General features: G+C 36.0%; 8 protein-coding genes across 16 annotated transcripts; 3 read left to right on the top strand and 5 right to left on the bottom strand.

The window, feature by feature from the left end:
* The first annotated feature begins 246 nt into the window (after positions 1-246).
* LOC111795852 lies at positions 247-1,650 on the top strand. Its single transcript, XM_023678457.1, has one exon. It carries the CDS (start codon positions 334-336, stop codon positions 1,528-1,530), a length of 1,197 nt encoding a protein of 398 aa, XP_023534225.1. The 5' UTR covers positions 247-333; the 3' UTR covers positions 1,531-1,650.
* Positions 1,651-4,133: 2,483 nt separating this feature from the next.
* Positions 4,134-9,558, bottom strand: LOC111795247 (zeaxanthin epoxidase, chloroplastic). Its single transcript, XM_023677552.1, has 16 exons — positions 8,788-9,558; positions 8,009-8,171; positions 7,823-7,897; positions 7,651-7,751; positions 7,447-7,562; positions 6,671-6,882; positions 6,352-6,443; positions 6,145-6,259; positions 5,940-6,043; positions 5,692-5,737; positions 5,535-5,599; positions 5,365-5,451; positions 5,229-5,283; positions 4,708-4,796; positions 4,532-4,619; positions 4,134-4,394 (listed from the first exon to the last, which is right to left on the bottom strand). The coding sequence occupies exons 1-16, from the start codon at positions 9,303-9,305 to the stop codon at positions 4,326-4,328; spliced, it is 1,995 nt and encodes a 664-aa protein (XP_023533320.1). The 5' UTR covers positions 9,306-9,558; the 3' UTR covers positions 4,134-4,325.
* A 4,626-nt stretch (positions 9,559-14,184) lies between these two features.
* LOC111795246 (patatin-like protein 2) lies at positions 14,185-16,900 on the bottom strand. The gene is made up of 6 exons (XM_023677551.1): positions 16,787-16,900; positions 16,466-16,647; positions 16,196-16,382; positions 15,008-15,169; positions 14,646-14,942; positions 14,185-14,409 (listed from the first exon to the last, which is right to left on the bottom strand). The coding sequence occupies exons 1-6, from the start codon at positions 16,898-16,900 to the stop codon at positions 14,185-14,187; spliced, it is 1,167 nt and encodes a 388-aa protein (XP_023533319.1).
* Positions 16,901-21,799: 4,899 nt separating this feature from the next.
* LOC111795245 lies at positions 21,800-22,574 on the bottom strand. Of its 4 annotated transcripts, none has more exons than XM_023677546.1 (2): positions 22,063-22,574; positions 21,800-22,030 (listed from the first exon to the last, which is right to left on the bottom strand). In XM_023677546.1, the coding sequence occupies exon 1, from the start codon at positions 22,540-22,542 to the stop codon at positions 22,081-22,083; it is 462 nt and encodes a 153-aa protein (XP_023533314.1). In that variant the 5' UTR covers positions 22,543-22,574; the 3' UTR covers positions 21,800-22,030; positions 22,063-22,080. The 4 variants fall into 4 exon arrangements, with proteins under 4 accessions (XP_023533314.1, XP_023533315.1, XP_023533317.1 ...); XM_023677547.1 differs by having other exon boundaries at positions 21,800-22,033; positions 22,066-22,574; XM_023677549.1 differs by having other exon boundaries at positions 21,800-22,050; positions 22,083-22,574.
* Positions 22,575-31,637: 9,063 nt separating this feature from the next.
* LOC111794333 (serine/threonine receptor-like kinase NFP) lies at positions 31,638-33,976 on the bottom strand. Its single transcript, XM_023676286.1, has one exon. It carries the CDS (start codon positions 33,542-33,544, stop codon positions 31,730-31,732), a length of 1,815 nt encoding a protein of 604 aa, XP_023532054.1. The 5' UTR covers positions 33,545-33,976; the 3' UTR covers positions 31,638-31,729.
* Positions 33,380-41,605, bottom strand: LOC111794335 (protein DA1-related 1-like). 3 transcript variants are annotated; one of them, XM_023676288.1, is made up of 13 exons: positions 41,235-41,605; positions 39,642-39,777; positions 39,449-39,578; positions 37,159-37,453; positions 36,192-36,312; positions 35,966-36,052; positions 35,511-35,630; positions 35,203-35,415; positions 35,049-35,111; positions 34,844-34,962; positions 34,671-34,729; positions 34,266-34,598; positions 33,380-33,468 (listed from the first exon to the last, which is right to left on the bottom strand). In XM_023676288.1, exons 2-12 carry the CDS (start codon positions 39,735-39,737, stop codon positions 34,267-34,269), a joined length of 1,635 nt encoding a protein of 544 aa, XP_023532056.1. In that variant the 5' UTR covers positions 39,738-39,777; positions 41,235-41,605; the 3' UTR covers positions 33,380-33,468; position 34,266. The 3 variants fall into 3 exon arrangements, with proteins under 3 accessions (XP_023532056.1, XP_023532055.1, XP_023532057.1); XM_023676287.1 differs by lacking the exon at positions 33,380-33,468 and having other exon boundaries at positions 34,086-34,598; positions 41,235-41,604; XM_023676289.1 differs by lacking the exon at positions 33,380-33,468 and having other exon boundaries at positions 34,086-34,598; positions 39,449-39,539; positions 41,235-41,602.
* A 4,877-nt stretch (positions 41,606-46,482) lies between these two features.
* LOC111795496 (serine/threonine-protein kinase SRK2I-like) lies at positions 46,483-52,365 on the top strand. 3 transcript variants are annotated; one of them, XM_023677955.1, is made up of 10 exons: positions 46,483-46,951; positions 47,888-47,962; positions 48,069-48,170; positions 48,261-48,314; positions 48,456-48,548; positions 49,008-49,100; positions 50,252-50,356; positions 50,439-50,537; positions 50,755-50,832; positions 51,510-51,645. In XM_023677955.1, exons 1-9 carry the CDS (start codon positions 46,775-46,777, stop codon positions 50,788-50,790), a joined length of 834 nt encoding a protein of 277 aa, XP_023533723.1. In that variant the 5' UTR covers positions 46,483-46,774; the 3' UTR covers positions 50,791-50,832; positions 51,510-51,645. The 3 variants fall into 3 exon arrangements, with proteins under 3 accessions (XP_023533723.1, XP_023533721.1, XP_023533722.1); XM_023677953.1 differs by lacking the exon at positions 50,755-50,832 and having other exon boundaries at positions 51,510-52,365; XM_023677954.1 differs by lacking the exon at positions 51,510-51,645 and having other exon boundaries at positions 50,755-50,991.
* Positions 52,366-57,601: 5,236 nt separating this feature from the next.
* LOC111796142 (L-ascorbate oxidase homolog) lies at positions 57,602-60,665 on the top strand. Of its 2 annotated transcripts, none has more exons than XM_023678851.1 (8): positions 57,602-57,757; positions 57,825-57,934; positions 58,093-58,363; positions 58,468-58,535; positions 58,613-58,984; positions 59,065-59,430; positions 59,575-59,653; positions 60,353-60,665. In XM_023678851.1, exons 1-8 carry the CDS (start codon positions 57,605-57,607, stop codon positions 60,548-60,550), a joined length of 1,617 nt encoding a protein of 538 aa, XP_023534619.1. In that variant the 5' UTR covers positions 57,602-57,604; the 3' UTR covers positions 60,551-60,665. The 2 variants fall into 2 exon arrangements, with proteins under 2 accessions (XP_023534619.1, XP_023534618.1); XM_023678850.1 differs by having other exon boundaries at positions 57,605-57,757; positions 58,468-58,564; positions 58,636-58,984.
* The last annotated feature ends 322 nt before the right edge of the window (positions 60,666-60,987 follow it).

Here is a 60,987-nt window from a genome sequence, read left to right as displayed (position 1 = left end):
TTTTTTTTTTTTTTTTTTGAAACGCCATTATTTTTCCTAAATAAATTAACTAATAAACATACTAGACACAGAATGAATACAGCCTAGAATAAATTAAATAAATAAAGATATGAAAAGAGTAATTTAAAAAAAAAAAAATAATAAATAAATAAATAAAATCTGAAGTGGGCCCTACTTCCAAAGCATGCTATATAAATAACCACAAAATCACTTTTATACATCAAAACTTCTCTCTTCAAAAAGCACTAATCGTCTTCTTCTTCAGCTTCTTCTTCCTCTCTCTCTCTCTCTCACAGTCCGCCCCTGAGTCAATCGCACCTTTACCCATTACCAATGGTCGACGTCGACCGGAGAATGACTGGTCTTAACCCGGCCCACCTCGCCGGCCTCCGCCGTCTTTCCGCCCGTGCTGCCGCTACCTCCACCGCCTCCTCCGCCCCCCTCCGCAACGGTCTCCTCTCCTTCTCCTCTCTTGCCGATGAAGTCCTCACCCATCTACGAAACTCCGGCGTCGACGTTCAACCCGGTCTCTCTGATGCGGAATTCGCCCGAGCTGAGGCCGAGTTCCGCTTCGCCTTTCCTCCTGATCTCCGGGCAGTTCTCTCCGCTGGCCTCCCCGTTGGCCCCGGTTTTCCTGACTGGCGCTCCTCCGGTGCACGCCTCCATCTTCGGTCCTCCCTCGACCTCCCAATCGCTGCAATTTCCTTCCAAATCGCTAGAAACACTCTCTGGTCTCGCTCTTGGGGTCCCAGGCCGGCGGAACCGGAAAAGGCCTTACGGGTTGCGAGAAATTCGCTTAAACGAGCTCCTGTTTTGATACCCATTTTCAACCATTGCTACATTCCCTGCAACCCGCCCTTGGCCGGGAATCCGATCTTTTTTGTCGATGAGAGTCGAGTTCTTTGCTGTGGCTTTGATTTGTCCGATTTCTTCGAACGGGAGTCTCTGTTTCGATGCTCTGCTTCCGATTCCGATTCGGGTCCTCTGTTTTCGAAACAGAGGTCTCTCGCCGAGAAGTCCTTTGGATCGTCCACGAATTTCTCGCGACGGAGTTTAGATTCAGGGGTTGTAAAAACGCCGAGGTGGGTCGAGTTTTGGAGCGACGCCGCCGTGGATCGGCGGCGGAGAAACTCGTCGTCGTCATCGAATTCCTCGCCGGATCGGTTCTTCGAGTTGCCAAGATCCGAAATCCCGAAATGGGTTGGGGAGTATATTGGAGAATTAGGATCAGTTTTGAGATCGGGCGGGTGGAGTGAATCGGAGGTGGCGGAGATGGTGGATGTCTCAGCATCAGGATTCTTCGACGGCGAAATGGTTATGTTGGATAACCAGGCGGTTTTGGATGCTCTGCTTTTGAAAGTGGACCGGTTTTCCGGTTCGTTGAGACGGGCCGGGTGGAGCTCCGAAGAGGTTTCGGAGGCGTTTGGCTTCGATTTTCGGCCGGAGAAGGAGAGGAAACCGGCGAAGAAGCTCTCGGCGGAATTGGTGGAGCGAATTGGGAAACTGGCTGAGTCGGTTTCCCGGTCATGATACGTGACTGTATTTTTCTCTTTTTTAAAACAAAAATATATATATTTTCGAAGTTTAAGGCATTCGATTTCCGAACTGTATTTTACCCTTTTTTTCCCCTCTTCCTCGTTTTAGGTAAAAGGGAAGAAAAAACCAAAAAAGAAAAAGAAAAAAGGTATATGGAAATTACGAGTTTGTACTATTTGGACAAAGTTTATACAAAAGGATAAAAAATTATTTACTTTTTACTTTTTTTTTTCACCGTTAAATTACAAATTATAAATAGTCTCTAATTAATCTCTATTTTTAAACTTAGATTAAATTCCATTTATAGTTTAAAATTTAAACTTTCGTCATACCATTAATACTATTAATGCATATTGTACTCACATAGTTATCGAATAAAATTGAAATACTTTCACATGATTGGCCAATTAAATCTACCTTACCTTTTTGACCTTAACTTACTAAAAAGAAGAACCCGCTCATCATGATTTATACGATCTAAATAAAGAACATGAACGAGTATCTTTTTAAGTTTATCTCAATTATTTAAGATACATATCTCTCGTAAAAAGATGAGAGGTTCAAATCTTCAAAATAAATAAAATAAATGGTCACAAGTATTTATAATTAATAATTAATTAGAAGACATTATTTGATTTTATTAGGTTGAAATAACAAACAACATAGTTTTACTTAACTAATATGTATACGGGTACGTGTAACTGTGCTTTGAGATTACAGTATCGAGATTCACGCGCCACTCGCCACGGTGCCGCGTTCTTGTCATTTCATTACAAACATTTCCCTATTTTTTTTTTTTTGTATATAAAAGTATTAATGACAATAAATATTACCATTTTGGTATTTATGGTGGAAAACAAATTACAATTTATTTGTAATTAAAATTGATGTTTTGATAAAAGAAGAAGAAAAGAGAGGGAAAATTGAGTGTATTCTTTTGAGAAAATCTATCTCAGATTGAGGCATAGGGACAACAGGGAAGTGGAGTGATTGTTTCTTTTTCTTTTTACTTTTTTATTTTAAAAAAATTTTGGTATTTGAGAAAGATTTTGGTTCGAGGGTAAATATGAATCTACCATAACTTAATCTAACGATTTCTCTTATTTTAGTTCTCTTCTTATCGACCTTTTGCAATCTCGTCTTTTTCTTTTGTTTCAATCTCACTAATTTGGCGTCGTTAATGACATAGCTTCAACGTGTCATAGCGCTGATGAACACAAGACCTATACATGCAGGAGCCTCCTAAAAAAAAAATTCAAAATAGATTTGCGTCCATTAATATAATCATTACAACCTAGTTGATCTTGTTCGTAAAATATGTTGTTTTAATAGTATTACCAAAATAAGATATTTAATCTTATTTATATATTATAGACTCTTTGGGTTATTACTTAAACATGATTCTCCTGTATATTATCCACATGCAATTATTAATCTTGAATATTACATATCATAAATAATATTATATTGTAAATAAAATTATTATTAAAAATTAAATAATTAATTCCAAGGTCTTAGAGCATAAATTCAACTAGAGTTCTATTTACGGAGGTTATATTGTAAATAAAATTATTAAAATAATCATTAATTACGAGTCTTTAGAGAATAAAATTCAACAATTGTAACCTTTGACTTGCCTCGTCGAGAACATTTACTTGACAGGTTTCAATCTTTACCTTGGGTTGTTCGTCTTCGGCTTATGGTCAGCCTCAACCTCTTCAACCTATTCTTCCCTCTTTTCATCGGTCAAACTCTATAAGTAAGATTCGGTCCCTTTGTCTTTTCATATAGAACCATTTAGATATGTGTCTTTCAATTATGTATTTGTAACGTTTTGTAGGTTACACCGTTGAGTGTGTTTTACAAGCATAACTTGTTTTTGTGCTTTTAGTGTTTACACAAACACGAATTTTTTTACATACATGTAGTGTTGTCTCTATGGTGGACTATAATTTCATCACAAAAATGAAAGAAAAAAAATTCACCAGCTATTCGAGAAAATTGAAGTCATTAAACATTTCGCAATTCGCAATTGTAAAGTAATCTACATCCCAAGTTTAAATGAAACGAAAATCATTACTCGACTAAAGGCCAAAAGAAAACTATATTAGTCAACAAAATCCAAAAAAGTTGGAAAAAAAAAAAAGTCAAAAGAGAAAAAGGTATGATTGAGTAACGTTAAATTAGTTTGAAACAAACGAGATTGAAATTTGCATTGGTTTGAAAAAAGAGACAAAAAAGAAGAGAAATGGAAGTTGTTCCAAAATGAGAAAAAGTTGTGGGTATTTGTTTGATTTAGTTTGTCTCAAAGGCCATAATATACATCTACATCTCGTAATACATCATGTTCACATGGATTACTTCTCCAGCGTTACGTATAGATGCGTATGCCATAATATTATTCACGTTTCTTTCCTTTTAGTTGACCGTTGGTAGCACAAGCATGTACTAGCCCATAATCAAGCCTAGAAGGTACGCTAACGAGCCCGCCAAGTGGATTCATGTGCATGTTTGTAGATCGTGTGTATAGAAATATTATGCATCCAACTCTATTATCATGAAAAAATGGGTCACACCAGCCGCCATGATACACGTTGTGGGTGAACGCATTTTCCTACTATATATTGGTCACTTATTGAGTAGTTTTTTTAAAAATACTTATCCATTGTGGAGTTGCATGCATCTTTACAGAGAATACAATTCTATCTGTTGCATTCAAAATCAGCAGATTTAGAGTGCTCCAATGCTTTCAATAAATTATGTACATATTCCTAGAGTTAACAACCTCATCACTTGAGCTCTACTTTTTCTTTATCATTTTCAACTGCAGATCTCATCACCTTCACGCGAAATACCGCCTGCATTTATTCAAAAATATAAACAATTCATAACAACGTTACGACACCACGAATTCATTCTCGACCAACTGATGCAACGTTGTAGACCAGACAAGTTTCAGGACTAAGCACAAAACGTGCTCAAGTTTTCGTATTACCTTCTTATCAGAACCAAACTCGATGACATCCGAATGATGGAAACGTACTGGAAAATTTTGAGGTACACGGCTCCGTCGTCCTTCGTGACTGCAATCGTATTTGCAAATGTATATCATCAGCCACTGACTGACTTCTATTTTTTGGAGTTTAGAGATGCCTCATAAAATGTACTTACTCAGAGAGCCAGGTACCATGCTCACTTCCTAGATCAGTCAAGAAGAACGCCCCGTCTTTGTAATGGACACGGGCATGCTTTTCTGAAACCTGCGATTCGGAAGGATAATGGGAACAAGTTAGTAAGATTGATTTAACTTTCGAACCCCAGTAGTGTAACAGCCCAAGCACACCATTAGTAGTTATTGTCCTCTTTCGACTTTCTATTTCGGGCTTCCCTTTAAAACGCATCTACTAGGAAGAGGTTTCCACACCTTTATAAGGAATGTTTCGTTCCCCTCTCCAACCAATGTGGGATCTCACAATCCACCCCCATGGGTACCCAACGTCCTCGCTAGCACACCGCCCGGTATCTAGCTCTGATACCAGTTGTAACAACCTAAACCCACCGCTAGCAGTTATTGTCCTCTTTGGACTTTCCCTTGAGGTTTTAAAACACGTCTACTAGGAAGAGGTTTCTACACCCTTATAATGAATGCTTCGTTCCCCATTTTTCAAGCATATAAAGCATAATCAATTCACCTGAGGCAATGGTAAGGCGATTGACAACCCTGACTCCACTTCCCTCTCCACACTTCTGCAACCATAAGAGAATGCCCTTAGCAAATGCAACCAAATTTTTTTATTCCAACAGAAAGAATAGAACACAAAGACATACCCAATAAAACAGGCCTGGTTCTCATCTCGGCTTAGGCGAATGGGCTGCGAAACACTAGCCTCGTCTCCTTGCGGTAATAGAAACCATCTAATAAGAAAACACGTTCGTTTTTAATGCAAAGATCAGATGCAAAGTTAACATTAAACGAACAATCAGGACCATGAGCTTACTCTCCGTTAATAGCACGCTGCAGGGCATCGTCATCTTCAAACCACTTACGTAACTCATCATTCGCCTTCATAGGTTGTCAATGGTACATTATTTCAAGAAAATAAATAAAAAATTAAAATGAGACTGATCATAAAGAATTATTGCTAGATAACATACTTTGTCTGAGAGTCTGCAAGCTGGTGGCCTCCCTTCTAATTTTGAACTGCAGAAGAAAAATGATTTCTTATGTTAATTTTTCTCATCATATTCATACTCGTGGGAGAGAGCTTCTCGAGTGTCATCGTTCTCTACGGTATGTTAATAACTTCTCGAGTGTAATGAAAGCTTTGAACTGTGTAAGTTTTCACTAAATACGTCTTCCTTTCGAAAGAAGAACGATGAAAGAGAAGTTTTTAAGAACTTACCTATTACCACCTAAGACCCAATTAAGCATCAAGGGCATTGCCAGATCGATAAAAAACCTTCCACCAACACGTCCTGGATGCGGTATTCGGAACTGTGTCAAAAACTAGACGATTGATTGAAACTCATTAGTCATACCATGCAGCCTTGCCTCACACAAAAGTTAAATCTATAGATAGAAGTTAGTATTATCCATCAATTTCTTACCGAAAGCGGGCCAAGTCCGACTCCCAAATAAGCTTTATAAGTGGAAGCCATCGTTGCAGCCATTCTTGCCATTCCATGAATTACAGCAACCCGAATTCTTCTAGTACTCTCATAACTAGGATGATCATTTCGAAAACCGATTAATAAAATTAAATTAAGAAGGAAAAAAAAGTGATAAAAAAAATATTAACAGGCCAGAAACAGTACCGCTTCAACGAAGATACGATATCAATAGGAGATCTTGAGACTACGCTTTCATTCCATGCTTTATCCAGCTCAAGTGCAAGTTGATAAGCGTCCTGTAATCACCAGAAATAAATGGTAAGAATAACGACACGTTAACCTGGTTTTATCGCATTTGAAATTCCTACTTCAGCAGAAGAGTGACAGAGGAAGAAACTTCAATGTGCGGTGTCCTAGAAGAATTAGAGGCGACGGATCATTTATAGACGCTAGAACTTATCAGCAACGAACTTAGTATGGATCAAAAGATATAAATCAAGAAACTCGAGATGGAAATGAGAACCTCAATAGCCATGCATCCCCCTTGACCCATATTTGGCTGCATAGCATGTACTGAATCTCCAAGTAAAGTTATGCGACCCTTTCCCCATGTGAAAATGGGTGTGCGATCGTATATATCACGTCGAAGAATGGAATCTTCATCAGTGGCAAGTATCAGATCTATAACATTGTCACACCAACCTTCAAATATTTTGAGCAGTCTTTCTTTTTTGCCTGCCAGGAAGCCGATCAAATGTTATTCAAGAAAGTACGACCCTCGGAAACTCCTAACATTCTACATCATGGTAGAGTTGTCATTATCATCTTGTATTGTTCCCATCATAAGTTAGTTAGCAGAGTGGTAAGAACTCATGTAAACCGCACGTGCCTAGGATCATGCATTGAGCATGAGTTAGCTAGAACGAGTGGCAGCGCTTTATTGTTAGAAGACAAAAAGAAGATGGTACGAAGAGTCGTGTAATTCATTTGAGAATCAGACAATTGTCGTTAGTGTCGGGCCTGAGTGGACATAGATCATTTTTTATCGAGCCAATATAATTTTGTTCGTGTGCTTCCTTCCTCTTTCTTGTTATTTTTTGTTCATCAATTGACGCTTCACTAATTAACCATGAGAATCATACTCCTTAATTAACCATGCTAACTATTTGAGGTATAAATCTAATTAAGAACATTTTAGAAAATCGATATCTCGATTCACATATTTTCAAGAACAGATTTATTCCTCTCTAGTAGAGGAGGTATGATTTCAATCAATTACAAAAGGTACCATAGACATACCGTTCGGGGCATCAGTGCCACCAGGTGGTTCCTTATGAAATGCATACCACTGCATCTTTCCTCCACCGACGTCGGAGGAAACGAAGTATTGTTTGTGTCCCAAAAACACTCGGTACCTTCAGAATACGAATCAAAAGACAGGTCTTAGAACATAATACCAAAAACTTTTGTCTACATACATTGCAATAAAGAGTTTAATCTTACCCAACAGTCTCAATATCAGCTGGTATGAAGTCGGCGATACCCGTATAGCAAGTGTACTCAGAATATACTGCTTCTGAGTGTCCAAATAGGCCCTTTCTGACCTGATATCATAAATCATACAACATGAATATCACTAAGAACATGAAGAACTAGTAATATATATTAGTAGTACCTTTGACCATATACCATCAGCTCCAACCAGGAGATCACCCTCATGTTGCTGCCCATTTTCAAGAATCACTTTCACCTAAAGGCACATAATGCAGAAACAGATGTACCATGTAACCATACTCTTTATCATGAAGCTATAAGCTCGGTTTTTTGCAAGCACAAGAAACGGACTGCGATGGGATATTACCTTATCTCCACTATCCTCAAAGTCAACAACATTACTATCATTTATAATAACATCATCACCCACAGCACGAGCAAGAATTTGTTGCAATGCCATTCGACTGATAACCCTTGTGACAGGAAGTCCTCGTTCTGCTGCAGGAGTGAACGTGTCAAACTTGACGTACCTGGCAATGAGTTACATATTCTTCATGTAAAAGAGATCTGAAAATTGGCATCTCAAATAATATATAGCAATAAACTCAGCAAACCGAGTAAGGAAGGGAAATCTTGTGATAAGTTCCATTTGTTGGACAACAAATCCGATTCATTCCCATTTGTTCGTAGGTTCATATTCCAAATTTATCTTAACGAACAGTCTTCTTACTTCTGCGTGACATATCAATGAACCTCACGCATAGTGATACTGCCCAACAAAAGTTAAAAACTACGAAACAATCTCAACTTCTTTCGTAAAACTTCTCTATATCTTTCTACACGACGATAACGTAAATAAAAGCTTTGAAGGCAAACTTTCGGGTGAGCTTAATAAGGACTTTTATCCACCTAATCTAAAGACAAATTAACCAATAACTTCTAGCAGACAACAAATCTTACACTGCAATATATCATTCATCTTTTTTGGGTCAAATGTCTCAGATGTTAACATGATAGTGTCAGCTAAATCATAGTTTTGAAAAGTAAGTCCAATTTTAATCCATGAAAGTTCGTTCTAGAGAGTATCAGATTCTAAAGGGTATCAATAGATTCACGAATAATCAATCAAAACAAAGGAATTCATACCAATTTCCAGAAACCCCATCAACGAGTCCATTGATTCTATCTCCAGTAATACAGCCAACTCTCATAACTTCTTCAGCAACCTCCAAATCAATGGCTTCCAAAGCTGCCAAAGCATTACTCTGTATTTGAATCGGCCCCCTGTACTGCCCCTCTCCTCTAATGGCACTTATATCCCTCTCGAAAACCACTACTTCAAACCCTTTCTTTTTCGCCGCCAAAGCAAAAACCAGACCTCCAATTCCACCACCGGCTACTAGTATCCGAGCCTTCTTCGTCGGCAAGCTCCGGTTTATTTCCCCGGTCGTCCCTTCCGCCGGCGGTGCATCTGCGACGGCGGCTTTCACTTGGGATACTTTCTTCCTCTGCCCACATGCTGTTTTACCCCCAAAATTACATACGCTCCTCTGACTTGGCGAAATCTTAACTAGGGAATCCCGAAATACTGGAACTGGGAAACAGGTTCTTGATAAGCCAGAGGAGGAAAGATTAAAAGGGTTGTGAAATCTGGTCATGACCATGGTGGATCAGTGAAGAAGCCACAACTATTGAAGAACTTGCAGAGGTAAAAGGAAGAGAAGATGATGATGATGATGATGATGATGCTAAACTAGGAAGAAATGGAGATGGGTGTTTTGAATGATAAATTGGGTCGGTTTAGGAGACTTGTAGCACTGAAATTCTTGGGAGTGGTGGTGGAAATTTCATGGCCACGTAATAGATGGACGATTGAAGTGCATTTTGTGCGTATTTTGATGGCCATGTACTGAAGAAGAAAGATCTTGGTTAGTGGTTCATGTTTAGCACACCACTATTATCTTGATTTGTTTGCTACCGAAAGCGATCGCTATCCACAGCTCAAAATGAGTACCCTCCACTAATAAATGTTAATTTTTGTTTGCTTTTTTTCTGGTGGTAGAGTTCGAATTTGAAGACGAATATCATGAAATGGATGTTTCCACTTCTGGGGCAGGGAGAAATTCAAAAAATCCAACTTTTTTACGCAATTTAGGTAAGGAAGTTCTTTTCTCTTGCTATAAACAGAAGAACCTCAAATTTTTCGACCATGTTCTTGTTGAATTCACATCCAACTTTTATTATGAATTCATTCCATCCAAATTCGTGTTAATTTGGCTGTTGTATTACATTCAATTCTAAGATTATAGACCCTCTTTATAAATATATATTTAAGGTATGTTAGTCATCAACAAGGGAGATTAACAAAGTGTAATCTAATTAAGTGAAAAATTTCAGGAAAAAAAATGGATGGACTAAGGCCCCTTGAGCTGTAATGGTGTGCATATTCGACCCTTACTAAATTCATTGTATTCAAGAAAATGAAGAAAGAGAAGTTCATTTTATGTCTTCACCTTCGATGCGGTAATGCACCAGCTAGTTGTGCTAGTCGTCAGAAAGAAAAGAAGCAAGAAGGAAGAAAGTTGTCATAGAAGCAAAGCTTTCTACCCCTGAAGGTGTAGTACTCGGCTCGTCCCTATGTTGATTCAAAAAGTCTAAGACGGTTCCTACAAAATCTAGAAAGCGGCAAGAATGACAAAAGGAGGTGCCAGCAGCCCCAATAAGACGGGGACAGGCGATTGGAATAGAAGGATGAGCTCTTGACCCAAGTGTTTAAAGAGGGATTGGAGTTGATGGGGAAGACAAAACCAAACATGGAGCTGCTTCTGTTTGGCCCGACGAGAAATTAAAAACATTCGTTTTGTTTTAAAGTCGAATTTTCGGGATTTTATGTACATCATTCCATACATAACATAGCTTCCATCATTCCAACTATTATCTCGAGTCAGAGTCAGCTATGTTATATATTATTCCCTACGTAACATGGCTTCCATGACATGACATAGGGAGGTTATACTTCATAGATTTTCTTATTTCAAAACATGCCATGTCATATCATATCATAGCATAACAAAACATATCATAGTATATCATAACATGTTATGACATGACATACCTTATTATTACCTAACATGACATTTTGTTTATAGCATAGTATTATTTCGTATATCATATAATGTAATATAACATAATATCATATATCAAAACAAATCACACATATGACATATGTAAGAGTCATTGGGCACATGTCATCATACATAAAACAATTCTTCCAACCAAATCGATAATAGAGTCACTTACTTGGTTGACCTAAGCTCGAGTTACTAATTATTCTTGGTATTAACCTGAATTTGCTCCTCAGATCCATTATGTTGATAATATCAATTAAAACAAAATGACTGCAAAGATCAACCATCTTACCGTCCAATTATTGAGGATAAAGAAATATCTCGACATAAGTATTTAATGTTTTAAAAGATAAAAACAATTTCTTTATTTTGTTAGTTCACTGTAGTTAGTTTCTTATCCAAGACATACATTCCTAACCACATTTAATTTTAACTAAAATAACATTCCATAAAAGAAGAGGAAGGTCTAAGATATAACACTCTTCATTATTATTATTATTATTATTATTATTATTATTATTATTATTATTATTATTATTATTATTTTTAACCGTAGGGAGATGGGAGATCGGTTTTCTTTTTTTAATTAATTAATTAATTTTTTTATTTTATCATTTATTTTTTTAATTGTTGTTATAAGGATACTTCTCTATTATGATGAGTACAGATACGTACACTGAGATTGATTATGATCACCATATTCACCATGGTGATACGACGACCACTATTTCCTTTGGGTGTCCGGCAACAACCCGTCAGCGAGTGCTAGCCCTACCATCAGGCCTAGGGGGTGTGCAAGCCCGCCTAGTGGGTTCACGTTCACATGTGTGAGTCATGTATAAAGAAGTAATACACTTCCAATTTAGCCTAGACTGAAAAGCCACCTAAGAGAATGAAATAATGTTTTAAATGATAGGCTTTACCATGTTGCATGTGACTGCATTTCACAATCTCATAGTAGGGTCACTTATTAAATATTTCTTAAAATACTCAAACCATGTGTTACTTTTAAATTTCATGCAAAGGCAAGACACCCCTGTACAGATAACGACAACATTGTGACAAAAGGCATGGAATCGTGTTAGGTAGCTGTATTTATGTTTATTTGTAGCTCTTGGATCACGGGCATTGTGTTATTCTTCTCCTTATTTTATTTAAATTTTCGTTGTTCAGTTTTAAAATTTTCATTTTCAAACGGCCTAAATCCACGATATCATTTATGAACTATTTTAAATGTTCCACACTTTACAATCATGTCATGCATGTCGTAGAAAATTAGGGTCGTTAATTGTTGATATAGATAGTAACTTTAGTTTTCTTTAAACCTTTCTTAGTCATCCTATACTTTCATTTAAATATGATTTCGATGCATTTATATACCCTTCCGTCACAACTTTAAACTAAAATAATAACATAAACAAAGACTTAAGTGGTAAATTGACTAAAGTTTACAAAATAATGGACTGTTTGATAAAATATTACGCAGTTTTGTTTGCGTTCTTCGAGTTTTTTATTTCAAATAATTATTTAAAAGATAAAATATTTGAAAATCATAGCATTCGCTGTACCATTGGCTTGTCGGTTAATGACTTATTATAATGTAGCATGAGATGATCATACATGTTTTTAACATTATTGTACCACCTGTTTTTTTTTTTTTTAATTATTCATTATGATTCAATGAAAATTTTAATCTCTAATCTTTTTGTTAATATATAATAGTCAAATTAACTAATACTTGTTTAATATACAATTTTTAGTTTAACATGTATATTTAAGAAAAAAGAAAAAGAAAAAAGAAGGCATGATATGGTGATATAATTCATAAATATTTTTTGGTCAACCTTATAGCCAACCCATTAGTCCCTTTAATTACTCAATTGTGAACATGCTACCCAAATTGAATATATATATATAGATGAGAATCAAAACAGATAAATGCAATGAAATATATATTTGATCTTGAGCCTAAAGTTTGGATACCAAATAATATGGAATCAATACAAAGGAAGTAAGATTCAGATTACCTTGTTGATCGAATATTTTAGGGTAAGAATGCTTATTTGAGATTCGAATCACTTCACAAGCAAGATCGATCATGTCTAGCTTGAATGATTCTTGTTGATCAAATCTCACAAGGCAAGAACACTTGTTTGAGATTTGAATCACTCCACAAATAAGATTGATCATGTCGAGTTTGAATGATTCTACATGTAACCTAAACTACATATAATTGCAAATAAATTTAGTCATTGACTAAAGGAAAACACGCAAATGGTTCTTTTAATATATTTTTCAAGTCTATTTACAAATACAACATACATGGCTTTATACAATAACTCTAAATTACTCTAAATTATCATTAACTCAAAATTTATAACATTGAAGTTTCATTCTTTTTCGATGTGGCATGAATTGAAATATCTTTTAATAATTTCAACAGAATTTTCTTTACATCTTCATTGAAGTATAGTGTATGATTGATGTCTTTTGGTTCATATCAATCCATGTAAGTGGCCCTACTATCGACTTGGCCGAAAGACTTGCTTTATGTATAATTGGTCCGTGCCCAGGGGCCCATGCACGTGTCATCTATGTTGAAATGATGTGTTATTATGATATAATATATTATGATGATGTGATGTATACTTTGATGCTATGATACGTTATGATGATGATGTAGTATGCTATGATGACATGAGATATATGATGATACCTCATGTTACGATGGTATGCATGTATGAGATGTCATGTCATGTTGCACTATGATATGACATGCTATGACATGAATGGTAATGAAGAGTTTTGGAATACACAGCCCCTAAGTAATGTTATGAATGATGAATGTATGAAAGCTTATGCATACATGTTACCTAGGGTAATATGTGAAGGATATGTGGGGTTATGCCACATGAAAGTTTAAGACAAAAAGTATAGGGACCTTAGGCATATTGTATGTTCATTTACATCATAATACTTATTTTTATGATGAGTACGAACGGGTACACTATGATGATGATGATAATGACGACGACAACTATCATGTTTGGCATGATACACGACGGTCACTCTACCTCTTAACATTCAGCTACAGTCAACTAGCTCGACCATGCAGACCAAGGGGGTATGTGAGCCTGCCTGGTGAGTCTATGCTCGCACGTGTAGGTCGTGTGTAGAGAAGTATTACACATCCAATTTGTCCGGACTAGAGGCCACCTAAGAGATTATGGTTTTAAAGGATAGATCTCTAAATCATGATTGTACATGTTTACATTCACTGGCCCCAACGGTGGAGTCACTTACTCAATTTTTTTAAAAAATATTCGTTACTAAAGGCATGATAATAAACATACCAACGTAAGTTTAAAGTAAGTAATATAATATAACTTTAAAAATAGAAAGAGAACCGAGTGATTCAAGGGCTGAGTGGAAGCTTTCTCTGTTGAGAAAGCATGTTGGCAAATTGTGTGAGGGCTTCTTCATTTGTACCTTCTCCATCAACTGCCTCGTATTCTCCCGTTTCTAAGTTTACCCTCGACACCGATTTCTTTAACAGCTCCTTCCCCACCTCTGTCAGCTTCTTCAAGTTTTTCTCTGTTGCAATATCAACTAATGCTACTTCCCCACTCAAATCCGTGTCCTGTCCAACCCAAATCAATTCGAATTACGTCGAAATAAGTAAAAGAGACAAAAAAAAAAAAAAACTTTAAGCAATTTTCTTTGTTGTTATACATCTCACGAGTATTTATAGCTTAGAAAGCACTGACTAGCAACTATTACCAATTCTCCTATAATTGCTACATAAGTTAGTAACTTATTCTACTAAGTCTACTGACAATTCTTCTAAGTTAGTCGGTCATAGTGTGGAAGGGGTACCTGAATGCGAAGATAGTTTTTGTGGCAACGGAAGGATTGAAAGAAAGAACCAACATGAAAGTCGACCATATCGGAACTTGCATCGCTGAAGATATCAACTATTGGAGTGGCCCCATTGTCATAAACCCAATTAAACATGCCCCATTTTGCAGCTTTGGTAGCACTGTACTTTCCTTCATTCTTAGCTGCTCCAGTGCCTAAAGAAAGGACTAGCATCCTTTCTGTTTCCATGGGCTTGGTCTTGAAGGGTTCACAAATGTTTGTCCCTTTGGATACTTGGGTTATGGCAGCCAGGGTCTATACAATCAAATTTTGTGAGGAAATGTGGATGAGGTGCAAGAGTTTAATCACAAAATACTTACTGGGTTGTTTGCTGCAACTCCACCATCAACCATATTGAAAATGTGAGTATTTCCCATGGAGTTGGTTGTTTGAAATTCATATGCTGGCAAGTAAGTTGGTGCTGCAGATGTACTGATGCACACATCTGCCAACTTTGGATTCTTCAATTCATCCCACCTTGCCTGCATGTTCCAATTTAATCATAAAGTTTCAACCCGATCAATTCTATGCATAACTAAGGAATGTGACGGTGAGATTCTACATTGGTTGGGGAGGAGATAGAAACATTTTTTATAAGGGTGTGGAAATCTCTTCTTAGTAGACGAGTTTTAAAAACTTTGAGGGAAAGCTTGAAAGGAAAGTCTAAAGAGGACAACATTTGTTAGTCGGCGGCTTAAGCTGTTATAAATGGTATCAGAGCCAGACACCAAGCGATGTGCCAGCGAGGAGGTTGAACCTTGAAGGAGGGTGGACATGAGGTGGTGTGCCAACAAGGACGTTAGACCCCAAAAGGAGTGGATTAGGGGGTCCCACATCGATTGGAGAAGGGAACAAGTGCCAACGAGGACGTTGGGCTTCAAAAGGGGTGGATTGTGAGATCCCACATCGGTTGGGGAGGAAAACACCCTTTATAAGGGTGTGGAAATTAAACCTCTTTCTGGTAGACACCACATCGATTGAAGAAGGGAATAAGTGCCAACAAGGATGCTGGGCCCCGAAGGGGGTGGATTGTGAGATCTCACATTGGTTGAGGAGGAGAACGAAACACCCTTTTAAGGATATGAAAATCTCTCCCTAGTAGACGCGTTTTAAAAACCTTGAGAGGAACTTCGAAAAGGAAAGCCTAAGGATGTGAAAACCTCCTATGCAACTTTGAGAGTTAGCTTGAAAGGGAAAGTCTAAGGTGAGAAAACCTCTACAAGTAGATGCACCTCTACAAGTAGATGCGTTTTAAAAACTTTGAGGGGAAAATTTAAAAGAAAAACCCAAAAATGATAATATCTACTAGTGGTGAGCTTGGGCTCTTACAAAGATAGTCATGTATTGAGAAATTCCTAATCGTAGAACATTTTAGGAGAAGAATTGTTAGTAAAAAAACATTATGATTGAAAAGTATTTTTAGAACAAAACACAAGTATTTCATTTTATTTCAGTTATTTGTTTCGGTATACTTGAATCGAGAGTCAAAACCAACAAACTTCTCATACCTTAACATTGGAGAAGATCACAGGGTGAAGATGATTGATGTCAAACGCAGGAATAACAACATTTGTCAACGTTTCCTTAAGAGTTGTGTCCCCAAGTTGGTCATTCAGCAATGTCCTCAAGTATTTTCCATCGTACTTTGGCCCCAAAGCTTTACTAAATAAATTGGTGACTGAGCTGAATAAATGGCTGACACACAACAAAACACTCATTTAGTCATTATATCTAAACATTACAAAGTCATTCAAGCAAAGATGTATGGACGTACGAACTTTTTTTGGGGGAAAATTTTTGGAGAATGTTCCAAAAAGAAGTTGCTTAGATCTTTGGCTGCATATAAAGGCTTCTTGTCTTTGTTGGGAGCTGTAAGCATGATAGTAATTAAACCACCTGTACTTGTTCCAGCAATTAAATCGAAGTAATTCGCTATTCTTGCATCCGGGCCGTCCAATTCCTAACCAAAAAACAATCCTTTCTTATATCAATATAGAAATTATTCAAGCCTACTACTAAAAAATATTATCCTCTTTGACCTTTCTCATTCGGACTTTCCATCTAAGAAGAGGTTTCCACACCTTTATAAAGGTTATTACCTGAAGCTTGGACTCGAGAAAATCTAGAATAGTTGAAGGAATGATGCCTCTGATGCCACCTCCATCGATACTCAAAATAGTTGTCATCTTCGGTTTTGGAAGATCAGGTGCCATGGTTATTTTCTTGGTTTGGGTAGAAAGAAGGGTATCTCCAAAGGGGTTGTTATAAATGAAGAACCCTAGATGTCTGGTCAACCATGCATGTGCATGTTTTTTTATGTTTCTGTTCATAGATACAATTTTATTGGAAGGCAAGTCAACTATGGTGGGCACGTGGAATTTTGTCCGTTTTAAGAAATCATTGTTAATGGTTTTTGTGTTAAACAATAAGTTTTAATAATTTTTATTTTGTAGAGATCTCCATTACGTTTTAAATTTCTAATTGATGTTATTAATGTTAATTGAATTATGCCAAGTTGTTTCAAACAAATTCAAATAGAAATCACTATATCTCAATGTTCTGGTGGGCTGAAGGTGGCTGGGCTGGCGTTTGGGCCGAGGGAGGTGGGTCGCACGGTTTCGAGCCTAAGCTTCGGGTCTGGAGTCCTACGAAGCTCCTGTTTATATTATTGGCACTCATTCACTTCTCCAATCAATGTGGGACTCCCTAATCCACCCACCATTCGGGTTCTAGCATCCTTGCTGGTACACCGCTTTGTGTCCACCCTCTTCGGAGCTCAACTTCCTCGTTGGCACATTGCCTAGTGTTTAGCTCTTATACCCTTGTAACAACTCAAGTTCATCTCATTGGCACATTGGCCAGTGTCTGCTCTTATACCCTTGTAACAACTTAAGTTCATCAATAGTAGATATTGTCCTTTTTGGGCTTTTCCTTTCAAGCTTCCCTTTAAAGTTTTTAAAGCGCGTGTACTAGAAAGAGACGCTTATAAAGAATGTTTCGTTCTCATCTTTAACGTGGAATCCCATCGAATTTAAGGATTTATTAGATATTATTTGAAGTTTAAAAGGGAACTATAGAAAAGATAGGTGAAGATTAATAAATGTCCCGGGTCCAGTTTTTGTTCCGATTCACTAGCTAATGCTTGAACAGGCTAATCCGGAAGAGGGTCATGGCTCCTTCACTTGTCCTTGATTGAACTGCATTACGGAAGGTTCTCATGATTATAATCGGTGAATATGTAAATTAATTAGAGATTATTTTAATTATACATTAATATCATGACATAGTCAATCAATATCTAAATTGTTTAGGGGTTACTATCATGACAATCCATTAATATTTTAGTACAATGTAAATAAATGATTTCACATGTCAATCACTACCACTCTCAAATTAATTAATGCCTAATTGGATTCTTTTTTTTATTAAAAATAGATTCATGGCTTTTAATTAATATATATATATATATATATAATTTTGTAACGATGAACATTAGGATATGATGGTTAAATTTAATAAAACATATAAAAAAAGAACCTAAGTTTAAATATTCAGCTTATATACTTTTTGAAATTAAATACATTATAACATTATTAAGGAATCTCAATCTAAGTTTAAATTTGTGACATTCGAGTAAAAAAAGGTATATGAATCTATAACAGCTCAAGCCCATCGCTAGTAAATATTGTCCCTTTCAGGCTTCCTCTCGAGATTTTTAAACCCGTCATCTAGGGAGAGATTTCCACACCTTATAAAGAGTGTTTTGTTCTCCTTTTCAACTGATGTGGGATCTCACAATCCACTCTCTTTGGGGCCAACGTCATAGTTGGCACTCGTTTCTTTCTCCAATTGATGTGGGATCCCCCACCAAATCCACCTCCTTTGGGGTCCAGCATTCTTCCTGACACACCGCCTCATGTCCCCCCTTCGAGGCTCAGCCTCCTCACTGCCACATCACCTAGTACCTGGCTCTGATACCATTTGTAACCGCCCAATCCCACCGCTAGCAGATATTGTCTTCCTTGAGCTTTCCCTTTCGGGTTTCGCCTCAAGGTTTTTAAAACGCATAATCTAGGGAGAGATTTTCACACCTAAAGAATGTTTTGTTCTCCTCTCTAACCGATATGGAATCTCACAATGAATCGATGCCACATCTGAATAACAAGTGATCTTAAAGATAAAGATTTATTATAAAGAATTTAAAGTTGCTATCTACATCAATAAGATGCATCTTTCTTTTTAGTGAGTTAATCATAGAAAATAACTCGTGTTGATCTATAAGGATAGTTTTCATTCTTAGAAGTAAGGAGTAAAAACATAATCATGTCGTAGAAAATGCAAGAAAGTATTGGGGTAATTAGGTGAATCGAAATGAAAACGGAGCTTTTTAAAGTGTCCTTTCCTTACCAGCTGGATCCATAGCAAAATAAAGGTTAAAGGAAGAAGGTGGTGAGAAAATGGTAAGAAAATGGTACCAAATTTAAAGGTGAAGATGTAATGATATGAATGAAGTGAATTTATGATAAGCTTTTTGACCTTATGGGGGCAATTCATTGCTTACCCACTCATGAAATTGATTCAAATCCACCCACGAACCTTCCTCCTTTGGTAAACAAATCAAAAGCAACTCTTCTTTATTCTTTTCTGGTGGAACACACCCCTTCAAATCAACCATCAAGATCATTCATCTTTCAACCCTTTACCATACTTTATCTAAAACTTCATTCAAATTATTATCATCTTTATGTAATTCTTGTTTATTATTATAGAGTTTGAAAACCCAAAATATCACAATTTTGAGCAAATTCATGAATTTAATCATTCGTACCAGTGTAATCATAGTAAAATTACATTTGAAATCTCGATTAACCATGTCTATAATCTTATGTTCAAATTTCATTCTCGAACATATTTGAATTCATAGTATTCTTTACATATGGCTCGTGAATTTGAACACTTTTAGGGTTGTTACAACAAATTTCTTTTGCACATAAAGATCACATTGATGTAGTGCAAAGATCAAGTGAGATCTTTTTCTATCTCGTATTTAGCACAAAAAAACGTGTTTAAAATAAAAACGTGTTCTAGAAAATGGAAAAACTTTTAGATAACTTTTATTAGCGAAAAGTATTTTTCTTTTTTACTTTTGGTGCTTTCAAAAACTATAGTAATGAAACTTAAAAATAAAAAAAAATGAAGCAATTAAAATGAAATAATTGGTAGAGTCCAATAAGAATAGACTATGTGGAGACCCCATCAATACATAACATATAATACAATGTCAAATGTCACATCAACTTTGGCATTTTCATTTAACTATCTAACCCTACCTATTATATTCCACCATAGACTAGTCTCTTCTTTCCTTCATAGTAGGCCCAATTTACTTTTTTTTTTCTTTTAATATAATTTTCTTTCTCTCTCAAATATATTTTCAATTTAAATTTTAAAAAAAATAATTTATTTTTATATTATAAGTTTTTAATTTCATCCCATTACATTTTAGATCGAAAAAGTTACTGTGAGAACCCACATGGTTTGGAGAGGAGAACAAAACACCTTTTGTGAGGGTGTGAAAACCTTTCCCTAGCAGATACGTTTTAAAAGCTTGAGGGAAAGCCCGAAAGAGAAAACTCAAAGAGGAAAACATCTACTAGCTGCTTGAGCCGTTACAAATGGTATCAGAGCCAAACACCGGACTATATGCCAGCGAGGAGGCTCTTCTTTGAAGGGAGTAGACACAAGGCGGTGTACCGATAAGAATGCTAGACCCTGAAGAAAGTAGATTTGGTGGGGGTCCCACATCGATTGAAGAAAAAAATGAATGTCGACGACAATGGGGAGTGGATTTGGTGGGGGTCTTACATCGATTGAAAAAAGGAACGAGTGCCGACAAAGATGCTGAGCCCTGAGAGAGGATGGATTGTGAGAACCCACCCATTGGTCCAATGAAAAGTTTATAGTTTTCATTAGAAATCTCAATTTTAAAAAACAAATATGAATAAAACAAAATAAAATAAAATAAAATAATCCAATAGTTTGATTTGAAATTTGATAATTGGTATATTAGAATCTCCTCAAGATCTATACTGGCATCCGCAACCACTGATTTTCCATTTAATTAATTAATTTATTTTTTATTTTTTTTGAAATTAAATTATGAACCGACATAATCCGACATTTCAATTTTAATTATATTAAATATTTCTTCAAGTTTTCCAACTAAATAAAATATTGCTACAATTAAACATCGACATATTTAAACGTTGTTTGACGTTGGGTGTTTAAAAATTGTCTTTGGATTAGAATAAACCTAGATTTATTAGCTAATAAATTCATTAAAATTTTGAAAATAATTATCCATTTATATTTGAATATTCTTTATTACAAAAATAGTATTCTACCATTTATTATATGGCTAGCTAAAGATATTAAACGTCTAAATGTATAGGTGATTCTTCAATCTAGTTTTTTTCTTTGCGAAATAAGGTGTCATTACATGCATCACGTGATTAATGCGTGTAAAAAAACATCTATTTAAAACATTTCATAAAATATGTCTATATTAGTTGAAAATCTACGACTGAGCTTTAGATTATTGGTCTCTATCTTGCTTGCTAGTCCGACTTGAGCGTGCTTTGTACTATACCTCGTTGTTTGAGGCTTGAAAGTTGAATCATAAACCTTTTCAAAAAGCTCCTCATGAGGCAATATAAGTGTAAATTGATATTACATCCTTTTCCACTATGAATCATCTCTGAATGACATAAGCTTGTAACTCGTCATATTTATCTCATTCATCTTACTTACTAATTCAACAACAAAATATGTCACCACTTGTGTATCCTATTTCGATCTTTGTGCAATCTTTGTGTGAAAATAGACGTCGTATTCACTTTATCTCTATTGCCCAGTTCATGAGTTGACTTGAAACTTCACCCTTTTATACCACATTAGTTATATAACAAGTTATGAACTTTTTCAAATTTAAAATATTAACGTTCGTATTCTTTTCTAATAAGGTGAGATTATTTGTTATTAATATTATGTCCTCCTTAATATATCACGTAACGAAATGATTGATCCGCCCCGTTGTCGTTGGAACACGTATGGAAATGAAAATATAATACATACCCATTAATAATTTGGAACATGAAAATATTAATTTTTTTTTTAGTAATGAGGGGTAAATATGTAAAAGTGGAGAAGAAAGAATCTTGAGGCAATACCATGGGATGCGGAAGAAACAAAACATCCACATAAAGCAACCTCACCATCTCAATTTCCAAAACCCCCAAAAAACCAAACTAAACAGCTCATAATTACAATTTTAGCCCTACACACATCCATCCATCCATCCATCCATCCATCCATCCATCCATCCATCCATCCATCATTCAGGGATTGCACACAATTTCGCCGTGAATTTCCTACTTCCACCACTCCTTGTCCCCTTCTTCACACCCTTTCTCGGACCCTTCCTAAGCTCCTCCTCACAAAACACCACCGGCCGCCGTGACCCACATTTCTCACTCCCACCACCGCCAGCCTTCATCAGCGCCGAGCTAGCCTTAACAGCCAATGCAGCCATATCCTCCGCGTGAAGCGGCTTGTTCAGCTTCTCCAACGGCAGCGCAAAGTAAAGCTGCCCGAGTTGAAGCTCGTCGTCGTCGTCCACGGCGGTTACAACATCGTTGAAATCCATATCGTCGGAGTTGCAAATGAAACTCGCCGGATCTTTATGTAGTACATACGAAACCTTGACCGGATAGGAATATTCCAGCAATGTTCCGTCGGAAAGAATGAGTTTGGCCGTAGAAACATTGGGGGAATCGGAGGAAATGCAAATACCCATTTCTTTTTCTGTTTTTTTTTTTTTTTTTTGNTTGGAATCGGACTGAACTCAGTGAGTCAGAAGAGAGCGAGTTGCGATTGAGCGAAGAGGACGGAGAAATGAATATGGGTATATAAAGGAAAGAAGGGTGCCTCGAAAATTGAACAGGACTGCCACGTAGGATTTTTGTCGTTTTATTCTGCCAGGCTGTATTGTTAGTGGTGTTGGGCTGGAAGGAAGACTCGTGGAAATATAAAATAAATAATAAGTTTTAACCAATTTTTCTCCAAATAGTCATTTTTTTTTAGAGATTTACCAAATTTTAGTAGTAACTAAATTCAAATACGAAAATATCCCTAAAGTATTAATAATAAATTACTGTTTTACACGAGTTAATATTATTGAAGTTTGTGAAGTTATTCGGTAAATATGCGTATTTAAATACTTAAAATAGCTGAAACTAGTAGGATTTTTCGGTAAATATATATACTTAAATAGTAAATACGGTTGATATTGGTGAAATTGTATGGTTGAACTCCGTTCAATTTAAGTGAATGATTTGGACACCCATCGAATCTTATGTAGACCATATTGAAACCTAAGTTCAACCGATTTTCTCAAATTTATATTTATGAGTAAAAATTATAGATATTTACACGGTCAGAATCTTCTCATCTTTTATTTCAGTTTTTATCTTTTAAGTTCTTTAAGATTTTTATTGAATTTTTTTAATATATATATAGATATATATTTTGTTAATGAAAGGTAAAACAACCTAATAAATTTAATAATATTTTGTAAATAAAAATATAATAAGATGAATATAATTTTAAAAAACTCAATTTTAATATTAAAATATAAATTATTTTTTTAATATACAAATGGTAATATAATATCTTAGCCCAATTTTATTTCGTACCATATTTTAACTGCATTATATTAAAATCGACAGCTAAAGTTATTTAATTTAGAGAAAAAGTTTTACCCTAAGTGCGTTTTTTTAAATATATTAAAAAAAATATTACTAAACTTTATAAATTTGTTCCAAAATTACATTTTTATTCTTTCATAATTTATAATATTATAAATATTTCTAAACTACTTTGGAAATAGACATTATGTTAATGAAACATCAAATTAAATTAAAGTAATGATATAAGAATAATTAAGACGTTACTTAAATATGTCGTCAGTTAATATTTTGTAATGATAAGCCACTTTTAAACTTTGAAAATTATTAAATTTTAACCTTTACTGGATATAAGACTAAATTCATAGTCAAACCAATTATATTGAAGTTGACTTTTTTTTTTCTTCCCAATTTTTGAATTAAAGCATTAGTTGAATTATAGTTGGAAAAGTTTCTTTGTTTGGAATATTTCCTTATTCCTATTTTAATCCATATCCTCTCAAATTTCCCATTTTCTTTTTTAAAAATATAAAAATATAACACACCTTTCAAATTTCAATATTGCAATGTAGTATAAAAATAATTGATATGAGGCGAGACTAGAATTTAGCAACATTGGAGGGAAAAGTGGAGACGTAAAATGAGTGGTGCGAGACAAGAATGGGGGCGAAAATAAGGATTACAGTCTCCGTCCTAGCCTCGTTTTACTAATAGTACTAATAGAAACAAAAAATCCTTAATTCTTTCACTATTTCTTGTTTAAATGGACCGTCGTCCTACGGATTAAATGAACATTTTTAGCGTTTAGGTAAAAGACAAGAATGAAAGGAGGAGAGAGAAAGTAAAAGAAGAGCGTAGAAACGAAGAAATGTAAAGTGATAGGTGGAGGAGTGAGAGAAGAAGGGGGCAAAGCAAGGAGTTTGAAGTCCTCAGACAAGCTGCCACGTTTCACCGCATGCAACTAGCCACGTCTTCATCCATAAAAGAAACCATTCACTTTTATTTTATTTTATTTGGATAAAATTAAATTAAATGCTTCTCATTCTTTTCTATTATTATGCAAATTATTGAAACTTGTCTACAAACAAAATCCTAATAAATATATTTTTAAAAAAATAATTTTCTCATTTGTTGGTTAGCGGCAAAATTTCCATTTTACCCCTACCTTTTAAGGGATGGTTTGGTGGAAAGTTCTAATATATGGAAGTTAAATTCATATTTATTACCCAATTTTCAACCTTTTACTAAGAAAACATAATATTATACATTTCGGGTTTGGAAGTGCACATAGTGCTCAGACCATCCTATCATAAAAACATCATGACATGTCTTGGTCTATACGTCTAGTTCGAGCAAAATTTGATGTGTAGTACTCTCTACACACAGTTCACGTACGTGCACATGCATCCCAAGCAAGCTTGAATATGTACCCTTAGACCTACCCTTCAACTAACGTACACTCAAGATGTCGGAATGTCACCGAGGGAAAAGAGCGTGTATAGTATTATGGTATACATAATACCACAATATAACATCATAGTATACAAGTCCATATTAATCATAGCAGAGAAGTATCTCGATGCGCATGTCGAGCTACGTGCTATCCTTATATTTTTTAAGTAAAGGTAAAACTCTCATGCACGAATAACAGTGAACACTGGAAAGACCATGAAAATTAAAGATAGATCATGATAGGGCAATAGAACACATTGAAGACTTGTTATATTTATTTTTGTCTTGAACGGAATAGGTAAGCCTATGACTTTATTTTAAAAGTATTTAATATGAGCTTTCGCATATGTATTTAAAGCCTGTGTTACACTAATCCAAGCTCATAAGTCATGAACATTTCATAATAACACGTGCGAGAGGGAGTAGTTTCGTCATTTCCCGTAAACCTTAGCTTATGCCCTCAAATGTATTTTAGTATCTTAAAACTTACATAACCATTCATACTACCATACTTTGAAGTCCTCAAATAAGGTGCCACGTTTCAATGCATGCAACTAGGCACGACTTCATCCATAAAAAGAACCATTCTCTTTTTAATGGATAAAATTAAATGCTTCTCATTCTTTTTTTTATTATGGAAATGATTGAAACTTGCCAAAAATACACAATTCTAGAACACATTTATTATGGAAAGTAGAATTATAAGTCGATCTAATAAGAAACGTCTCTCAAAATGTGATTTTTGTGTAATGAGAACCACGACAATTATTAGATAAAAATTAAGGTTATTAATGATGTTCTTTGTCATTTTTTAAAAATCTTAATTACTTTCTTATCTTTTAAATGTTGTGTTTTAGGTAAAATAATCATACAACACCAAGAAATACTTCCACTTAAACGTTCTAATTTAATACTATTTACTATTTATGTGCATTCAAACACATAATACTATTTAATGGCTTTGAATTCTTGACAAGCTGGCTCGTCCTAACCAATTAAGCTTAGAAGATCGGGGAATGACCCATAAGCTTGCATACATAGCCTAAATCAGTTTGCAAACCAATTAGAATCACATCATGCATAACAGAGCCTAACGATTAGTCACAAGGCTCCAATTGCAATCTAAACGTCATATCTCGAGATTCTTAGGCTAAAACATGCACATTTCTTTATTAGCTCAATTATAACATTCTCATGCTAATCCAAGTCAATCTTATAGATAAACTTGTGTGGAAAGTATGAAATGGCTACTTAAGTGTTCAAGGTGTTTTGGGTGCTCGGTTTTCCTGTTTCTCGAAGTATGAATCTTCATAAATTCCTTTAGTAGGCCCTAAATTGAGTTGAGAGAAGAAAATCGGTGAAAATAGATAAAAAAAATTGCACTATCAATAATTAGTATAATCTTAAATAGTATGTAATTCACATACAGGAGGATCATGTTAAAGAAATACCTTAAATAATTTATAGTATTTGGATAAGGTTGAGTGTCTTATCTTGCTATCACATTAATAAGATCCACTTTGTAATTATTACAAGTGATTTGATCTAAGTCGTTTACGTGGAGATACATAAGCGAGGATATTATATACAATGAGTTTGTATATGATTAAACCATGAATTATATTCTCTCCTTATAAATTTGTTTATTGAAGAGATAAATATTTCACAAGATGATTATATGCGACTCATTCTTGACCCCAAGTGAGTTGAAATTCTCCCTACGAAGGCTTATCCTTTGATTTGTTTGGGAAAGAGAAGGAAACGTGTTAAGGCCGCAAGAAAAAAAAAAAAAAAAAAAAAAAAAAAAAAAAAAAAAAAAAAAANCCCGAAAGTGATGAAAACACCAATGTAAATGAAGCTCATGTCAACGACACAAAATTAATGCAACGAAATCGTATTGCGGGGGCGTTAACATCGCTCGCATCTGCCAAAATCGTCATCAACAATCATTAAAGGTGAAATCACCGCTCACTTGGTTAAATTTGGTCCACTTCTATAGGTATGTGGTTATGTCGTTGGACAAAAGATTTCTAGTGAGCTACGATGTGCATGTCATTGTTAGAGAGGAAGGATTGTGTGTCGAAAAATATGCCAAAAGAACGTGCAAGAGAAGAGTGTCTTACAAAATTTAACTAACTTCTAAACAAACATAAATAAAAACATGAAAAAAATAATTATGAATTTGAAACTTAATTAAAATTCTATCATAAAAAATCCAAAAACTTCAAATATCTTTTTAACTCAATCCATTTCAATCTAATTTATTCAAATTATATGTAAGTAATCATTCAAATATCAAAATTGAAAATGCAGGGTGTAACATGTTTAAATTATAGACAACGTTTGCACACTTGTAATTAGGTTGTTTGTCAAAGTGTGAATGAAAAAACTAAGAACAAAGAGATCCAGGAGGCCAGAAATCCGACCAAGTAAGATGTTGTCAGAACAGTGTTGGTGGATGCGAAGCCTACGAGAGATATCCACTTGTCTATGTTTCATTTGTGTTATGTGTCCAACATGTGCACTTGGTAACAACAACAACACACACAAACCCCTTCTAAATTAATCCCATGTCCTTGTTCTTTATCAGGTCTCAAACCCCATATGCTCCTATAATTGGCCAATATAAAATCCCCTATTCACTTTTCCACACTCTAACCTCAATTATTGTCCTTCCAATATACTACCACTTTTCATAAATTATAAACAATTTGTAACTAATACATCCCGATCATCGTCAAATTAATTAATATATAGACTGTTCAAATGGAATGCAGCTCCTATATTATTGTAGGCGTGTCGTATTTGCTTAAATATTATAATGTTGATATTTTTTTTTTCCTTCTCTATGGATTTGTCTCTACGTGCTTTTATTCGATAATAAATTCTTTTATTTTTAAAAATTTATGCATTGGTTACTAGTCATTTTCTTTTCTTTACTTCCGTAGTTTGATTGTGGCATCTAAGGAGATGAACGTAAGAATGGATCAAGGTACAAAGGGATTGAAACAGCAATCGAAAAATGCATGAATCTACCCATGAGCTCCTTGTAGCCTTTTTAGATAAGGAAGCACATGAATAAATTGACTTAACAAGAAAAAGTTAAAAAAATGGTACAATACAAGGTACGATATGTTTTTTAAAAAGCTATATATAATTGATATGATTATCTACATCAATAAAATTCATTTTTTTAAAAATTTATAGTCAGCATGCTTAACTTCGAAGTAACTTTCGAGTTTGTGTCTCTAATTTAAAAAAAATGTTTGATGGGGTTTGGTGATTGAGGCTAATAATTGAAGCAATCTCCAAAGCTTAAAGCCAAATATCATTAGAAGCACCACCATCGAAAGATAAGGGTATCAATATGTACTCTTTTTTCTCTCTTTTGGATCTAATAATTGCTTATATTTTGTTATCCTATCCACACACACACTAATATACTTATATATCCATTGAGACTATATTGCTATATTGGAAGAAGCAAAAGGACATGGCCCTTCACTTCAGGCTATCATTTTTTTATTAGAAGGAAGAGATTAATTGAATAAAGAACTAAACTTGGTAGAAAGAGGTGATAGTGAAAGATGCACAACTCCTCCACCCAAATTGGAGAGGTTGGGTCTAAACAAAAGGTGTTACTAGAAAAAAGTCCAAGGGAATCTTTTGAAATAATTGAAGGGTAGCAATGACCTGTGGTGACTTGCTAGACGATAATTTGAATATCGTATAATGTTGTGCTTAACATACTCCGATACTTTGTTACGTACCTTTATATCGGAGGTGAGTCTCATATTTATAGTACCTTTCTTTAATATAATGTCGTACGTTTGTGATGAGATAAATAGATTTGTATAATGGAACTAGTACCCATTTTTTATGGTCCTCGTTCATTGCTTCGACTTGATGAACTAATGTTTGAGGCTTTCTACTCATTTATGGAGCAGATGTTGGATTATTTAGGCATGAGTATACCTCGACTTGCTAATCTAGTCGTGAGCCGACCCATATGAATATAGGAATGCATTTAGTATGATGATTTATTCATTTTAATAAACTTTGGAACAAAAAGAGTAAAAAGTAGAAAGAGAGTATTAGTTGTTTTACATTATAACTATTTTTTACAAACTTTTTAGAAAATTCAAGTTCAAAGTCGAGTCGGTTTCAAATGATTCAAGTTCAATTCAAGCTTCAACTACTAATACGAAGTATTGAACTTCATTTAGAATAAGAATCAAGTCCTTTTGAGTTAAAGGTTTGAAACGTAACAAGCCTTAGTTGCAGGTTGTAGACTACGTCGCTTAGAACATGTGAAACCTAGGGCGTAGGTACTTAGACTATGTCATTTAGAATCTGAGAAGCCTTGAGCATAGGTTTTCAAATTGTGTTTCTTGGAACGTAAGAAGCCTTGGACTCAAGTTTCAGGCTACAATGCTTGGAACGTAAGAAGCCTTGGGTATAGATTTTAGACAGTATCGCAGGGAACACATAAAGCCCTAGATGTATGTTCAAACAAGAACTCGAAACTCAAGAACATAAACTAATGACCTAAATTCTCAGGATTGGAAGAAGAACAAGTCAAGAAAGCATGTGGTATTTTAGTATACCTTAAGGACATGATTAAGAGCTTACAAGTAGTCTACTTGAATCTTTGTACTCATTCAAGTTTTCTCATGTTTTTCAGGTGACAAGAAGAAGCTAGTCGAGGGTGGAAGCAGATCTGGAGCAAATGCTATACTGAGCCACACCGTGTTTCAACTATTTAATATTTTAAGTTGTTTTGTTTACCGAGCACCAAATATATTCAAACAATACTTTTTATTTGTAAATAAAATATATTTATATTTTACTTTAAGAACGAATTTTTTATGCTTTAAAAGATAGTCGCCACTCGAGTCTGAAAAATCGGATCATGACAACCCTAGTCAATTCACATATTGTGTATGGAGTGACTATGCAACTATTAGGGCACTATTCTAGTCAATTCATGTATCATATAAGGATTGACCTTACAACTATTAAGTACTATCCTAGACATATCCCATATCACGTAAGGAGTGACCTTGCAACTATTAAGGCACCACCTTCGTAGAATTACATCTTAGAATTAGGGTACTATCCTAGTAGAATCATATATCTCATATAAGGAGTGACCTTATATACAATAATTAAGGCACCCTATTAGAATTTGTACATATACACGGTGCAACTCACATATGTTATCGTTGAAGCACAAACAACTTTAGGTCAGGTGACCTTAATAGCTAACCATTCACACAAGATTCTTTACTATACTTTAATCAACCATAGATCACCATACTCTCATCCACTAACATGCTTAATCAAGCCAAGGTCAATCACGTTCGTGCATAATCTATATCACATCATAACCTCAACAACAATTCTTATCCGGCTTATCCTTTAAGCATAAGCATACCTCTAGTATAAAGTTTTAAATAGCTACTTCCAATCCATCGGTTCAATTTAACTATAACGGTCCAAGTCCACCGCTAACAGATATTGTCTTCTTTGGACTTTTCATTTCGAACTTTCCCTTGAAGCCTGAAAACATGTCTGCTAGACAAAGGTTTTCACACTCTTATGAAGGACAAAAACCTTATTACTATGAATCAACCAGAACAAGAATCAAACAAAACCATCAACGATACAAGGAGAATTTGGCCGATTAAGAGCCTTAATTTGAGTTATGTTTTAAATCTTCTTAAATCGAGTTGTATTTTAATTTATTCTAAGTTGACAATAAAAATTATTTTGCTTGATTGTTATTTATGGAAAGCTCTTAATACGCTTCTCCAACATTGGTTTTAATATCGAGTTAAACAAATATTTCTTCACGACCTTTCCGATCACTAATAGATGCCTAAATTCAGTACTCCTCCAAAAAAATGGGGTCGAAATTCAACACTCCTCCAAAAAAATGGGATTGAAATTCAACTACTAATGATTGTTGTTAGTTCATGAAATCTAAGGTTGAGAGACACAAGGATTTGTTGGATGGTTTTGGGTTCATTTGTAAGAGTAAAGAAAAGACAGGAAGCGATGATTTGTTGGCAAAGCTGAAGAGCATAAGCTGACCAACCGGCAAACCCAAACAATGAATACATATGAGAATATATATTCCTATAAAATAAATCAAAACAGAATCTGATGTGCAAAAATGAATAAAAATGATACACAAAGGCATTGGCATTGGGGGAATAAAAGATGCGTCCTGCAATTTCCTTGAATCTTCGTTTCAATTATTAACCCATATGAGTTCCAAAGTCAAATATGTCGTCTTTTTTCTGAATGTGTCCAACTCAAATCCATATGATCCTTCATTATGTTTCTCTCTGCATTATTGATCAATAAACAACAATATATATGTATCATCCAACCCACGAATGGCCATTATTACTATATAATGATTCAAATCTTATTTTTATGTTTATTTTGTTTTATGTTCTTAAATATATGAATGTTTGTATCTGAAACAAAATGGTGATGTAATGAACCTTCATTCATTCAATCAACATCCTATTGTGTTGGAATTATCAATACAGAGTTCTATCTCATTTAAATATAGTTTTTGGTGTATTTTTGGTGTATTCAAATACTGTTAAACTGTAGCTTATATACGTTGTTGTAGCTATAATAAGTTAAAGATAACATAATATTATATTTGATCATTAATTATATGTTGATAAAAAAATAATAATTTAAACTAAATCTGCACTTGTATTAGTTCATTTCACATTAATACTATAATTTTTCTTCATAATTGAAACTTCATCGTCTATTTACTTTACAAAATGAGTATTCAGTAATTGCATAGAATAAAGAGGATCACCGAGCCAGGATCGTATCAACCTTTTGGCCAATGTTTATTGATTCAAAACCAGAAACCCAAGATGATTCTGATGACTGAGTGATAATAGAGAGATTAAACACAATCTCACCCATGCTTGGCCTCGCCATTGGCAAGTCATTGGTGCATGCCTTCCCCAAATCTGCTAAGCTCACAGCCTCATCAATGGGGTATAAGCTTTCAAGTTTTGGGTCCATCCATGCCCTCAGCCTCCCTTCCTTTGTCTCCTCAATATCCATCACCTCTCTTATATCCTTCCATAACATCCCGACCTCGCCGTTGCCTTTTGTTTCGGTCGCTTTTTTCCCCGAAAGTAACTCCAATAAAACAACTCCAAAAGCAAAAACATCTATCTTGTGTGATATTGAGTCTATTGCCGGCTTTGCCATTGATAGATTTGCAACCTTTGCCTTCAACCTTGAGTCGAGAAGTATGTTACTCGTTCGGATATCTCGATGAACGACGCTCGGTTGAATGTGTTCGTGCATATATTGCAAACCATTGGCCACGTCTAATGCTATGGATAGTCTTTGATCCCATGTAAGAGAAGCCAATGAAGAGGAGTGCAACCATTTATCAAGTGAACCATTTTCGGCGTATTCGTAGACTAGGAAGCAACTCCGATCAATGTCGATCGAAAAACCGATCACTTTTACTAGATTCACATGGTTTACTTTCTGCAAAATGTTCAGTTCCTCTGTTATACCTTCCTTGCTTTTCTTAACGGCGAAGACTTGCCCGTCGATTGTTGCTCGGTACACCGATCCTCTTATTCGATAGCTCTCATTGAGATTCTTGGTTGCCTCCATGATCACATTGATATCATAAAAGATTGGTTTGCTTAGATAATCTGAAACCTTGGGAAGCAACCTATCATCTTGATAGCCAATCTTAGCCTCAAAGGCATTGTTCCTTGCAGGGCTATCACCAATTTCCATAGGGAACTTGTTCCATTTCAATGAATTCCTATTCTTACAAAGAAAATGAACACATACCAGGCCAGCTGCTAGAACAAGAAGTAAAAGTGAACCTCCTATGCTCGTGGAAACGACGACAATCCGCTTGCGTTTACCGTTCTTCATCTTGTAGTATGGATTCATATGGGAGAGAAGAGGCAACTGCGACACGGGAATAAACACAGGAAGGTTCGGTGTGTCTCTCATTTTTGTGTAGTTATTGGCAGCTAATATGGCATCTGTCGAGACATTAAACTCGGTACTAAGAACAGAAATGTTCTCGGTCGGCTGCCATATGTAAGTAATGAAGTGTTTGATGTTCTTTTCGACTTCGGTTTTCGATGGACACTTGCAGTATAGAGGAAAAGTTATTTCATCTCCAATGTGCAGAAAGTTTGGATCCAAATTGGGATTAGCAGCATTCACTACTTGCCACTCAGTAAGATGCTGAAATGCAGTCATTGCTAAAGTAAAGTAGACGTCCCCCTTCTTGATTTGGTAAGTGATATTGGCAAAGTAATGGTCTCCATTGCAGGCACATTGGACAGGAATCAACAAGAGCTCGCCCGGGAATAGACGACCGTCCTCGGGATTCAAGTTACTAGCTTCGGCAATCGACGATCGATTCACTCCAAACAGATCAGACACATTCTCCAAATCCAAAAAGTCAGGAGAGCTTGCAAAGAAGCTCACATAAGTGTTGCAAACAGATTCCGAATGACATGATGAGCCAACCGTTGAGTTCGGCAGCGATCGAGAGACTGCGAAACAACAAGAACATAAGAAGAAAATAAGAACAAAAGCTTGAGATGATATGAAGTAGAAAGCCATAACCATGAGAGGTTAGAAAAAATGGATTAGATAGCTTAGGAAGCCAAGCTCTGATATCAGAAAACAGTAATCTATCATTTAGAGTAAAGAGAAAAGGCATCAAAGTTAGTGAATTTGCCATTTGGAAAAGATTCATAACAAAAACCAAAAGAATATCATAACTTTGTTTGCATCAAAATACAATAAACAAAGCTTCAAAGGACGGCAGGGTTGGCCTATTCTCTGCAAATAAACTCAGAGTAGCATAAAGCCAACAGGGAAATTGAGTTTTATATAACAAAATTCATGTTTTTCATCTCAGAACAAGGCAGAGGCCCTGTTAAACAACAAGCTTTTCTAGTAGATTTAGTCAGATTTCATGATTGGGTTAACATATTTTAGTTAGAATTTTTGTTTTACATTTCAAGATGTTCTGTGGAGCAACATTGGCCATAAGTTCTCTGTAAACTACTGCTATTCTTGCTGCTGTGGTCTATCAGTGGCAGGAAAAGAGTGGCCAACCATTCATATGAAAATGAATTTCATATCCAATAACAGCAAAAGTGTGTATTCATCCAAACACTTGTGCACATTTATGCTACATTTATTTAAGAGAGATTCACAATAACTTCACATAACTTTTGAATGCTTATTTTGATTTTGTTTTTGCTTCTCATTATGTACTACTATGTTGTGTTTTTGTATTAACTGGGATTATATATCCAGAGGTAAAGCTATTGAATGTTACTCTATGGAAAGGTTCCAGTCAGCCAAATGTGATCGAGGGTCGTCTTTAGGCCATATTTCGACACGGCGTTGTTCCCTTCCCAGAATCCATTTCCATAAGGTGATAATGGATTTTTCTCGATCTGGCGTTTGAAAAAGTCCCCAAGTTTCTCCTCGAAGTCAGATCGTCTACCTTTCTTTGAAGATGAAGAAGACGAGGACGATGAAGGTGATGAAGATGAAGATGTGGAGGCCACACCACTTCCAGAGATGGAAGAAATCTCAGAACCCAACCATATGTGAGCCAATACTTGGCATATTCCTTCTTCAACCTCCGGCCTCAAAATGGGATAGCCTGTTTAATGTTGTGTCACAAATTTTGTTCATGAAATCAATAGTAAACGATAGTACGAAACAAAGAGACGACCTTTAAGCCTCAGCCATGCGTGCATCATCTCGTGAGCCAAGATAGATCCTGTCAGCAACCTGCAATGACAAAGCTACGAGCAAACGTCAACAACTTCACTTCGACATCCATTCGAAGAGCATTAGTAATGCACATCAAAGTAAGTCGCTTGGCTACTATCAAGGAAATCCTACCTAGGAAGGCCATACAAAACGAGAATAGCGGTAACTTCGCTTCGACAAACTAATCTATGAGGTTCGGTAAACATGTCTTTTATACGGTAGTCTGCCCCAATCTTTGGCCTTTTCGAGATCTGTAGATTTTATTGTGAACAATACATCATACCACATGGATCAAATCAAGTTAGCTCAAAAAAATCTAAGAAGGAGAATGTCATACAGTAGCAACAGTCTGTTCTTCTGATAAGCAGAGTCCCCTGGTTTCAGGTAAGTGATGATGACCCTATTATCCACAAACAAAAGAGAATCAAATGAGTTCTTGATAAGGATGACAACATGTAATGCTTTCACAAACAAACTCCATTGGCCCTTACATTCTTTTCTCCCTCCATGGCCTCGTTTAGAGCTTGCCGCTCAACCAGCAACAGGGGAACTTGCTGTTCAACTTTCATGTTCAGACCCTCATAAAATTCTTGAATTTCGAGGTATAATGGCTGACATTCATGAGTATCCATAATCGCCGAGTCCAAACACTCTAAACAGAGCTTCCGTCCATCTTCAAGTAACTGATAACTAGTGTCTCTCGTCTGCATCAATAAAAAAAAGTCAGTTCGACTACAACCAACGACACGCTGAAAGCAATGATCGTTGTTGTTCTTGATCAAGTAAAAACCGAGATCACCTCCATTTGTTCACAACTACAACATCTCGGCGTTCCATCTTTTTCATGTGAAGGACAATACGGTCGTAACGAGATAGGTTGCTTTATATACTCTATAACACCAGAAGAATTAAAAGGAATCTGTGCAGAGGGGAATCAAGGAAAAGATCAGAAACAATGCATTTCAAGGTTATACAGTTTCATAACCAACAGATACGAAAGAGACGACAAGACCCTTCGTATTTCATTCTCAAAACGATACTCATTTTAAACTATTAAGTATCTCAAACTGATTTTGAACACATAACAGAAGAATCTGCCTCGTCTTTACCAGTTGAATTGTGCATTAGAGAAAGCATATCTACAATGTTTAAGTTGCTTAAAAATTCTGCAATGTATAAGCAAGAACATGCACCTTCCTGAGATGGAATGGATAAATCCATGCAATAAAATGAGTAAACAGAAGAGATTCTCACAAAGTTGCGGCAAACGTCACATCTTGGGTGATGTTGCTCCTTGTAGTAGCAGGATTCGTGATAAGGTCGGTTCGAGAAGATAGGAAACTGTCAAAATTTTGATTCATTATAACAACAACCAATAGGCAGACGTTCAAAATGTGGAAATAGTAGCTAACGTTAACGGGAATTAGATTTAGCAGATAGTAAATGAATATCTCTCGGTATTTTACAATTGCATATCTACCTTATAATCTGTAATGGGTTCATTGCAATAATTGCAGCGACAACATTCTGGATGCCAAAAAGCTTCCATGCTACTTCGAAACCGCCCATAACCAATCTCAGTGTGGCACCCGGCACAAACCCTACATGAAGTATGCTTTCAGTTCTTCTTTCATATTGTCCAAGAATTATTGTTCTAGAAGCATCACTATCATTTCTTTCAATTACAGAAGGCTTTACCAATAGCTGACAAAGGAAGCATAACTATATGAAGCAAAGAGATTAGACAATTTATATCATGAAATAGCATAATAAGGACGAAGAATATTTCAAGGGAATGCTTTTGATCCAAAAAGGCCCCTCAATTTCTTTCTTTCCAAAGGATCCAAAAAGAAGGCTCTAGATATGTTCATTCATAGTCAAGCCTTCGTTTTCTTGAAGGGATGGCCCGTATGCACCATACGTAGAAGCTATTAGGAATCACAATTCTCCACAATGATATGATATTGTCCACTTTGAGTATAAGCTCTAATGGCTTTGCTTTTGATTTCTTCAAAAGGCCTCAAACCAATGGAGATGTATTCCTTACTTATAAACCCATGATCATTCCCTAAACTAGCCAATGTGAGACTCCCTCCTAACAATCCTTCACGTCCCTTAGCATCACCATACACCAGCCAAGGTCTTGAGAGTTTTGTACCGAACACAAAATGTAAGAACAATGAACGAAAATGTGATCCTGAGTTTCTTCTAAACTTTTCTGGCACAATCTACAAAGGTTACGTCTATAAGTTTGACTCATCTAACTTTAGATTCACCCATCAAATTGGACCTTTTGGTTCGGTCCATGGACAATCATTTTTTAACCTTAAACCAAATTTGTAGTAGCATAAACTCATCATCAACCAGATCAAGGTCGGGATAGGCCAGTCACTAGGCCACAGGCCCTTTGACGAGGCCGAGAAATGTGCATAAGTGACCATACGTACCTGTATCCAGATGGATAGAAGACAGGATTAGGATTGCAAATATATCTAGGAGGTGGTGGATCTATGTTTAGACTTTCTTGGAAAGCTCTAGCTAACTGTTCATCTTCTTCAGCTTGAAATTTCAAAATCATCTCATCTTCCTCGTGTTGAGCTTTGGCAAGTCTCTCATCTTCCTCCAATTGAGCCTTAGTAATTTGATTGTCATCCTCTGCCTGGGCTATGCTACTTTGTTCATCATCCTCTGATTCATCTTTGGTACTGTGTATGACATCTTCATCACTGTGAGATTCTTCCTCTGCAATTGATAAATTATGAAAAATGAAATGCTCAACTCAAGCTATGAATGAAACCTTGATATAGTGTGGCCCAGCTTGCACAGAATCATTGTTTATGACCATGAGAATTAAACAACATTGTCGAAGAGTTTTGTACAAGTGTGTCTTTTTCACAAATATTTTTTTATTTCTTTTTTTCCACCGATTCCAAAAAAAGGTCATGATGAGGTTCTTCCATTGTAGGGCTTTTACATTCTTGAATGAATGGTACGTTAGGACCTACCTCCCTAAGAAATATGAGATGTCATCCGAAGATATTGAGGATTTTTGTCAACAAATCGTATGTGTATTGCATAAATAGGTGGCTTTGTGATTCACTTCCTTTCTCGCATAATGGGCACCAACTTGGAAATAGAGTCATGTAGGGCATTCTTTTTTCAAAAATTTCACTTGTACTAATGCCTTTATGCATTACTTCCCAAAGAAAGAACTTCATCTTTTTAAGGTGGTTTCATTTCCATATTGTCTTTGCTAGCATGGAATTTATTGCTACCCCAATTATAGCAACCTATGGAAAGTTAAATGAGATAGTGATCAAATGTAGATCTATTCAATCTTCAAACACGGTGCGTTACTGAATTTTTCAAGTAGACCTTCTGTGGCCAGAAATATGTTGATGAGTGTCAAGGAGGGTAGAGATCTATTATTTGACCAAGTATAAAGACCATTATTGAGGGGAAGGTCGGTGAGTTCAGCTTCTCTTATAAAATTGTCAAAGTGTCTCATGCCTCTAGTGACTTCTCCACTTGACTTTTCATGTTCACACCGAGAGATATTGAAGTCACCAGCCAAAAGCCAATTCTCTGTGCATAGGGAAGATAGGTCCTGCAATTCCGAGATGTCTTTCTTGATATCTACGGCGGCCATAGATCCCTGTTATAGGGCTTTGGGGACTTCGGAGATGATCAGATTTGGGTCATTCCACATAATTAAGATCCCTCAATGTTTCTAAAGCGTCCAAAGCTGCCCAACAAATGTGTCTAGCACTCCAAAGGGATTTAATAATTCAGCAATAAATAAAATTCAATTTTCTTTCTTGAAGAATAACCATAGTGGGGTTGTATTGAGGATGAAAGTCTTGAAGAGGGCTCCCTTTAGCCAATCTCCCCAGCCTTTAACATTCCAAGAGATACTAACCATAAAAGGTATTGACCACCCAATTGTGACTTGCTAGATTTCTCATGATTGATGTCTAAAAGGAGGCCAACAATCTCTCTAGTCAGTTTACTCTATTTCTTGGTTGTAGTGGGCTTCTTTTTCCTCGAAGGAATGCCATGATGCACATGTGGTGTTCTTTTAGCCATGGTGCTAAGATTTAGATGGTCATTGCTGGTCAGAGCTTCTTCGATATTGAGGTGACCTCTTTTGTCTCTGTTTCATTCTGTTTTTTCTGAAAAAGAGTGCCTAGCTCTATATTCGCAAGGATATTCTCTGGCGACAAGAGAGAGATTGAGCATACCCGCGATAGGGGATGAGGGGTTGTGGAGAGGGGTAGAGGGCTAGATGCATATTCATCGTCAGAGTCTTGGTGAGAGTCAACCGTGGAGAATTTTGTTTCTGGGACGAGGAGATTTTTTGGTTCTGTATGATGATGGCATGTTTTTCTAGTGACGTTGTCGCAACTTGTGGATCGATGATAAACGGTGGCGTAGTAGATGGTGTTTTGGAGATTGGTGAAATGTGGGGTGAGGGATTGGTCAGTTCTTAATGTCTAATGTGCTATTATTGCTTATTGCCAAAGATGAGATGTGATGATGATAAGCTAAACATCATCAAAACAAATGTGTGTACATCGTAATGGTAAGGTTAACTTCTCAAGTGCCATACTCAACTTATGATATGTCATCTTCATAATGCCCCAAACACACAAGCGATGAATGCACTTAAAAAAGAGGCTTTAAAACATGCTCAAAGATAAAAAAGCAAGCTATAACAATTCAAGCTACCAAACTCACCTATCACTGCTTCCACTTTTTGATCTTCTTCCGAAAGTGATAGTGCAGTTGCAAAATCAATGTCCTCTTGTTCGAACTCCGCTAATTCATCCTGCAGTCGAGTTTTCGACAAACACAGATCGGCATCGATCTATGACAGATCAGCAGAAACAGCCACATAAAAATAAGAAGAGAAGTAAAACATGTTTCCTACCACAGAGGTTTGAGGTTGATCCCAAATTCTATCATTTCCATATGTTTCCTTGTATTGGCTTTCATGGCCTTTGAAGAATTTAGTCCACCAACCCATACTTTAATACGATTGGATTGTTTGGCTGCTATACTTTTTCCTGCAGCAAGTTATTTAGTCAGGATTGAAATCATCTACTCTAAATTCCAGTTCAAAAAAGTATACATGATACATAAAATCTTTTCTTTATACTCTTTATATCAATCTCTATGCGTTTATCATGATTGTTGTCTGGAAAGTAACTTAACATTTCAGAACAAACATTTCAACAGTGGAAGTTTTCAATGCCATTACAGACTATTCCTAGACCAAATGAAGAACAAATCATTCCATTGAACAGAAGATTCTACAATCATGAAATCAATAAGCAACTGCAGGACGCAAACCAATTCTTACTGAGAGTGGTACAAGACGATAATTAATAGCATCATGAAAAACCCATCTCAAATTATCTCAAATTTGTCTTCACAAGACAAAGAACGAAAAAAACGTTTAAAACGTGTCTAATAGGGAGAGGTTTCCACACCCTTATAAAGAATGTTTCGTTCTCCTTCCCAACCGATGTGGGATCTCACGATCCACTCCCTTCACGGCCTAACATTCTCGCTGGCACTCGCTCCCTTCTCCATGAGGGACCTCCCAATCTACCCCCTTTGGGCCCAACGTCCTTGCTGGCACACCGCTTCGTGTCCACCCCCTTCAAGGCTCAGCCTCCTCGCTAGCACATCGCCCGATGTCTGGCTCTGATACCATTTGTAACAATCTAAGTCCACCGCTAGTAGATATTGTCCTCTTTAGGTTTTTCCTTTCGGGCTTCCCCTCAAGATTTTTAAAACACGTCTGCTATGGAGAAGTTTCCACACCCTTATAAAGAATGCTTCATTCTCCTCCCAAACCGATGTGGGATCACACAATCTACCCCCTACGGACCCAGCATCCTCGCTAGCACTCATTCCCTTCTCCAATCAATGTGGGACCTCCCAATCCACCCTCTTCGGGACCAGTGTCCTTGTTGGCACACCGCTTCATGTCCACCCCCTTTCGAGGCTCAGCCTCCTTGCTGGCACATCGCCTAGCCCAGCCCAAGCCCACCGCTAGCGGATATTGTCCTTTTAGCTTTCTCTCAAGATTTTCAAAAAGTGTTTGCTAGGGAGAGGTTTCACACCCTTATAAAGAATGTTTCGTTCTCCTCACCAATCAATGTAGGATCTCACATACCGTTTAAAAAACCACTAAAAATCATCATCAAAACACCAGTATTCACAGGAAAAGCAGCAGGGAAACGAGGGTAAAAACAATGTCTGGTAAAAGAGAATTCAATTCCAATCTATTCCATTCCACCTGAAGAAGGCAAAGGATGCTGCAGAGACTATTGGATCGATAAAATCTTAGATCAGATAAATTTCCTAGACAATCAAAGTCAAAGAAGAATCATTCAAGGAAAAGGAAAGAAAAGGGAAACATAAAAGAGAATTGAAAGCGTGAAAGAAAGGACACTTCAAAAGCAGTAGCTGATCAAATAAAAGAGAAGAAAGAATGAGGGAAAAAGAATCAAACCCAGAAGAGAGAAGATTCTGTAGAGTTCATCAAATTTCTCTCGATCCTCCTCCGAAAGTAGGTACTCTTGCAAAATTTCCACGACAACCCACAAAACCTCATTGGTCCCATTTGCATTTTTAAATTTTCTGGTTTCACAAAACGTCACCAGGAGTTGATAACAAAACGACCAAAACTGATGATCGAAGGCGTAGGAATCTGCCATTTTCGGAGTCATTGGGTTTGATTTAGCTACTACCAAGCTTCCAGGGCGGCTACCCAACCAACACCATCTTGGACTTAGTTCATTGGTTTTTGAAAAAGTGTTCTGATCAAATGAAAAGGGTCTAACAAATTGATGAAAATACTTCGTGGAATAAAGAATAAGATACTAAACAATAATGAAACCTCTTAATATTGATAATCAATTCAAAGGACTTTTCGTTTATGGGTCTTTGTTCTTGACTTCGTGCCTTCTCAAGGCTTTGTTCTTGGAATATTTATATTAAGATTTCATATTAACGAGCTGATTTGCTCATGGAAATGAATTTAAGAGGGGACGTGGAATATAATATCATGAGGTTGTTTTTATGACCTTCAAGCCTAAGATAATGAAATTTAGATATTATAGTTAATGATTTAAAATTGGTATTTATTGAGTTAATTATTGAGTTAAATTGACTAAGTTCTTTAAACAATGTTAACAACTCATTCCACTCGAAACAATTCAACTTAGATTAATTTACAAATTGCAATGCATGTCTCTACTAACTATTATCAACTCGAGGAACTTTTTGGACATAAAAGAAACTAAATTAATTTAATATGAACTGTGATTGGATTAAGTTGCGGTAATGTAAAAGATCGAAAGGGGTGAGCTCTCAACCATGATGGGACCTCATATTGGACAACTGTGGTTAGCCTTTTGTGTCCTGTTGTGAATCACGACTCTCCACAATGATATGATATTTGGAGGACTCACTCTCAACAATCCTCAACAATCCTCCCCTCGAACAAACTGAGGCTTATGGAGCTCTTGAACAGCCACTCCTTAATTGAGGCTCGACTCCTTTCTCTGAAGCCCTCGAACAAATACACTCTTTATTTGACACTTTAGTCACTTTTTGACTACACCTTCGAGGCTCACAATCTTTGTTCGATATTTGAGGATTCTGTTGACATGCCTAAGTTTAGGGCATGCCTATGACACCATGTTAGAAATCACGACTTTCCACGATGGTATGATATTGTACACTTTAAGCATAAGCTCTCATGACTTTACTTTAGGCTTCCTAAAAGGCCTCATATCAATGAAGATGTATTCCTTTACTTATAAACCCATGATCATTTCCTAAATTAGCCAACGTGGGACTCACTCTGAACAATCCTCAACATGTTTGAAGCCGTCGAGGGAGCTCACTTCCAAAACAACAGGAACACGAATTTGCATCAAGAAATCTTAATTGTAAAGGAGGAACCTAGTTAGATTTCATGTCCAATAAAAGATGCTCATTGTGGTCGATCAATAAGGTACTCAATCGAGAGAGATTCACAAAATGAATATATGCAAGAACGCATTTGAGCAAGTTATTTGATATGTCTAGCACCTCAAAATTTCTATGTTGGATAAAACATTCCAAACCTACCTCCCCAAATCTATTCCCTCCCAAATCCAATTCTTTCAAACTCAATAATCTTCCTAACAAGACTGGAATTTCTCTGATTAAAACATTGTTTGAAAGATCTATGGTTATCCAGATTCTTGATAAACGAGTCAAGTTTACGATGAGGGGCAAGTTGAACCCATACCGTCCTCGTATAACTACATAACTCACATGCATGAACAATAATCGTGACCAACTCATAAGGTACAATTGTGGATCCCTGTTGCTCATGACAGGCTAACTGTAGAAAGCTAACGGGCAAACTCCACTGTAGTCCCCTCAGGGTACAATCATAAATCATAAAATATCATAAGCTAGTTATATGGTTATCCAAACCCTTGACAATCGAGTTAAATTCATGATTAGAGGCTAATTGGCGAACCCCTAATCCCGTATAACCGCATACATCATAAACATCTGAAACAGAGACATGTTATAGTGATCTACACATGGATACCTAGTCATAAATTAAGTTTATAAGATAGTGCATACATGTTTGACTAAACATATATAAACACATTCAACATGTGTCATCTCAACTCATTCTATGCTCAAACNACATGCCTAAGTTTAGGGCATGCCTATGACACCATGTTAGAAATCACGACTTTCCACGATGGTATGATATTGTACACTTTAAGCATAAGCTCTCATGACTTTACTTTAGGCTTCCTAAAAGGCCTCATATCAATGAAGATGTATTCCTTTACTTATAAACCCATGATCATTTCCTAAATTAGCCAACGTGGGACTCACTCTGAACAATCCTCAACATGTTTGAAGCCGTCGAGGGAGCTCACTTCCAAAACAACAGGAACACGAATTTGCATCAAGAAATCTTAATTGTAAAGGAGGAACCTAGTTAGATTTCATGTCCAATAAAAGATGCTCATTGTGGTCGATCAATAAGGTACTCAATCGAGAGAGATTCACAAAATGAATATATGCAAGAACGCATTTGAGCAAGTTATTTGATATGTCTAGCACCTCAAAATTTCTATGTTGGATAAAACATTCCAAACCTACCTCCCCAAATCTATTCCCTCCCAAATCCAATTCTTTCAAACTCAATAATCTTCCTAACAAGACTGGAATTTCTCTGATTAAAACATTGTTTGAAAGATCTATGGTTATCCAGATTCTTGATAAACGAGTCAAGTTTACGATGAGGGGCAAGTTGAACCCATACCGTCCTCGTATAACTACATAACTCACATGCATGAACAATAATCGTGACCAACTCATAAGGTACAATTGTGGATCCCTGTTGCTCATGACAGGCTAACTGTAGAAAGCTAACGGGCAAACTCCACTGTAGTCCCCTCAGGGTACAATCATAAATCATAAAATATCATAAGCTAGTTATATGGTTATCCAAACCCTTGACAATCGAGTTAAATTCATGATTAGAGGCTAATTGGCGAACCCCTAATCCCGTATAACCGCATACATCATAAACATCTGAAACAGAGACATGTTATAGTGATCTACACATGGATACCTAGTCATAAATTAAGTTTATAAGATAGTGCATACATGTTTGACTAAACATATATAAACACATTCAACATGTGTCATCTCAACTCATTCTATGCTCAAACATAAATAATCGGCTTCCCATAACATGCTTTATATCATACTAAAGGCATGCTCTCAATTTCGGTCATATCATAACTCAACAGTTCGTTCTTCGATAAACATGCAGCATAACATTTAACGTGCTCTTACATACATCAAACCAACTCATTTCATGTCCAGGAGTATTCCTTTTTTTCCTTCTCTCATGTCCAGGAGTTTCTCTCTCCTCTAGCCTCATCTTCTTATGCTCGTAACTCCCTTTTTCGGCACCGATCGTTCACGACTCCTTCTACCAATATGTAGCCCCTCTAATCCTTGAGTTCAACAAGCCAAAAATCGTGTGATTCGGTTGAGATTTAAGGGATATACAAGCTTCAGAGTTTGTGAAAAACCCGATAACACCTTACCTCCAATCGAGCTCCCAACCCCACCGTCCGTCATCCTCTTGCTCGATTCATCCCCACGATGTTCAAGCCACAAGTCTTGCGACAAACCCCTAAACTTCCATCCCGAATTGGTTATGAACTACTAGCGGATTAGGTATGAGCTTTTCTTCGACAAGTCTGCCACTTGGTCATCCATATTCTTCCTTCAAGACTTTCTCTCCAATAAAATGGTAATGCATGTCCACATGCTTTGTTCTAGCACGAAATATCAGATTTTCAACTAGAGGAACCATAGATTAGTTGTCGCAATGAAGTTGTATCGAATAGTCAACTTTCTAGTGCAAACCCTCCGTTAAGAGTTTTAGCCGCATACTTTCTTGAGTTTCTCCAATCGCTGCTCTATACTCCGCTTTTGTAGTTGACAACGATACTATTTGATGTTTTTTGCTACAACAAAAAATTGTTCTTGAATTGAGCTTGAACACATACCTAGTGATTGATTTTCAAGTACCATGGTCTCTTGCATAGTTAACATCACAATATCCAACTAGTTTGTAGTCTTTGCATCTTTTGCACAAAAGATTGTAGTCGATTGCACCTTTGACATATCTTAGGATCCATCGAGCCACATCCAAATGAGGTTTTTCAGACTTTGTACGCATTGACTAATGACTCCAATTGCATTCTCAAATTTATTTGGTTGGTTCATGCAAATCTCCTAATCCAAATCTCCATGCAGAAAGCATTCTTCACATTCTTCTGCCGAACTTGTTACAAGCTCTAGCGGGACCTGTATAGTAGTAATTTTTGCCACTACACGAAACATTTAATCATAGCCTAATCCATATTGGTGAGAGAACCCTCGAGCTATATGTTGAGCCTTGTATCTCTCGTTTGATCCATTCGAGAGACGCTTTATTTTGTAAACCCACTTGCAAAATATGAGTTTGACATCTTCTAGTATTGACACTAGTTCCCATATTTGATTTTTCTCCAGCGCTTTAAATTCTTCCTTCATTGCCAGCTCTTTAACTTCATCTTCTACCATAGCTGTGTTGACATACTTTGGATTCTTTCTGACCGTCTAAGTTGTTGAGATGATGTCATTTTCTTTTCACTAGATTCAGTTGGTTGATTCACTTCTTATTCACCGACGTCAGTGTCACTTGAATCTTTAGGTGCATTAACACTTAACCAAATGTGTACAAATTGCTCTATCGTCTTCTGAAGTAAAATTTCTTCAATATTATTCAAGTCTGAAAATACTTCCTTATTGGAGAACCATAGGAAAATTATTTAGGTATATTAAGAATTTAGGTATATTAAGAATAAATGATTAGTTATTATTATTATTATTATTATTATTATTTTGCATGGAAGAAAAAGAAGAGATAAAAAGTATAAGCAATCCCAACGTGGGCGCTACCGCATTAGATTATAGCACTTAACGGCTGGACACTTTGGGTTCACGTGAGTTTACCGGAATTATCCAAATAAAGGACATTTTAGGAATTTACACCCAAAAGAANGCAGGAGGAATGGTCAATTTCATTGGACAATGGACAAAGCCAACTTGAGTCAAAACGTCGTCGTAACACTCACCTATGACTATTTCCCATTAAACGACACGCCTTCATCTTCATCCTGCGTCAAACTAAAAATATCCCAATTCTTCAAAATAAAATATCCTCTCTGCAACATTATTTAAAATTTCTCCGTTCAATCTCCACAGGTATTAATCCGTCGCCGATCAACTCCCTCTTCCTCCGAATTCACTCACCATCCTTCGCAGTTCAACGGAGAATTCATCCCACCGGTGAACCTCCGATACGAGCTTCCACGACCCCTGACTCCGATCCACTGAAACCTTTCCTTCTATTTCGTCCCGACCTTTCCATTCCTCTCGTATGTGATCGAATTTTCGCCTTCAAGAATGGATCGGTCGACGATTACTGTGGGGCCGGCCATGGATATGCCGATTATGCACGACAGTGACCGCTATGATTTCGTCCGAGATATCGGCTCTGGGAATTTTGGGGTTGCCAGGCTGATGAGAGACAAACATACTAAAGAGCTTGTCGCTGTCAAGTATATTGAGCGAGGCGATAAGGTCTATACTGGATTCTGAGTTAACTCTTTTCTTTTCTTACTGGTTTTACATAAGCTTTTGGAGCTCAGTCTTTCACTTGTTGTAACCTTTTAATCTATTTAAGGAAATTTAGGTTTTAGCTTTTGTTGTTCTTCTTGAGCGTTTTTATCTTCCATTGCTAGTGTGACTTACAGTTGTTTGTTCTGTTCTGTTCTACTTTTAAGTTTTAATCATTGGGTGCTTTTATGGCTCTTTTTTTTCCTTTTGAACTCGCACAAGCATCTTGTGATTGGGTGCTTTTCTTTTTCATCTGTTACTTGCCAATTTGAAATATCTCTATTTGGATTTTGGGGTTTGCCTTGGCACAACTCTGCTTTCTTTTTATTTCTTTACTCTTTTTGTATTTTGGGAAATTTCTTTTTTAACTTGAGAACTAGCTGTAGTGATTGATGCGTATAAGGATGAAGTATTTGTTCTTTTTTGTTTTTCCCGTAAACTGGGAGTGAGAAGAGGAACTATGTTTTTGTTCAGGTCTTTTTTCTTTCCCATTCAAAATCTATATTTAAAAAAAAAAAAATCTGAAAATTTATATGAAATGCTAGCGAGAGTGACATAAGTTTGTAATTTAATGCTCCTAGCTGTTTCCATCTTTCTTTACCTATCATAGCTCATGTATTTCATGCATGAACTTGCTATATTTGAATCTGTTGAGTTCGTTGACTGGTGTTCTTCTTTAGGACTGGCATGTTCTTTTATATAAATAATTGAGCTACTGAATTACGAGAGAACAGAACACAAGATAAATCCACCGTAAAACTTGTATCTAGAAACTAAAATCTTCAAAGACAATTTCACTTGGGATTGTGTTAATTCCAATAGTTAGTGGGCAAGTTCTCAATCAAATGCTATGAGGATTATGTTTTTCTTCTTAATTCTTATGAAGCTGTCGTCTTGTAGATAGATGAAAATGTTCAGCGAGAAATCATCAATCACAGGTCCCTGAGGCACCCTAACATAGTCAGGTTCAGAGAGGTAGTCTAATTCCAACTTTATTGCTTTTTTGTTTTTTCTCTATTTTTTTTTAACTTAAGTATCATTGACTTCTTTCGATCTCTGGGTACTCCTGCCATGGATAAAGGTCATCTTGACGACTACCCATCTTGCAATTGTAATGGAATATGCATCTGGAGGAGAGCTCTTCGAGCGCATTAGCAACGCAGGACGCTTTAGTGAGGATGAGGTCTTGATTTTTTTAAATTTACATTTTGTTTCTTATGATTATCATCATTTACTCTTGTTCCGGAATTGATCTCTTATCATCCTGGTGTAGGCTCGCTTCTTCTTTCAGCAGCTTATATCAGGAGTCAGCTTCTGCCATGCCATGGTACTTGAACGGTTATATGAATCTTCAATCCTTATCATCTTCTTTTCTACATCCTATCCCTGGAAGGCAGTGGAAACTTTTTGTTATTGTTTTTTTTTTATAAAAAAAATTAATTTCTTTTACTTGCTTTAATTGGTGAAGCAAGTGTGTCACCGGGACTTGAAGTTGGAGAACACTTTACTGGATGGTAGTCCAGCCCCTCGTTTAAAAATATGTGACTTTGGCTACTCAAAGGTATAATTTGTCTGTTTCCAATTGCAATTTAGTATCTTTGTTTAAATTACATGACTTTGTAGCTGATACTTAATCTTTATTCCTTCGGGGTATTTTTTTCTTTGCAACTAAGATATATTTGTTCATTTGTATGGAATGCCTTTCTGTTTTGCCCCTTCTTGTACATGACTTAAATCTTAAGGAAATTTTCTGGTTTAGATGACAGCTAACTTTATCTTTCTCTTGAAGGTTGATGTGCTCTTTTAATCCTGTTTATACACCTGTGCTAGACACGATTTGAATCTAGATTTAGTTCATGGCTGCGGAGGGTTTGTGGTAGGGTAGTCTGATTTGAACTTATTGATTGACTTTATTTTCTATTTAGTCTCTATGAAAAGATTGTCACGTTGAATCAATTTTCAAATGATTGCTTTGGGGCATCCTCATGATTGAATAACTGATATTCTTTATATTCTTCAGTCATCAGTGCTTCATTCACAACCAAAGTCAACTGTGGGGACACCTGCATATATTGCTCCAGAAGTGCTATTAAGGCAAGAATATGATGGCAAGGTAAGATTCTTCTAGATTACTTCTGGTGACCTTCAATGTGGTCTCTGATGTTTCCATTTGATGGATTCATGAATTCTTTACTGACTACTGGACAACAGTTTGAAAATCTGACATGTTTTCCTGCATGCTATTCTCAACCTAGCCAACTAGAGTACTTGCATTAGTTGGACACTTTTTAATTTAGTGACAGTGTAAATTGGTTGCGTTCTTCTTTTTGTCTGTTTTTCCAATTCTCAAATCATCAAGATAAGTTGTTGGCTCCTTCATATTTAATTGGACGAGGGCATTGCAGGGCCACTTGTATGGCCAAAAAGTTTAGTCCAGTGATTGAATTTTTTTATTAGGAACTTCACTGATGGCAGAAGAATAACCTCTCAATATTTGCATCATAGAAGTAGGCTCAATCAAGAGATTTTGAAGATGCTATATGTACTTCTACTTCAAGCTGTCAAATTTTCCAGGGAGTAGCTTGCTGTTTGATCTCTACCACCTTATCATTGGATGGGTGATCTTTTTTAAACTTTTCTTCTTCTCTCTTTTATTTAGATATGAGTTGGGGAATGGTGGTCTTCAACTCACATACTCCCCCCCCCCNAACACAGAAAAATAGCCCAAGACTATAGGACCTTGGAAAAAAGCCAAAAGCCTCTACGGAGGAGGCTCCAATTAGTTTAAATAAGAATAAAGGATAATTACAATCCAAAAGGGGGGTATTTCTCGTCAAAGACAAACCACTCCCCCGTGACAACTAATCTGACTGCTTTATTGGGGCTGTTATTTTAATATTAGCATGAAACTCTGTTACAATTGTATTTATTCTCATATTTGTAAATCATGGCTCAATCTTTTCTGAAAAACTGAACATGCTACGTGAATTTTTATTCTAAGCTTAAATTTATATTATACTATTCATAGAATCTTGTCGTGCTTTGGAATTACACATTAGGGTAGGCTGTATCAAAGCGTATCAACAGTTTTTTTTTTTCTTCATCATTCATTCCATCTTGTCAATTTAACTTGTACTCTCTCAGTAAGTAAAGTACTCACTGAACAACATGTTTACCATTAAACGTCGTGTATCACATTACATCTAAGCTAGAAGATAGTAGACTTTAAAAGGCATTTTATCTTGATTCCCTATGAAACATCAGACTGCAGATGTATGGTCATGTGGAGTGACCCTCTATGTAATGCTTGTCGGAGCCTATCCTTTTGAGGATCCTGATGAACCGAAGGATTTCCGAAAGACAATACAAGTATGGGAGATGACCCTACTAATATTTTGTTACTCTCAGTTGAAAATGCATAAGCTCAAGCTTTTCTATCGGTCCATTGCAGAGAATCCTAAGCGTGCAGTATGCTATTCCAGATTGTGTACAAATATCTCCCGAGTGTCGCCATCTGATATCAAGGATTTTTGTGGCAGATCCTGCAACGGTATGACTAAAAACTAAATTTGTTTGTTTATGCTACAGTAAGGAGTATTTATTATTCTTATTTTGAAATCCGGGTTCTGCTGATTCTTCAAATTATCTCAATTTGATCATATTTCTGCAATATCTCTTTGAAGGCCCCAATACTGGGATTTCTATGCACATGCTTTTAATGTGAGGCCTTAAATATTAACGCTAACTGATTTTAACTTTTCTTTAAGTCGCCCTGCTGGTTTACCTGGGATGTTTTGGATTGATTGATTTACCCTTGTCTGAAACTTTGGACTCATCATGTCCAGGTTAGTAGCTTTATTTGAACGACCTCCCTTACTTCATTTTGACCTAACCACTTTGTTTACTTGAGTGACTCTTCTTTCTTTCAAACTTGATATTGCACTACCCTGAACTCTAAGAACTTGTTTGACAAGTTATTTTCAAAATTCGTTTTTCATTTTGTTTTCCAAATTGTTTTTAATGACCTGTACGTTATTATCAACGAACTCATTGAGGGAGATCAACTCCATTTACTCCAAAACTCAAGTCATCCATGAAGACACTTGAGACTTGAGAGAAACTAGAAAAAACTTCTATGAACGGTTACCTAAACTTATATCCTCAAATTTTCATTACATTTGTGTTCTAATAATCAGATAGCTATTTGACAACTGTTTCCAAAGGAGTCCTAAGTTTCTGAATAATTTTAAGATAGTGATTTGATTCCAAGACTCGTCTTTTCAATAAGACGTAGACATTTGCAGACTAAAATCATTATGGTTGATGTAGTAAGTCTAGTGACCGTATGATTTTGGGACTTGACCTTTTGCCATTTTTTGTTGTGGATTGGAATCGAAGCAGTTTTAGTTGTCTTTTGAAATTGCTATCTATGTAGTTGTATATTGTTCAAGTTTCAGCATCTTCCATCTCATCCAACAACGGATCATATTTACTCTCTTTCATGTGTTAATATACCTGACAGAGAATCACTATTCCTGAGATCAAGAACCATTCCTGGTTTTTGAAGAATCTCCCATCAGACTTGATGGATGAAAACACAATGGGAAATCAATTTGAAGAGCCTGATCAACCAATGCAGAGTCTCGATACAATAATGCAGATAATTGCTGAGGCTACAATACCAGCAGTTGGTTCACATGGCCTTACCTACATGGCAGATAACTTTGACATGGACGATGACGATGACATGGATGGTCTAGATTATGAATCTGATCTTGATATAGAAAGCAGTGGCGAGATAGTGTATGCAATTTGACAATTGATACTGAGGCGCCGAAACAAAGAATTATGGGACTGGTTCTGACTTTCAAAGAATTTGTTTAGAGGAAGAACATTAGCTTGTTCTCATCCATTTGTAGGTTATCTTTACAAGTGCTTTTTGCTACCCCTGGATTCACACGCTCCTTTGGATTGTGCCACGTCAATAAAACACAGCTCTTACCCCGCGTAGTCGAAAATGATTTAAAAGGCGACGAACAATGAAGAAGATAGGATTGGATGAAAGTGCAATGCTGTTCAAAGTCGGGATATCTGATCTGATCTGATCTGTTTCTTCTTTTTTCCTTTTTTTGGTGCTATTGCCTTTGACATTGACCTGTATTTGTTTCTGGTTGTTAACTTGCATGAATTTATGTATTCTGTACAAAAGTTTTAGACTTTCTCTTTTTTGATTTTCCCCTTTCTTGATGATAAGTTAAGAGGCCTTCTGTTTTGACAGGACGGAGAAGTCCCATGTAGTTCATGTCCATTAGATAGAGGTATTGGAAGAAATAGATGAATTTTGGTTGATCAAATAAAGACCCCTTTAGATTGCTGTAGGTCGTGGATTACTCAGCTTTCAGCTAACTTATATGATGTTTAATACAAATTTGAAAATACTTGTTTCAATGCATTATTATCTCAAATGCATTTCCACAAATCCATTTGGTGTCATACAACATTTTTTATATTAATTATAGCACAAAAACTAAACTATATAAATTAAAACAATTTTTTTAAAACTTAGAATCCAAATTTCACATAATGATCGTAAAAAAAGGGTTATCTAGGAATAGCATGCATAGCTTAATAGCAAGAAATTCATACACACATATATATATATCCAGCAAAGCTTGCATAGCTTAATAAGCAAGAAATTCATACATATATATACATATATATATGTATATATATATATATATTATTATTATTACTACTTGAAACCAGGAAAATTAGATGGAGAAGGTGAGATCTCAAGGAGCCATTGGAACTAAGAATTCCAAGACACATGCAATTAAATTCCTTTCATGTGTCCAACTCATTGGATTATATCAAAGTCAATCAATCAATCTCTTTACATTTTGTTCTTCATTGTTCATTGTTAAATTAATACTTTTCTTTTTGAAGGGGAAAAAGGAAACGTAGGATACAAATTTTTATAAATATTTGACCAAAATCTCTCTAGATTAATGTTTTATTTTAAAATTTGTAAAGTACAAACTAAGGGACATTGGTGGATGTATTACATTAGTCTAAAAAATTTAATTATTTTTATGGAAGAGAAAGTGTTGACTTTTGTATGCTTCAACCACACCTTATTGTTTTGTATGACAATAACAATTTTCTAATATTTGTATTTGTAGATCAAGAGTAAACTTTTCAAATCATTCAAATAGATTCTAAATAGAAAAGTAAAATATATGGTAAAAATTGAAGGGTAAAATATTACGTAGCTGTAACTTATCATCAAAAATCAAGTAAATTCAATCAACATGAATGTGGAATATGGCAATAGTGTGATTGGTTCAATTGTGATTTTTTTTATGACAATCAATATTACTATATATATTATATGTACTGCTTTTGTTCAATATAACCAATAATATATTAATTTATAATATACGATCCAAGTACACATGTACTTATACATGATATATGACAATGAAAGTAATCACACATTAAGGTGGATGTAACGGCTTTACTCTTTTAGTAAAATAAGACGATTACTATGCATGAAAAATCATTAATACACTTCACAAATATGAACCGTTTGAATATTTATAAATATTCAGTAAGTGACTTTACGGTTGGGGTAAACAAAAGAGAGGCGGTTGGGGATGTTGCACGCGTGCATGCCGAATATCCTGTTTTACTTGCTTTCATGTATAGTCAGGTCTTACCATTCTTGTCATATCAACGTGGGGGTGCACGACTATTCACTAAAATCATGTCTACACCTGCTAGGATTAAAATGACAAAAATGAGCTATAAGTGATATGCTATCAAAGTTGTTGTTGCTGCTTATTTGCTTTTAGCCTATTGACACTTTTTTACTAAAAAATTATTTTCAATGCTTTTTCTTGCTCAAGTTTTCTAAAATACTTTCTATCAAATGGTACAAATGTGCAATCAAATGTCCAAATTATTTGCTACTTATGATTTCCATGCGGTTGTTTTGTTTGCCGAATTGGAAAAAGTGTTGTATAATCATTGTCCTACTGCCACATGACTGTGACAAGTGGTATCAAGTAGTCAACTCCTTGAATCATAGTAATCAAACATGTTCGCTACAAAAGAACTGGACAAGCCCCAGACTGACTGATTGATGGAGATTGAAGATATGGTGCTTTACCTAAGTGAAGTTCCTGATGCAGTGGAGCTTTTGGAGTCTCACAAGAATGAGATTGCCGCTAAAGCTGACATAATCGAAAAAATGGTATGCCACCAAGAACAATGCCAATCCGTGAGTTAGTGATTTAGGTCGAGGCCCTAGAAGACATGGCCACAACTGCTAGTGGCTTCGAGCGTGAGGATGACTCGATGTAAGAACGTATCGAGGGCCTAGAAAATACCCAACAAGCGATTGTTCAAATGGTCTCAGAAATGTTTGAGGATCTAAGATTGTTCCTTGGAGTAGTTAGGATTGAATTGGAAGATTTGAGCGCCAAACTAAACCTCACCATGAGAGCGGTGGGGAACCAAATCCCAGCTGGGGATGTAGTCCAATTAACAAGGTAAAGGTCCTAGAGCCCAAGCCTTTTTGTAGGGTTTGAGATGCCAAGACTTTAGAAAACAATATGGTGGCAGAAGAAGTGAAAGTCATGTTGGCAACAATTCATTTAGTCGACGATGCAAAGTTGTGGTGGAGATCCACGTACATAGTCATTTAAGATGAACGATGTATTGTAGACATTTGGGAGAGTTTAAAACAAGAAATATGCTCTCAATTCTTTTCGAATAATATTGAGATAATCGTAAGAAGAAAGTTAAGGAAGTTGAGGCATACTGACAATATCTGAAACTATGTTAAGTAGTTTTTTGGGCTTATATTAGATATTGGTCATAAAGACAAGGTCTTCAATTTTGTTGAGGTGCTGAAGTAGTAGGTGAAGATCAAACTCTATGAACAAAGAGTCCATGACCTTTCCACGGCCTATGCTACAGTCATACGACTGTTTGACTTTAGTTGTGATCAAACCCAAGGTGGGGTGTAATAAAAATTATCAACCTAACTCCAAAGGGTGGGAAGCGATAGACTTGAAGGCAGAGGAGGAGCATGCAAGTCCTCCCAATACAGTAGAACTCTATCGTGAAGACCTCACAGCTAGAACAATCACAATCAAGGCCCCTTGTCTTGCTTCATATGCAAAGGGGGCCACCAAGAAACTGAATGCCCAAAAAGGCATCACTCTATGCCTTCCAAGCGAAATTTTGAATGAACTCAGAAGTTGAGTATGAGACAGTGAAAGTTGAAACACCGCTAGTTGAAAGCATTGAACACCCCCGCATGAAGTCCCTAAAGCACTTGTCTACTCTTTAGAAGAGAGTGGAAGAGATAGAAGAGCTAGTGGAAAGCGATATTATGTATGTCGAGACCTGGGTTAACCATAGAGCGGCCAAGAATACTATAGTTGACTTTAAGCCACCCGCAACTTCTTGACGGAAACTAAAATGAACGCTTGAGAATCTTTAACATCGAGATAAATGATAGATAAAAGACATCAATTCAACAACCCTACTTGTCTTAGGAGTTGCAAAGAGAACATCGATTAAGCTAGAGACTTGGAGTGGACAAACTGACTTTGTGATTGTCAAAATGGATGACTTTGACATTATGTTAGGGATGAATATTATGCTGGAACACAAAGTCATTCCCATGCCTCTAGCAAAATGCTCAGTAGTAACGAGGTTTAACCCAACAATCATTCAAACTAACACTAGTCAACCAAAAAGGATGAAGATGATGTTATCAATATAGTTGAGAAGGGATCTTAGCCCTGATGAACTTACTCTCGTTGCCATTGTTATAGTTGACGAGGGGAGCTCGAATGAGTTAACTCGAACATAAGCCTCTCTACAAAAGACTACAAAGTCAAACAAAGGATTTATCTCCACCAGGGCATATAGATCACGAGATTGATTTTATGTGGGGGGTGAGATCGCCTACTAAAAATATGTGTCATACGACTTAACTGAGCTAATTGAATTTCACAAATAGCTAAATGACTTGTTGAAAGTTAGGTACCCGCAGAGACTCTTGTCCATGGTCACCCAAATGTTGGGGAGAGATTCGAAACCAGAACCTCTGCTGAATGGGGGAGACTGAGACCAACTATAATTACAAAGCGAAGAAAGAGAAGAGACCATTGATATAATCATTACATGCAAGTCATCATTCATAATTACAGTTGGGTCAAAAATCCGTTTTACTTTTGTATTATATCTTTTACCTAAAATACTACTAATTCTTTGATGAATAATTTATTTATGATTCAATCATAAACTAAGTTACTCTCGGGCCAATGAGAGGAAAAAGTTTCACTATTCAAGTTTTGAAATCAACACTCGAGAATTACTCTTCTACTTTTCTATATGGGAATACGTGAATTTCATTTCGTAAAATTATGTTTCCAACTCTCTATTCAGTCAAGTTTTCAAAATGATAAATATATTAAATTGGCTCTAAAACTCATTTTCATCCATGCAAATAAAAGGACAAGTCGCAAAGTTTACAACTCACTCAAAGACTGAGTCACATATGATCATCTTATGAAATATCAATATTCTCAATTAACTAATTTATACAAAGAGATTAAATACTTCGTGACCTAATCTTATACAAACTCATTGTATATAATATCTCGCTCATATGTATCCACATGAACGAACTGGATCAAATCATTCGAAATGGTATATTTTAATATCAACAAAGACCAAATTAGAGTTAACCTTGAACAGAGGAGAGTGAAGAGTGAACCAATAATTTATGAGCAATTTTTTTCTTTTTAAAGAGAATATTTATAATATTTGTTTATGTGATTAAGGTATGTGCAATAATTAATGAGGATCCCTCCCCGGCTGCGCCAATCCCGTTGGCTGCTTGCTTAGCTTTGTAGCAGCCCCACCCAACTGGGCCACCGACATATCCAGTAGCCACTCACTTCGCTTGTAATCCATGCATTACCAACTTCATTTTCACTCTTTAATTAATATGTTTTGGATCTCACACAAATGCATATTTATATAAACAATATTATGTTTAATTAATAATATCTTAATTATGTTTATAAATTTTGAAAAAAGAAAAAAAAAAAAGAAAGTAGAAGGTGAAAGATAATATAAGGGTATGTATGCAAATAAGAGGTAATTAAGAAGCATGAAATCCGCCGGTTACAAATGTATGAGCTCGTGAGGGTTCTGCTCATTCCTTAAACCAAACTCTACACTCTACACTCTTCTCCATAAACCCTTCCTTTTTCCATAAATAATATAACCATTCTCTACTCATCCCTTCACTTCTTCCTCTCCATCTTTCCTCTCTCTCTCTCTCGTTCTCTAGGTATCGTTTTCTTTTCTCCATCTTCTGCTATGCTCGTTATTCGTCTTCTGAGTCTTGTCATCTTCAAGCTTTTTTCTCTCCCGCTACTCTTAGCTGGGAGATCAGAGCCTGAAAATGAGTGACAGAATTTTACGTTCTAACTTGTTAGAGTACTCGTAAATATTGGATTTGATTTGGTTTGAGTGTTGAAAACTAATTAGTTTGTGTTGTGTGAAGCTTGTGGCAGGGGAATATCGAAAATGAGGGAGGGCAATTTGGTAAATTTGATCTTGGGGATTATATTGGCTTGTTGCACTTTGAGTACGTATTGGGTGAATGCAGAAGACCCGTATAGATATTTCACATTTCAAATCACGTACGGCACACGTGCTCCCCTTGGTGTTCAACAAAAGGTTTCATTCTCAACCTTCCTCTATTCCTCTCTCTCTATATATATTCTCATTTATCTCTTTTGTATAGGTAATTCTTGTGAACGGGCAATTTCCAGCCCCAAGGATCGAGTGTGAGACAAATGACAACATAATTGTAAATGTCATTAACAAGCTCGATGAGCCTTTCCTCTTTACTTGGTTAGTGTTTAAAACATTGTTATTTATGATATCAAATATTTGCACGTGAATCTAGGATTATTATTAGGCGTGTCATGTTCATCTCTTTGAGATTCAATTTCTCATATTATTATCGAACTTATCCTATTATAAATAATTAATAATCTCCATAAATTTAGGAGTGGAATCAAGCAAAGGAGAACATCGTGGCAAGATGGAGTGCTAGGAACCAATTGTCCAATCCCTCCAAACTCGAATTGGACATACAAATTCCAAGTTAAGGATCAAATTGGAACCTTCACATACTTTCCTTCCATCAACTTCCAAAGGGCAGCCGGTGGCTTCGGAGCCTTTGTGATCCAACCTAGAAGTGTCATAACAACTCCTTACCCTATTCCCAACGGCGAGGTCGACCTTCTGATCGGCGATTGGTACAACACCGACCATAAGGTAATTTCCTTCTCGATCTACATTTCATCTATGAAAATATTAAATTATGAATTTAGAAATGAGAATTTAAACGTTTGAACTATTTGTTTTATCATATCATGCAGACGTTACGTAAGAAATTGGAATCCGGAGTTCAGCTCCCTCTACCTAACGGTCTTCTCATAAATGGAAAGTCGAGTACAACACTAGTTCTTAAGAAAGGTAACATCCAAAGAGTTGCACTTGTAAACCTTAGAGACATTGTTAAAGTACTAAACTTTATGTTTTTGTAGGGCTAACATACAAGTTAAGGATATCAAATGTTGGGATAGCAACATCAATAAACTTCAGAATTCAAGGACATTTAATGACACTCGTGGAGGTTGAAGGAGCACACACCATGCAAGAGACATACGAGTCATTGGACATTCATCCAGGCCAATCCGCCGCTGTTTTAGTGTCTCTCAAGAACATAGCATCCAAGAGCTATTACTTTGTGGCCTCTACTCGTTTCACAAAGCCAATTCTGAATGCCATTGGAATCCTTAAATATGAAGGCTCTACTACTCCTCCTTCCAAGCCTTTGCCCATTGGACCAACCTACCACCTTCATTGGTCCATGAAACAAGCGCGGACTATAAGGTTTTAACATCCCATATTTTTCTAAACGCTATCATCATTTGGTTACTCAAATGGGGTTGATTTTGTTTGGAATTGAACAGGCTAAATTTGACGGCAAATGCAGCAAGGCCAAACCCACAAGGGTCGTTCCATTATGGGAACATAACGGTGGTGAGGAGGCTGATAATAGAGAACTCATTGACAAAGATAAAAGGAGCTCTTCGTTGTGCGGTTAACAATGTGTCTTATGTTGATCCACCAACGCCATTAAAGTTGGCTGATTGGTTCAAAATCCCTGGCGTTTTTGATATCAATACCTTCACTGATACCCCAACTTCTCGACCTGCGATGCTTGGTGTCTCGGTTGTTAATATTACTCTTCATGATTTTGTGGAAATTGTGTTCCAAAACAAAGAAAGCACTGTCCAATCTTGGCATTTTGATGGAACCAGTTTCTACGTTGTTGGGTATGTTCTTTTTATTGTTTTTTTTTTTCGTAAATTTTTAAATATATATATATATATATTTTTTAGTTTTTAGAAATTTTCAAATATGGAAAATTAAAATTAAAATGATCATAACTCATGACCTTTATGTTTATATTTTTTTAGATATGGTTCGGGTGTTTGGACATATAACATGAGAAAACGCTATAATTTAGTGGATGGTATCTCAAGACACACTGTTCAGGTAATTTTAACTTGCCCATGTCATTTATTTCATTGTAGATTCATATTTAAATTTGTAGGTTTAGATTAGAATAGGTTGTTATACATCTCATTGTTTTAAATAATGTTGTATTGCTCTTATTTTCTCTAAATTTCAGTTATTTCGTATTTAAGCACGTAAGACCATGATTGTGTTTTCGAGAGAAGAAGTTGTTTTAAACGTTTTTCGAAGTTTATCTTTAAATAATATTCATTTTTAAGAATTATATTCTCACATTAGAGATGAACATGAGACGTAGTAGCGACTCTGAGTAGGTAGAAATTTAGTGTCGTTACATGAGAAAACATTATAATTCAGTGGATGGTATCTCAAGACACTAATTTTAGCTTGCACATATCATTTATTTGATTCAACACTAATTTTAGCTTGCACATATCATTTATTGGAGAGCATGGATTAGTTAATTAATATTATATATATATATATATATATATATATATATATTTTTTTTTTTTTAATTTTATTTTATTTACTTTTCTCGCTTTATTAAGAGGTTAAGTTAATAGAATAGTATCGAAAATCAAATCATGCTCGATAAGGATTTGAATCTACAACATGAATTGTAGAGATTCACGTATCCTATAAATTATCGAACTAAATAGAATATTATAAAATAAAATTTATATAAAGAAGAGATTGATTGGGGTTATGTTTGGACAGGTATATCCAAGGTCTTGGACTGCAATATTGGTGTCATTAGACAACAAGGGTATGTGGAATATGAGGTCTACAGTATGGTGGAGAAACTATTTGGGTCAGCAATTGTACTTTAAGGTATGGAATGATGAAAAGAGTTTGTATACTGAGGCTGACATTCCACTCAATGCTATCAAGTGTGGCAAAGCATCCAAGTATTAATATCAACCAGCCAAGAACAGATATTAATTTCATTTCATTTCTGTGTTCAAAAGCTTTTAATTTGGTCGTTTTCTCTTTAATTAATTAGGGTTTTAATTTAATTGTCAGTCATGAGAGGGTGACTGTTAAGGTTTAGTGAAGAAGGAAGAGAGAAGAGAGGGTTTGTATTCTACTTTGTTGTTAAAATTATTTACTGTCCTTTCTAAGTTGTAATAAATCTTTAAGCAATTCCTTTCACTGGTTTAATCAGTTTTGTTTAGTCTTTAGAATCTCTAAATAAGATCTCAACAATTCACGACCCGTTAGTAGCTAATATAACTCAATTGGTCAAAGGATTCGGGTTAGGATTCGGCACCTGATGGCCCCAACATTCCCTTGCATCCCCTGGGACATGATTACATTATCTACTTTTCGCTTCTATAGAGTGAAGATTATCC

This window comes from Cucurbita pepo, chromosome LG05, assembly GCF_002806865.2.
Source record: "Cucurbita pepo subsp. pepo cultivar mu-cu-16 chromosome LG05, ASM280686v2, whole genome shotgun sequence".
In the NCBI taxonomy this organism is placed as follows: Eukaryota; Viridiplantae; Streptophyta; class Magnoliopsida; order Cucurbitales; family Cucurbitaceae; genus Cucurbita; species Cucurbita pepo.
This window is presented reverse-complemented; position numbering and strand designations above follow the sequence as displayed.

Bases quoted from the DNA above. Each gene is read 5' to 3' on its own strand.
- LOC111795852 (XM_023678457.1), top strand. From the start codon at position 334: ATGGTCGACGTCGACCGGAGAATGACTGGTCTTAACCCGGCCCACCTC.
- LOC111795247 (XM_023677552.1), bottom strand. From the start codon at position 9,305: ATGGTCATGACCAGATTTCACAACCCTTTTAATCTTTCCTCCTCTGGC. The intron at 7,898-8,008 runs GTAATATCCCAT...ATGTGCCTTTAG, and splicing joins TTGAGGATAGTGGAGATAAG to GTGAAAGTGATTCTTGAAAA. The intron at 5,738-5,939 runs GTAAGTTCTTAA...TTTCTTCTGCAG, and splicing joins TGGGTCTTAGGTGGTAATAG to TTCAAAATTAGAAGGGAGGC.
- LOC111795246 (XM_023677551.1), bottom strand. From the start codon at position 16,900: ATGGCACCTGATCTTCCAAAACCGAAGATGACAACTATTTTGAGTATC. The intron at 16,648-16,786 runs GTAATAACCTTT...TTTTTTGGTTAG, and splicing joins TTCTCGAGTCCAAGCTTCAG to GAATTGGACGGCCCGGATGC. The intron at 15,170-16,195 runs GTATGAGAAGTT...TGGAACATGCAG, and splicing joins TGATCTTCTCCAATGTTAAG to GCAAGGTGGGATGAATTGAA.
- LOC111795245 (XM_023677546.1), bottom strand. From the start codon at position 22,542: ATGGGTATTTGCATTTCCTCCGATTCCCCCAATGTTTCTACGGCCAAA.
- LOC111794333 (XM_023676286.1), bottom strand. From the start codon at position 33,544: ATGGTTATGGCTTTCTACTTCATATCATCTCAAGCTTTTGTTCTTATT.
- LOC111794335 (XM_023676288.1), bottom strand. From the start codon at position 39,737: ATGGGTTGGTGGACTAAATTCTTCAAAGGCCATGAAAGCCAATACAAG. The intron at 37,454-39,448 runs GTGAGTTTGGTA...TATCAATTGCAG, and splicing joins AAAAGTGGAAGCAGTGATAG to AGGAAGAATCTCACAGTGAT. The intron at 34,730-34,843 runs GTAGGATTTCCT...TTGTCATTGCAG, and splicing joins GTTTTGTATGGCCTTCCTAG to GTTGCTGACAGGATCTATCT.
- LOC111795496 (XM_023677953.1), top strand. From the start codon at position 46,775: ATGGATCGGTCGACGATTACTGTGGGGCCGGCCATGGATATGCCGATT. The intron at 48,171-48,260 runs GTCTTGATTTTT...ATCCTGGTGTAG, and splicing joins GACGCTTTAGTGAGGATGAG to GCTCGCTTCTTCTTTCAGCA. The intron at 48,315-48,455 runs GTACTTGAACGG...TAATTGGTGAAG, and splicing joins TCAGCTTCTGCCATGCCATG to CAAGTGTGTCACCGGGACTT.
- LOC111796142 (XM_023678850.1), top strand. From the start codon at position 57,605: ATGAGGGAGGGCAATTTGGTAAATTTGATCTTGGGGATTATATTGGCT. The intron at 58,364-58,467 runs GTAATTTCCTTC...CATATCATGCAG, and splicing joins GGTACAACACCGACCATAAG to ACGTTACGTAAGAAATTGGA. The intron at 58,985-59,064 runs GTTTTAACATCC...GGAATTGAACAG, and splicing joins AAACAAGCGCGGACTATAAG to GCTAAATTTGACGGCAAATG.